General features: G+C 42.1%; 3 protein-coding genes across 7 annotated transcripts; all 3 read right to left on the bottom strand.

Moving 5' to 3' along the window:
* Nucleotides 1-20,878: 20,878 nt before the first annotated feature.
* LOC120044298 (E3 ubiquitin-protein ligase RNF144A-like) lies at nucleotides 20,879-22,390 on the bottom strand. Its single transcript, XM_038988909.1, has 3 exons — nucleotides 22,239-22,390; nucleotides 21,879-21,924; nucleotides 20,879-21,574 (listed from the first exon to the last, which is right to left on the bottom strand). Exons 2-3 carry the CDS (start codon nucleotides 21,903-21,905, stop codon nucleotides 21,071-21,073), a joined length of 531 nt encoding a protein of 176 aa, XP_038844837.1. The 5' UTR covers nucleotides 21,906-21,924; nucleotides 22,239-22,390; the 3' UTR covers nucleotides 20,879-21,070.
* Nucleotides 22,391-33,022: 10,632 nt separating this feature from the next.
* Nucleotides 33,023-54,072, bottom strand: LOC120045151 (solute carrier family 12 member 9-like). 5 transcript variants are annotated; one of them, XM_038990073.1, is made up of 15 exons: nucleotides 54,048-54,072; nucleotides 53,716-53,834; nucleotides 52,944-53,202; nucleotides 52,584-52,718; nucleotides 41,332-41,469; nucleotides 40,842-41,141; nucleotides 40,579-40,686; nucleotides 39,821-39,932; nucleotides 39,527-39,684; nucleotides 39,333-39,415; nucleotides 39,115-39,239; nucleotides 38,715-38,907; nucleotides 38,262-38,436; nucleotides 35,502-35,648; nucleotides 33,023-35,291 (listed from the first exon to the last, which is right to left on the bottom strand). In XM_038990073.1, exons 3-15 carry the CDS (start codon nucleotides 53,143-53,145, stop codon nucleotides 34,435-34,437), a joined length of 2,733 nt encoding a protein of 910 aa, XP_038846001.1. In that variant the 5' UTR covers nucleotides 53,146-53,202; nucleotides 53,716-53,834; nucleotides 54,048-54,072; the 3' UTR covers nucleotides 33,023-34,434. The 5 variants fall into 5 exon arrangements, with proteins under 5 accessions (XP_038846001.1, XP_038846005.1, XP_038846002.1 ...); XM_038990077.1 differs by lacking the exon at nucleotides 54,048-54,072 and having other exon boundaries at nucleotides 40,842-40,920; nucleotides 41,002-41,141; nucleotides 53,716-54,038; XM_038990074.1 differs by lacking the exon at nucleotides 54,048-54,072 and having other exon boundaries at nucleotides 53,770-54,038.
* Nucleotides 54,073-60,257: 6,185 nt separating this feature from the next.
* On the bottom strand, nucleotides 60,258-65,457 carry LOC120045150 (Krueppel-like factor 6). Its single transcript, XM_038990072.1, has 2 exons — nucleotides 64,471-65,457; nucleotides 60,258-62,035 (listed from the first exon to the last, which is right to left on the bottom strand). The coding sequence occupies exons 1-2, from the start codon at nucleotides 65,120-65,122 to the stop codon at nucleotides 61,284-61,286; spliced, it is 1,404 nt and encodes a 467-aa protein (XP_038846000.1). The 5' UTR covers nucleotides 65,123-65,457; the 3' UTR covers nucleotides 60,258-61,283.
* Between the last annotated feature and the right edge of the window lie 6,632 nt (nucleotides 65,458-72,089).

Here is a 72,089-nt window from a genome sequence, read left to right as displayed (position 1 = left end):
TCACTGTATGCAAATTATTTGACAGCTATTCTTTATCAATATTTTTTTAACATTTATTTTAAAACACATATTGATGCCATAATTCAATGGTGCCACTTGTCAATAATTTTAGAAGGCGGGATTATGATGATTTAATTGGTGTCACTGTCCAGATCCATCTAGACTTTTAAGATATCCAGACAGAATGCGTGCCTACCTACAGCACCTCCGGAGGTGGTCAGGTTGATCTGATCACAGTCAGATCACAATAAGTCTTTTAATCGTCTACACCTGTCTGAAAATGTGGGCACAATCAGAATGTGGACAAAAACAATTAAAATGATATATGTTAGAACCAGGTATAAGTGGGGCTTAAAAGTGCTCATTTCAAACTAAACGTTTTCAAATGAAAAGTGCTCATTTCAAACTAAAAGTACTATTTGCTAAAATTGTGTTGTGTATGTAGTATTTGCATATATTAGGGATCACCATTAGCTGCTGCCAATGTCCAAACACATTAAGGCACTTACATCACACATAAAACTAAATATAAAACCGTACATCATATAACATTATTACACCACTACATATCTACAGAACAAAATGTATAATACCACCGTACAACAATATTACAATGTACGTGTGTGTAGAGTGCGTGTGCTAGTGTGTGTATGCATGTGTCTGTACCTGTATATGTCTCTTCACACTCCCCGCTGTTCCATAAGGTGTATTTTGGGGGATTGTGAAGAGACCTCTGGTGGCATTTCTTGTGGGGTATGCATGGGTGTCCAAGCTGTGAGCTAGTAGTTTAAACAGACAGCTCGGTGCATTCAGCTTGTCAACTCGTCTTACAAAAACAAGTAGTGATGAAGTTAATCTCTCCTCCACTTTGAGCCATGAGAGATTGACATGCATATTATTAATGTTAGCTCTCCATGTACATTTAAGGGCCAGCTGTGCTGCCCTGTTGTGAGCCAACTGTAATTTTTCTAACCTTCACAGGATCGGTGGGTCCCCCACGGGAAGGTTGAGCTAATGTAGGCTAATGTGACTAGCATGAGGTTGTAAGTAACAAGAACATTTCCCAGGACATAGACATATCTGATATTGGCAGAAAGCTTAAATTCTTGTTAATCTAACTGCACTGTTCAATTTACAGAAGCTATTACAGTGAAAGAACACCATGCTATTGTTTGAGGAGGGTGCACAGTTATGAACTTGAAAATGTATTAATAAACCAATTAGGCAAATTTGGGCAGTCTTGATACAAATGTTAGCTCTCCATGTACATTTAAGGGCCAGCTGTGCTGCCCTGTTCTGAGCCAACTGTAATTTTCCTAAGTCCCTCTGTGTGGCACCTGACCACACGACTGAACAGTAGTCCAGATGTGACAAAACTAGGGCCTGTAGGACCTGCCTTGTTGATAGTGTTGTTAAGAAGGCAGAGCAGTGCTTTATTATGGACAGACTTCTCCTGGATCTTAGCTACTGTTGTATCAACATGTTTTGACCATGACAGTTTACAGTCCAGGGTTACTGCAGGCAGTTTCGTCACCTCAACTTGCTCAATTTCCACATTATTCATTACAAGATTTAGTTGAGGTTTAGGGATTAGTGAATGATTTCTTCCAAATACAACGCTTGTAGTTTTTGAAATATTTATTTCTTGCCACCTATTCTGAAACTAACTGCAGCTCTTTGTGTTGCAGTCATTTCAGTCACTGTAGTATCTAATGTGTATAGCATTGTATAGTAGGTGGTCAACTGTTTGTTCATCTGCACCAGTCTCCAATTGCTAATAACCCATCTGCAACCACCTGACTATATGTGATAAAGTGAATATCTGAGGCCCGCACCCAACCCTAACCCGCAAACATAGAAAATGTGCTATCGTCTACAGTCGAAGACTGAAGAACACATTTTTTTGTCAGGTTTAGATATGTTTCTGTATATAATTTCTTACATTTTGATAGGCTATTTGTTAGTAAACTTGAATCCACAGGCTTCATGTAATTTAGTCCTAGTAGTTGCTGCCCCTGTTTTGGACAGGGACCTGCCCCAAACTTAGGAGCAAGGAAGTAAGAGGGATGTGAGAAGAAGGGTGAGATTCACCCATTCTGATAACAGATACAGTATATAGACTGATAGTTGGTAAGAGAAAACAGGTGAAGGGTAGGGAAGGGCTGAGCAGGACAGGCAAGCTTTGACTTCTCAACCCGCTTTAGCTTTTAATCCATAATTAACAGTGTGGGAGTGTGAGTGTGCAGTTCAGGCTCATGGGGGAGGGAAATAAATAAGGGATCAGATAGAAGAGAAAGAAGGTGAAAATAGAGGAATGTGTTCTACCCATTCCCAGGATCTATAATTAGATACATGTAGCTTCTCTTTTGCCCTAGCCTAGAAGACTAACTAAACCCTTCCTCAAATAGATCGATAGAACTAATGCTTCAATCTTGTTGACATCTGTAAAGTTTTCTATCACCTTTTGCGGAGCAAACACGATAAGATTTTCTGTGCAAAATGTCCAAATGACATCAGTTTGACCGGTTGTAAGGAAATACAAAGCTGTGAAAACGTCTCAAAGTGTTTCTGATTAGATTTCAGATCACCTTCGATGCATATTTTATGTGGTTGAAATGCTATCAGATTTTATTATGTTTTATGATGAAGACAACACCTCTACAGATTGTATCTAACTGAGCATGGCATTCTCTCAAGATGCAGAAAGAAATAAATCATATTTCTCCACTCCTGTTCCCAAATCCAAATTTTGCCAACATTTGGTCTATAATTTTACTGCAAGTGTTGCTTAATTCTGCAGGAGTTATTATTTAGGCTATAGCCCTATTTTCACGGGACTAGTATTACTATTTATTTTTTATTTTATTGAACCTTTATTTAACCAGTCAAGTCAGTTAAGAACAAATTCTTATTTACAATGACGGCCTACCAAAAGGCAAAAGGCCTCCTGCGGGGACGAGGGCCTGGGATAAAAATAAAAATACAATATAAATATAGGACAAAAGTAGAGAACGTTGGTTATGTATTTATTACGCCAGAATATATGTTATTCTAGAGGACGATTCAGACGGCATGCGTTTTTTTCCAAACTGCCCCCTGTAATTCTTTCTCTCTTTTTTTTGGACCATTGGACAGTTATGACGGAATCCTGAAGGTTTTTTTCTAGGTGTGAATATATTTCAACAAATCCAGGCGATAACAGGCTACACTGATAACTCGAGCTTGGTTCTAAAGTTTCTAAAACATACCAAACCATCATTGGTATAGTGTCGCCATTATATTTGAATTGGGGAAGTGTGATCATAATTAATGGGATATTTTAGCGATCCGCAGAAGACGTCCTAAATGCCCCCAGCCTTCAGATATGAGCTAAACAGCTAACTTGCACTTGATATGCGTTTTTAGGCAATGGATGAGAAAGTGAACTTGTTCCAAACGCTTAGTTGAGTTGTATGCTGCTTTGCGATCTATTAACAGCAAGGGTTGCATTAAATAGGCAAAATATTTTTTTATGATGCATTAGGTGATGTTCAATTAATTTGCACAAAACGTATAAACAAAAGCATTCACTGTGAAAGTTGATATATGTTGGCCCTTCATATATAGGCCATGCGCAGAACTTCGTTCATTTTATCAAACCAGTTATTGTTTTCTTGTTTAAACCACGAGCAGCACCTGTAAAACTCAAAACACAGGGATGTCGATTCATAGGTTATTCTGGTTAGTCAATGTCCAGATTTCAGTTTCCATTTAACCAATCTAAACTGTAGGCTACAGTTTCCTTGACATGCCATAAGGTTATTTGAAGTTCCGTCTTGTGACTGTCGAATATGTATAGCACCTCACAATCATCACACATAACATAACCGGCACTGCTATCATCCTCTTTTACCACTTTTACCGCTATCATCCTCTTTTACCAAATATTTTCCAAACATTACAGTAAGGTGCCTAGACAGCTGCCCTGGGGAACTTTTGATTCTACCTTGATTATGCTGGAGAAGCTTCCATTAGAAAACACCCTCTGTGTTCTGTTAAACAGGTAAATATTTATCCACAATATAGCAGGGGGTATAATGTCATAATACATACGTTTTTCCAGCAGCAGACTATGATCGATAATGTTAAAAGCCGCACTGAAGTCTAACAAAAGAGCTCACACAAACTTTTTATCATAAATTTCTCTCAGCCAATCATCCGTCATTTGTGTAAGTGCTGTGCTTGTTGAATGTCCTTCCCTTTAAGCATACTGAAAGTCTGTTGTCAACTTGTTTATTGTAAAATAGCATTGTATCTGGTCAAATACAATTTTTTCACAAAGTTTACTAAGGGTTAGTAAGAGGCTGATTGGTCAGCTCTTTGAGCTCCCGAGTGGCGCATCTCAGTGCTAGAGGTGTCACTACAGACCCTTGTTCGATCCTGGGTTGTATCACAATCGGCCGTGATTGGGAGTCCCATAGGGTAGCGCACAATTGGCCAAGCGTTGTCCGGGTTAGGGCTTGGTTGGGGTAGGACGTCATTGTAAATAAGAATTTTTTCTTAACTGACTTGCCTAGTTAAATAAAGTTACAATTTCAAAAATGAAAATTCAAAAGGGGTTTTTAATATTCCTGGGTAGCGGAATGACTTTTGCTTCCCTCCAGCCCTGAGGGCACACACTTTCTAGTAGGCTTAGATTGAAGATATGGCAAATAGGAGTGGCAATATCTTCCGCTATTATCCTATTATTGTCATACCCCGGTGGCTTGTCATTGTTGATAGACAACAATCATTTTTGCACCTTTCCACATTCACTTTACGGAATTCAAAATTACAATGCTTGTCTTTCAGAATTTGATCAGTTGTACTTGGATGTGTAGTGTTGGCGTTTGTTGCTGGTATGTCATGCCTAAATTTGCTAATCTTGCCAATGAAAAAATTATTAAAGCAGTTATCAGTGTGTTTGTGATGAATGAGCCGTCTGATTCAATGAATGATGGAGCGGAGTTAGCCTTTTTGCCCAAAATTTCATTTAAGGCTTTCCGAAGCTTTTTACTCTCGTTCACTATCAGTTTTACTTTAATGTAGTGTATTTGTTAAACAGAAAAAGTGAAGGCCTACTGTTCCTCTCTCTTTAAAGGGAAATTCTGCCACTTTTCAAGCTCATATTCCATATTTCCAGCACCAAACCAGTGTACATATGAAAAGTGTGTTTCTATTATCTGTTGTTAAAAAGATAAGAAGACAGGTCCTAAAAAATGCTTCTATGTGGCATCACAGGGTTGGATTACATTATTTATTTTAAATGCAATGAGTTTCTAGCTAATGGTAGGGTACTTTTTTGCTCCCCACATCACCGCATAGTGTTTGAAAATCACTGTTTTTAAAACGTTTTAACTTTTGAAGATGTCATCAGGTAGAATTCTTTTACTTTATATATTTTTTTCTACAAAATGTAGAGATGTGCCATTTTCATATATGTAGACACTGGTGTTGACGGCTATATCAGTCCGCTGATACAGGATTATTAAAGGCCCAGTGCACTACTTTTGTGAAAAACTATTTTTTTTCTATTTTTTTTTATTCTGATTTTTTCACGGAGTGATGCATCACCCTCAGCAACCCTACTTCCCGCAGCTGTGTCCTCAGTGATTTTTTTTTTTTTTACTCTGCCCTGCTGACATGACAAAACATGACCGGTTCTCAGTAAAGTCTGAGCAAGTCTGAGCAGTGTCAAAAAATCTCTAGTCTATTAAAGTCAAAAGTTGCTGAATTGGGTGAGTGTACAACAATAAAGTTATTGTTTATTGTGCGTTGCAGCTAGTACATACAGCTAGCACAGAGTGTACAAGCCATAGCTAAGCTACATGGCTATCATCAAAAGTTAATAATGGCAATGGCTAAGGCCTACAGTAGGCTATCCCCTTGCTCTGATGCGTTACCATAAAATATTGCTGTAGCCCGAGTACAAGTATAAGCCATCTAAACCACTCAACCAATAAATCTCCATTATAAATGTATTTCTTCAGTGTTTGAGTTTGCATATCAACAAAAGTTTCCTTTGTGCCATCTTGACACAGATTTCTGCATTTTCTGTTTCAGTTACCACTTTTGAATCTCCATGACTTTTCCAGGCAGCTTAACATCAGGCATTTTGGTGAGAGTAGCTGTAGTGACATGAGCTGTAAAGTGATGCAGGCCTCATGGTACCATTTACAGTATTGATGTCAGAAACATATCCAATGTTAGTTGTATTTAAATCAAATTATGACTTGACATCCAGTACATTCAAGTGAATGACATTAGCTGTGAAGATTTGAGATACGAAACACATTATAAGAAGGAATACTGGATAAATATAGAATGAAAAATCCAGCACCAAGTCTCTTGGTGATAAAACCTTTACTGATCGTATAACAAAAATGTGATGCTGTGACTCTAGGATTATTGAATCCATCATAAACAAATTCCTCTATGAATCTGAAATTGTAATATAACTGTGTAATCCAGGTATCCTGATATCACTGCAGCTGCAATAGATGAAGTTGATCCATCTCTGTGGAGTGAAAACATTAGCACCTACTGAACACACACCTATGCAGGTGGGCCCAGAATTTCACAAAATTTTACCTGAAAAGCTCAGTCCTTTTTAAGTATTTCAACCAGTGACTGAATAATTAATTTGTATTTATATAACCTTTATTTTATCAGGGAGTCATACTGAGACCATGGTCTCTTTTACAAATGAGCCTTGAAATAAAGAAAAATACATTATAATTGTATATATTCATTTACAATGATATATGTATACATTATAAATTACATTATAAGACAGCACAACAGCATACAAGCTAGGTTAGAATGTATTGAAATAAAAACAGTAAGTACTAAAACATAATAAAACAAAATCATATAGATTGGAAGTGTTGCTGACCTGGAATAGTTTATCTATAACAGTGCCATATCGATGCTCTCGGTCTTCGAATGGCAGGGATCCAGATGACGAGGAGATTGAAATTCAGCAATAGAGCAGGTACAGTATCTTCGCATGAAAATATAAAATAAAAAGTATTCCAAGAAAGGGGATGGGGGAAATCAGAACAGTTTAAAATTGTTCCTCTTGTTTTTAGAATCCTCTTGTAAGAATCTGTTTTGTACAAATCCAAGCAAATTCACAGGCTTCATGTAATTTAGTCCTAGTAGTTGCTGCCCCTGTTTTGGACTGGGACCTGCCCCAAACCTAGGAGCAAGGGACTAAGAGGGATGTAAGAAGAAGGGTGAGATTCACCCATTCTGATAACAGATACAGTATATAGACTGATAGTTGGTAAGAGAAAACAGGTGAAGGGTAGGGAAGGGCTGAGCAGGACAGGCAAGCTTTGACTTCTCAACCCGCTTTAGCTTTTAATCCATAATTAACAGTGTGGGAGTGTGAGTGTGCAGTTCAGGCTCATGGGGGAGGGAAAGAAATAAGGGATCAGATAGAAGAGAAAGAAGGTGAAAATAGAGGAATGTGTTCTACCCACTCCCAGGGTCATACAGTAGTGCAGCAGTTCCCAACCCTTTCCATTCCGGGGACCAGCAAATCACTGTCAAAGGCTCTTGAGGACCACCATCGCAGAGTCGCAGATATGTTTCACATAAAATATCTTGCCGGACAAATTTAGTGTCGATTGTCTCAGTGAATGTAACAGATATGCCAATTATTCTTGTTATTATTATAAACAAATTACATTGTAAATAGTCATGTAAATTGCTTAAAATGTCATTAATACTCCCAACTGTTACTATTTTTGAAAGAAAAATACAAAATCTTTCAAACAATTGCGGACCACCTGCAGTACCACAGTACCACCATGGAGCACAGGTTGAAATCACTGCATTTGAACATGATGCACGAAAAAGCTAATATCGGTGCCATGACCTGAATGGGATTTGTGCCACAAATGCTAAAACGTTAGCATTCGAAAACATTGACAGAGAAATTAAACCAAAGCATGGATTGCTGTCATACCTTGTCCATAGACTGCTTACAGGGTAAAGAAACCAATGTGTCATTTGTAATTTGGGTTAACTATATCTTTAAGATGCACACAATAAATGTTATTTTATTAAAAACTTAAAACTCAAAGGTGATGTGGCTTCCACCAATGCCAGAGTAACAATGGAAGTTTCATTTGAGGAGGCTGTTAATGACTTGCGGGCCAATTCAGACTTAGAAAATTAACGCCTTTCCTACGCTCGCCTTTCTTATGCACTTCTCAGTATTTGGTATCCAGACTTACCTTATTCAGTCCTCTTAAGGATCAGACCGTTTTTTGTTTTTTTTGCCAAATCTAACTGCCTTGTAGCTCAGGACCTGAAGCAAGGATATGCACATTCTTGATACTATTTGAAAGGAAGTTTGTAGAAATGTGAAATTAATGTAGGAGAATATAACACATTAGATCTGGTAAAAGATAATAATAAAAAAAAGGTTTTATTTTATTTTAAATGCAAGAGAAAGGCCATAATGTATTTTTCCAGGCCAGGCACAATTTTTTGCCACTAGTTAGCAGCAGTGTATGTGCAAAGTTTTAGACTGGTCCAATGAACCATTGCATATATGTTCAAAATGTTGTATCAAGACTGCACAATTGGTTTATTAAACCTCTTAAGGATCTGCCCCTTTCTTAAAATGTTCACATAAAATGACATACCCAAATCTAACTTTCTATAGCTCAGGCCCTGAAGCAAGGATATGCATATTCCTGGTACCATTTGCTTAATACATTTTCAAGTTCATAATTGTGCACTCTCCTCAAACAATAGCACAGTAGTCTTTCACTGTAATAGCTACTGTAAATTGGACAGTGCAGTTAGATCAGTGTGCTCCGCAGGTGTGACTACCTTGTGCGCTCGGAATACATTTCATTCAACCGCTGAAAACCCCCCCCACTTGCTGGTCAACAGATTTTCTGTTCAATAGGGTTTTAGTATATTTATCTTAAGCCATCCCTTTAAATACGGTGTACCTTTTATTTAGAATTTTGTCGATATACTCACTAGAATACAGTCTATTCGGAAAATTATTCAGACCCCTACCCCTTTTCCACATTTGGTTGTTACGGCCTTATTCTAAAATTGATTAAATCAAAAATTTTGCTCATGAATTTACACACAATACACCATAATTGCAAAGGGAAACAAGGTTTTTAGACATTTTTGCAAATGTATTAAAAATAAAAACAGAAATACCTTATTTACATAAGTATTCACACCCTTTGCTATGAGAAACGAAATTGAGCTCAGGTGCATCCTGTTTCCATTCATCATGCTTGAGATGTTTCTACAATTTGATTGGAGTCCACCTGTGGTAAATCAAATTGATTTGGAAAGGCACACACCAAACTGAGCAATCGGGGGAGAAGGGCCTTGGTCAGGGAGGTGACCAAGAACTCGATGGTCACTCTGACAGAGCAACATAAATCCTCTGTGGAGATGAGAGAAGTTTCCAGAAGGACAACCATCTCTGCAGCACTCCACCAATCAGGACTTTATGGTAGAGTAGCCAGACAGAAGCACATGACAGCACACTTGGAGTTTTCCAAAAGACACCTAAAAGGACTCTCAGGCCATAAGAAACAAGATTCTCTGGTCTGATGAAACCAATATTGAATTCTTCGGCCTGAATGCCAAGCGTCATGTCTGGAGGAAACCTGGAACCATCCCTATGGTGAAGCATGGTGGTGGCAGCATCATGCTGTGGGGATGTTTTTCAGCGGCAGGGTCTAGGAGACTAGTCAGGATCGAGGCAAAGGTGAACGGAGCAAAGTATAGAGAGATCCTAGATGAAAACCTGCTCCAGAGCGCTCAGGACCTCAGACTGGGGCGAAGGTTCACCTTCCAAAAGGACAACGACCCTAAGAACACAGCCAAGACAACGCAGGAGTGGCTTTGGGACAAGTGTCTGAATGTCCTTGAGTGGCCCAGCCAGAGCCAGAACTTGAACCCGAACGAACATCTCTGGAGAGACCTGAAAATAGCTGTGCTGTTACACTCCCCATCCAACCTGACAGAGCTTGAGAGGATCTGCAGAGAATAATGGGAGAAATTCCCCAAATCAGGTGTGCAAAGCTTGTAGTGTCATACCGAGGAAGACTCGAGGCTGTAACTGCTGCCAAAGGCGCTTCAACAAAGTACTGAGTAAAGGGTCTGAATAGTTACGTAAATGTGACATTTCAGTTTTTATTGTTTTTATTTGCAAACATTTCTAAAAAACAGTTTTTGCTTTGTCATTATGGGTATTGTTTAATACATTTTAGAATAAGGCTGTAACGTAACAAAATGTGAAAAAAGTCAAGGGGTCTGAATATTTTCCGAATGCACTGTATTTCGAGAGAAATGGTTCAGAATATTAGGGATAAATAAAATAAATCCATCTAAATATACTGTACCAGTCAAAAGTTTGGACACACCTACTCATTCAAGGGTTTTTCTTTATTTTTACTACTTTTTACATTGTAAAATAATAGTGAAGACATCAAAACTATGATATAACACATATGGAATGATGTTGTAACTAAAAGAAATTAAATTTAAACAAGGCACACCTGTTAATTGAAATGCATTCCAGGTGACTATCTCATGAAGCTGGTTGAGAGAATGCCAAGAGTGTGCAAAACTGTCATCAAGGCAAACGGTGGCTACTTTGAAGAATCTCAAATATAAAATATATTTTGATTTGTTTAACACTTTTTTGGTTACTACATGATTCCATATGTGTTATTTCACAGTTTTGATGTCTTCACTATTATTCTACAATGTAGAAAATATTTTGAAAAAGAAAAACCCTTGAATGAGTAGGTGTGTCCAAACTTTTGACTGGTACTGTATGCATATTTGTCTCCTTTTCAGCACCAATTAGTACATAAAAAATAGAATTATTAGGTTTAGGAAAGTGTTCATGAATCATTAAAATGGTTAAAAAATGGTTTGTAGAGCCTTTACACATGAAAAAAAGAAAACAGTATTTTGATTCATTCTGAAAATTGCCACATTCAGTTCTTCAACCCATGGTATTGTTGGAAGATTATTGCAAATATACTTATAATAGGGGGAATAGTGTACAATAATAGGCTTTACCCTCATTTATTGCTTGGGAATTGATTATGGGTGGTTATTAGGCCTACAGACTGTCGATACTGATAGTGGCTAATATTTAACATGATAGAAATAGTAAACAGAGAAAGTCTGTGTAGCCTATAATTAAGACATTCAAGAGTGCCCATCCCTGCAAGTTAAAAGGATGTACCATTTATATTCTGCCTAATGGCACAACATTTCATAAACTTTACTGTGGGAAAGTTGATATTTTGATATCCTTCAGTTTGATTTCACATTTGTCTCCAGCTATTATAAGGTAAAATAGATCTAAAACAAGTGTCATTTATATGTACAATTCCCTCATCCAAACAGAGTATTCTGTTACCTTACTCTTATCAATAGCTCTTGTCAAATTGTAAATTACAGTGCATGGAGAATGGTATTTTTTTCTATATGAACAAATGTAGTAAATGGTTTTCCCACTTGGAACCAGTAGGTTCGTTTGACCTTATTCATGGTTTCCTCGCGCATAAAGGTGCTGGAATTATTAGGGAATTAAGTAAAGGTCAGAAAACTGCATATCTATAGACAGACTTCCACCACACCTTCATTTATTGGATCTCCACCCCAAACAAATAGTGGTTGAATAGCACCCCAAACTCATGCTTAAATTCAAGGTCAGAATACGCATGTAGAGAAAATTGCCCAAAAAAGGAATTACGTTCCATATACTGTACATGTGCTTGACTGGGGGCGGAATTCCCCCATTGATTAGCAGTGTCAAACCGCAAAAAAAGAATAACTAAGAAATTTGGCAGAAAAAAAATATGGTAGAGGCCATTTTCGTCTTCTACAAAGTGCTAGTTCTGGCAGGAACCATGTAAAATTGCATGCTTACATGTGTTTGGATTATGCTATGTGCACCAACATTGCAGACTGCTGCCATAACTCAACCTGAACCTGGAAATCCCCATTAGTGGTTACACTGATCAGGTGGTGAGATTGGAGTCATGGACTACAGTTAGTGTGACACTGACATTGCATGCCAATGCTGCGTTCCTAACTGAGTGGGAAGTGGGAATTTAACACATACGACTGGGAAATCCACTTGAACGGCCCTCCAACTGGGGAAACTCATCTATCATCCTGAGCTCCCACTTATCCACATGCTGACCTCTGACGTCACCTACTAAGGAAATGACCTTGATAACAGCATTTTTGGCAGTTAAATGCAACAACAAAACATTATTTATAAAAAGCAAACTATTACTTACTCATTTGTTTACAAGCATGATAGCGGTACTTTGAGTTTATGGTTTACACAGTTTGTTGGCTATCAGCAATCAGTGTTTCTTTACGAGTTCAAAGCATGTGAATGCAACTGGTATTTACGACTTCACAACTGGTAAATTCTCACCTTCCACTTGGTTACGAAAGTAGCATGAAACAAATCTAATGGGCTTTGATTGGTTTAGATGTCCCTCCTTGTTCCCTCCCCTGTTCTTCAGCTAGGTCCGATTGCCTAACAACGGTTCCATTGGATTGGCATTGTACCGGCTGTGTGACATGGCGAAGGGGATTCCACTTCCTGGAATGGATAAGTCTAGCTTCCTTTGCCATTACACCAAACCAATTACTTTGAGATCTTGATTGCATGCTACCATGAGTTCATTCTCACAATTTCACACAGGCCACTGAGTCCGCCATTTGTTTCATTCATTGTTTATTTACTCTATTGTTCATATGATGTCTGAGTGCTATCTACAGGTGGTTACAGGTGCTCCTTACATAATGGCAGAGGATGAAAAGGGGGGCTTAAGGAAAGAGAGCAGCTTGTATTTAAAGTGGACAAAGAGTGTCCTGGCTATGTACAGGTATGGGCTTTAGTGTTGTTTAAGTGGTATTTAGTATGAGAGGATGTTTTGTGAGAACATTCTCACCTTCAATTTACAGACATCAATGGTGGTCTGAAATGGTGAATCTTAGAGAGCTGAAAATGTTTCATCTGAGAACAGATGATTGACAACTTTTAAAGATATGAAAATAACTGAACTATTTTTTCCTTGGACAGTTCACAATGCGTGGACAATGCTTAGCATAATGTCATTACCTACTGTGGCACACCACAACGAGAGAACAACACTCTTTGTGCATCTAACCACCAGCTAACCAGAGAAAGGCAAATCTAACCACACCGATGACTTTACTCAGGACCATAAGATGCCATTATATTTAGAGGACAAAGTGCAAAGTGGTGACAGTGATAAAGATACCACGGCTGAAAATATCTTGGGGTGAGTTACACGTCTGTCTTTGGCCTTTTGACCCAAGCCAGCCCATAGATTCAGATGCAGCAATGTGCATGGTAGGTATATGGATGCCTGGAAATGGCCTGCTATACAGATAGAGGGGGGAATGGCACAGTTTATTGGGCTGTGACTGGCTGCTTCTTAGGAGAAATCTCTCACACATGCAAACACACGCACACATACACTCACATATTGGGAGAATGCTGTCACACAAGTATGTTCTTCTATGTCGCGACTAATAGAGTCCAGTTAAAGTAATCAGATTAGTCAGATGGGGTCCTGCTAAACTGAGCCGCTACCTGCAAGCCTCTTAGCAGCATGTGGGACAGGCTGACTGCACTGACACTGCAAGGTCACACTTAGGGATAAAGCCTCAAAAAGCTAGCAAAGCCCTTTAACTGTAGCAACCACAGAGAGCACCCAGGAGGTGCAACGAGACAACATGCTCTTTTGACCCGTGGTCAAACTGTAATTTGGTCTTAATACAGCCCAGTAATAGCGCTGTAAAGTCAGATCATCTAGGGCAAACACACATCCATCCACATCACATGTAAAAAAGTACAATTGTAACAAATATTGCAAAGTGACGTTGAAACATCTACCTGCCAAAGAGAGGGCCCTTGGAATATATCACATATAACAATGCCTTTTGATTTATTGTCATGGACAGTTGTTTGAGGTATGTAATTCCATTGTTTCAATGTCTCACATTGTTACAATAGAAACACTTAAATATTCAATTCTGGAGGCAACTCTCTAAAATCAGAATAGAGTAGAAGGCTGATGACTGGTAGTAAGTAGTACACAATCCTTGAAAGGCGCACTATACTATTGGAGCATCTGTCTTGGACTGAATTCTCTCTTCTTCTTTCCTTCTCCCTAAGCTTTAAGTCAAAGTGGCCACCGGCAGACCTGTAGGAGGAGGGAACATGGAAGCAGCTTAGGTACACAGCAGACAGCCCCCCCCCCCCTCCTATTGATTGGGTGACTACATCAAAGATCTTAGTGAAGTAAAAGGAGCTATTCTGGCTCCAGCATTAATCTGTAGGCTATATGGAGTTACTCGACTATGAATAAGCAGGCTAAAAATAGATGTGCGTGTGTGAATGATATACTGACATGCAATGTTGGAGTAGAACTACAGGGCAAATATTTAACTGTTAAAGGGTCACTATGAGGGTCTGAGGACCTACATTTATGTATAAGGCATCATTGTGACACATTTGGCATCTAAAGACGCAGGTAGCTTAGCGGTTAAGAGCGTTGGGTCAGTAACTGAAAGGTTACTGGTTTCGAATTCCCAATCTGACTAGGTGAAAGATCTGTTGATGTGCCCTTGAGCAAGGCACTTAACCCTAATTGCTCCTGTAAATTGCTCTGGATAAGAGTGTCTGCTAAATGACTACAATGTTTAAGAGTAGGCTGCTGAAACCAAGTGGGGCAGCCAGCTATCTCTGGTCTCGCTCCATAAATAAAGGCCTTATGAAACAAACTTAGATCTCATTGGAAAACGCCTGATTATTAATCTCAGTGACCTCTTTACACCTGCAGATTACCTCCTGCTGCCAGACACACTACTGTGAACACACAGACACCTAACCCCTTCATACACACTATTATCATACCTTGCCATTGGGAATATCTCTCTCACGCACACAAGAACAAAGACTTCTAGTAGTGTACTTACTGAAATAACAAGTGATGGGGTAAGTAGCATACTAAAGCAATAAGGGGGTGTGGTATATGGCCAATATACCATGGCTACGGGCTGTTATGCACAACACAACGTGGAGTATATGGCCATATATCACGAACCCCTGAGGTGCCTTATTGCTATTATAAACTTGTTACCAATGTAATTAGAGGAGTAAAAATAACTGTTTTGTCATACCCGTGGTTACCCGTGGTATACGTTCTGATATGCCACGGCTGTCACCCAATCAGCATTCAGGGCTCGAACCACCCAGTTTATAAAGTGGTTTGAACACCTTTCAGAAAAATCTGCATGGAAATATATGAAATCCAAAAGCATTATCCAGTTATCTAGTACTGCATATAGTAAAACATTATTTTTTTTTCACCCTAAAAAGTAGGCCTACTAATATTTTCCAGCAATAGTAACCCTGCTCTGTGTTCTATAAAGCCTTGAATTTACTCCAGATTAAATGTAGATGGCTTTAAGTCCCTAAACAGCAAATAATCCTGTGCTAAAAATAGTGGTGAAGTCCCTATAGTTCAGACATATAGGCTATTTAAAGTGCCACTGCCAGGTGCCAGTTATGTATGATTATGTTATAACATGACAGTATATAGTGTCAGAGGCCAAAATAATTATTGTTAGAACACTAGTCTGGAATGGAAGTTCCACCATCTGTGGATGCGAGAAATGGCCACCTGATTATAAACTGTCTGTGACATGATATGATTGCTGAACCCATTTGTCACATGCAGAGGTTGCTCTCTATTTTTAGCACATAATCAAGATGGCATCGACAGAGATGGTCGCCTCGCTTCGAGTCCTTAGAAAACTATGCAGTATTTAGTTTGTTTTATGTATTATTTCTTACATTGTTACCCGAGGAAATATTAAGTCTTATTACATACAGCCGCGAAGAACTATTCGATATAAGAGCGACGTCAACTTACCAACATTACGACCAGGAATACGACTTTCCCGAAGCAGATCCTCTGTCTGGACCACCACCACCCAGGACAATGGATCTAATTCCAGAAGCCGACCCAAAACAACGACGCCGCAGAAGGGGCCTCCTGGTCAGGCTCCGTAGACGTGCACATCGCCCACCGCTCCCAAATACAAATATACTACTCGCCAATGTCCAGTCTCTTGACAACAAGGTAGATGAAATTCGAGCAAGGGTTGCCTTCCAAAGAGACATCAGAAATTGTAACATTCTCTGTTTCACGGAAACATGGCTCTCTCGGGATATGTTGTCGGAATCGGTTTAGCCACCGGGCTTCTTCATGCATCGCGCCGACAGAGATAAACACCTCTCTGGGAAGAGGAAGGGCGAGGGTGTATGCTTCATGATTAACGACTCATGGTGTAATCATAACAACATACATGAACTCAAGTCCTTCTGCTCACCTGACCTATAATTCCTTACAATCAAATGCCGGCCATATTACCTGGTCATATTATTCTCGTCAGTTATCGTCACAGCTGTGTACATTACCCCTCAAGCAGACACCAAGACGGCCCTCAAGGAACTTCACCTTACTCTATATAAACTGGAAACCATATATCCTGAGGCTGCATTTATTATAGCTGGGGATTTTCACAAAGCAAATTTGAGAACAAGGCTATCTAAATTCTATCAGCATATTGATTACATTATGCGCAGGGGTAATACACTCAATCACTGCTACTCTAACTTCCGTGATGCATACAAAGTCCCCCCCCCCCTCCTTTCGGCAAATCCGACCACGACAGGTGCATCAAAGCTGGAACGGAGAGACTGAAAAACAGCTTCAATCTCAAGGCCATCAGACTGCTAAACAGCCATCACTAACTCAGACAGGCTGCTGCCTACATTGACACCCAATCACTGGCCACTTAATAAATGGATCACTATTCACTTTAAACAATGCCACTTTAAATAATGGCACTTTAATAATGTTTACATAGCTTACATTACTCATATCATATGTATATACTGTACTTTACCATCTATTACACCTTGCCTATGCCAAAAAGATCATCTTTCTCCTACTGTCTTATAGGCAGAAACTCAAACAGGATGTACCAGTGACTAGAACCTTTCAACGCTGGTCTGACCAATCGGAATCCACGCTTCAAGATTGTTTTGATCACGCGAACTGGGATATGTTCCGGTCAGCCTCAGACACAAAATGTATGTGGAAGGGTCTACAGGAAATCACGGACAACAAAAAGAAAACCAGCCACGTCACGGACACCAACGTCACGCTTCCAGACAAATTAAACACCTTCTTTCCCTGCTTTGAGGATAATACAGTGCCACAGTCTCGGCCCGCTAACAAGGACTGCCCCCCCCCCCCCCCCCCCCGCCTTTCCTTCTCCATGGCTGACGTGAGTAAATCATTTAAACGTGTTAACCCTCACAGGGCTGCATGTGCAGACCAGCCGTCTGGTGTGTTTACGAACATATTCAATCACTCCCTATCCCAGTCTGCTATCCCCACATGCTTCAAGAAAGCCACCATTGGTCCTGTACCCAAGGCAGCAAAGATAACTGAACAAAATTACTACCGCCCCATAGCACTCACTTCTGTCATCTTGAAGTGCTTTGAGAGACTAGTCAAGGATCATATCACCTCCACCTTACCGGCCACCCTAGACCCACTTCAGTTTGCATACCGCCCCAACAGCTCCACAGACGATGCAATCGCCATCACACTGCACACTGCCCTATCCCATCTGGACAAAAAGAATACCTATGTAAGAATGCTGTTCATTGACTACAGCTCAGCATTCAACACCATAGTACCCTCCAAGCTCATCATCAAGCTGGAGGCCCTGGGTCTCAACCCCGCCCTGTGCAATTGGGTCCTGGACTTTCTGACGGGTCACCCCCAGGTGGTGAAGGTAGGAAACAACATCTCCATTTTGCTGACCCTCAACACTGGGGCCCTACAAGGGTGCGTGCTCAGCCCCCTCCTGTACTCCCTGTTCACCCACGACCGCGTGGCCATGCACACCTCCAACTCAAATCATCAAATTTGCAGACGACACAACAGTAGTGGGCTTGAATGCCAACAACGACGAGACAGCCTACAGGGAGGAGGTGAGGGCACTCGGAGTGTGGTGTCAGGAAAACAACCTCTCACTCAACGTCTACAAAACAAAGGAAATGATCGTGGACTCCAGGAAACAGCAGGGGGAGCACCCACCCTATCCACATTGAAGGGACAGCAATGGAGAAGGCAACTGCACAGCCCTTAACCGCAAGGCTCTCCAGAGGGTGGTGCTGTCTGCACAACGCATCACCTGGGGCAAACTACCTGCCCTCCATGACACCTACAGCATCTGATGTCACAGGAAGGCCAAAAAGATCATCAAGGACAACAACCACCCGAGCCACTGCCTGTTCAGACCGCTACCATCCAGTATAAGGGCACAAGGCGAGACCCAAATGCAGACACAGGAGGCAGCTGGTTGAGCTCCGATATTTATTATGACAAAAGGGTTAGGCAAAAGGCAGGTCGGGTACAGGCGAAACCAGGTAACCATAAACCAGGTCAGAGTCCAAACGGTACAAGATGATAGGCAGGCTCGAGGTCAGGCAGAGTGGTCAGGCAGGCGGGCTCAGAGTCAGGACAGGCAAGGTTCAAAACCAGGAGGGCGAGAAAAGAGAGACTGGGAAAGCAGGAGCTGAGAAACAAAAACGCTGGTTGACTTGACAAACAAGACAAACTGGCAAAGAGAGACAGGAAACACAAGGATAAATACACAGGGGGAAAATAAGCGACACCTGGAGGGGGTGGAGACAAGCACAAGGACAGGTGAAACAGATCAGGGCGTGACATCCAGAAGGCGAGGTCAGTACAGGTGCATCAAAGCTGGAACGGAGAGACTGAAAAACAGCTTCAATCTCAAGGCCATCAGACTGCTAAACAGCCATCACTAACTCAGACAGGCTGCTGCCTACATTGACACCCAATCACTGGCCACTTAATAAATGGATCACTATTCACTTTAAACAATGCCACTTTAAATAATGGCACTTTAATAATGTTTACATAGCTTACATTACTCATATCATATGTATATACTGTACTTTACCATCTATTACACCTTGCCTATGCCGCTCGGCCACCGCTCAACCATATATTTATATGTACATATATTTAGATTTGTGTGTATTAGGTAGTTGTTGGGAAACTGTTAGTGCAGTAATATCTAACAAGTAATCTATTGGAACTAGAAGCACAAAAGCATTTCGCTACACTCGCATTAACATCTGCTAACCATGTGTATGTGACCAATAAAATTTGATTTGATTTGATTTTGATTTGATGTGCCGAATACAACAGGTGTAGACCTGACCGTGAAATGCTTACTTACAAGCCCTTAACCGACAATGCAGTTCAAGAAATATAGTTAATAAAATATTTACTAAATAAACAAAAGTACAAAAATTATATCAAAAAGTAATAATGCAATAATGAGGCTATATACAGGGGGTACCGGTACCGAGTCGATGAGTGGGGGTACATGTTAGTCTAGGTAAATTGTACATGTAGGTAGGGGTAAAGTGACTATGCATAGATAATAAACAGTGAGTAGCAGCAGTGTAAAAACAAAAGGGGGGCTGGGGATTGGGGGGGCAATGTAAATAGTCCAGGTGGCTATTTGATTAATTGTTCAGCAGTATTATGGCTTGGAGGTAGAAGCTGTTAAGGAGCCTTTTGGACCTAGACTTGGCGCTTTGGTACCGCTTGCCGTGCAGTAGCAGAGAGAACAGTCTATGACTTGGGTGACTGGAGTCTTGACCATTTATTGGACCTTCCTCTGACACCATCTAGAATATACACTACTGTTCAAAAGTTTGGGGTGACTTAGAAATGTCCTTGTTTTTTAAATAAAATCAATTTTTTTGTCCGTTAAAATAACATAAAATTGATCAGAAATACAGTGCAGACATTGTTAATGTTGTTGAACGCTGAGCTGTGGTCAATGAACAGCATTCTCACATAGGTGTTCCTTTTGTCCAGGTGGGAAAGGGCAGTGTGGAGTGCGATTGAGATTGCGTCATCTGTGGATCTGTTGGGGCGGTATGCTAATTGGAGTGGGTCTAGGGTTTCCGGCATGATGATGTTAATGTGAGCCATGATCACTGGCCAGTACGGAGAAATAAGTAAAACCACAAGTCCAAATCCCTATCTTCATCCATGGCTAATTTAGGAAAGGGACGATTTTAGCTAGCTAACAACACAACATTTTAGCTAGGACAACAACACAATAAGATGCAACAATTCAAATTGTTTCTGTCAATGACATATTTCTCTTCATGCGATGTGATAGGAGTAAAGTCAAATCTAAACTGGCTTCCCTTGAGACTTTTTTTGGTGTGCAAGGACCATTCACAGCTGAGCTCACTCAGTTTAGCTTAACGCTGATTGGCTATTCTTTCCCTTGCATTCAATGTTTTGGGCGGCAACAATGTCATACTCTTTATGACCAGACAGAATCAGATAGATGATTGTACCCTGATGAAGACAGCTTGCCTGTCGAAACGTTGGTAATTAAATATTTTTGCATCTGAGCTCCTAGAGTGTGCGGCTCTCCTTTATTTTCTAGTTTTCTACTCCGCTAGCCAGCACCTCGCCTACATAGGTGTGCGTTTCTTTTTTCTTCTAGAATCAGATAGATGACCATCACGGGGCGCTGTTTTTCTCACTCTGATGCTTTCTCAGGTGAGATACTGTGCATTCAGCCTTTGCGAATTGAAAAAAAATTATGAAAACACAGAGAAACTATATATAAATGATTTTTTATGTTTATTTCTTTAAATTTTTTGGGGAGAAGTCTGGCTTCCCTTGGCATCCATAGAAGCAATGCAGCATAGCAATATGATGTCTTTGTACCATAGAACTAATATAATAATTCCAATAGTAATTACAATCAAGATGATTTCCTTTTGCAAGTGGTAATGAATGAGGCCGTAAATTATGTTCTACAGACCGTTGCATAGCCCCTACAGTTCCAACTCTCTGAGAGACTGACTGTTATCCACCACAGTGCATGGTAAAGGATACTCAAAATCATCATCATCATCATCATCATCTTCCTCTTCATAATAATAGCACTCCTTCTTCAAGCAGCGGAAGCAGAACTCCTTTTGGCAGTGTGGACAGATGATATTGGAGCATCCCTCTCCAGTGTGAGTGAGGATGGCCTTACAGTGAGGACAGGCCCTAAAGAAGGGGCATCCCTGGGCTGAACTGCTTGGATCAACTATGACCTCTGGGGAGAGGAGGGCAGCCCTGAGGGCACAGCCTGGCAGAGGGCAGGAGAAATGGACCCCTTGACCCTCCAGGGTTCCTCCTGACTGGTGCCACTCTCTCCCACAGGCCCAGCAGAACTGGTAGACACGGCGCAGGGCCTCGGAGCAGCGCTGACACACAGCACACTGACCTTTGACCTTTCTGGCCCCAGCCTGGTGGCACCTGGGGCACTTCAGTGGGGTTGGCGGAAAGGACTGGTGAGGCGGGGAAAGAGAGAGACATATGTCATAAACCATTAGTTGTGAGATAAAGATGAACAACCTATTGATTAAATTGTCTGTAAATAGTGTGGGTCAATAAACATATCACATTTTGACGTGTGCACATAACACATAGCCATTGAAATGCTCAACCTTACACTGTGGACAAGAATACATCTTAATAACTTAATGCTGTCCTATAGTGGCTCTGGACAGCCCGACTTGATTGGCACCAAAAATAGTGAGTACAAGGCGCTGAAGCCGTACTTTGTCTCTGTGGAAGTGTTACACAGCTTACCTGTGCGAGCAGGAGTGAGCCACTCATTATCAACTGTCCTCAGAGGCTAGGGAAATAGAACATTACAGTAAAGAGGGTCAAGTGAAATTAGGTAGATGTATTCTAAGTAAAGGGCTCTTCTATTCTATGAAACTTCCAGGAACATGCCTTTTTATTGATTGCTATATTAACCACATTTAAAGAGATTCCTTGTGAAGATGCAGTACATACTGTCATTTCAAAACACATATCTCATGAATCAAAGAACACAGTTCAAAGATTGATTATGAACTACTTGATTTACTTGGACGTACACTCCTTATTAGACATCGATCTATCAATCTGCAAACATACCAATGACATACAATCATTTTGTATTACCTTTTAATCATAAGTCAGTCCCAACAGAAAAAACGTCAACTCGTCTTCCTTTCTCTTCACGAATCCACTGTGAGAGGACGATATGTGCTTTTGCATTTCATTTCACAGAGCGGGGGTAATTCCAGGACTTGAACTGAAAGTTACTTGACATGGCCATTACATTTTCACTTTCACTTTGAACAAACTGGGTCTAACGCAGAGTGATCTTGCATTTTTGTTCACTACTACACCACCATACTTTCTGAACCCTGTAATACATACATGACACCCTGCACATTTATAAACTCTGGTAATTACAGTACATACAGTATACATTTATTTCCTGTTGCTGTGAACATGAATTGTTAAAGTGCCATTGGCTCTTTCCATTAACTTTTAAAAGTGTAGTTGAACACGAGAGAGAAAGAACTGCGGGTTTTCAGTGAATTTATGTAAATCATATGGTTTATTTTAATTTCCTGAGGTGCAGGAACACTCTCAGTGACAACAGAGTGATCAAATTAAGATATGACACCTGTAAAACTTTTGAGGTGCCAGTAGCCTTCCTATCAGTCTCTCTGTTGGCTGCTTCTAGGCTGAGGTGCCAGTAAAAGCAATGCTGCTGGCTCCCTCTAGTGTTGTGTAGCATCTACAGCCGGACTTTTATCAAATCAAATTTTATTTGTCACATGCGTCGAATTCAACTGGTGTAGATTTTACTGTGAAATGCTTGCTTACGAGCCCTTGCCAATGATGCAGAATTAAAAAATAATAACACAAAATAGTAACAAAAGAGAAATAATATTAAATACACAAGAATGATGCTTTATACAGGGAGTACCAGTACCAGATCAATATGCAGAGGTACAAGGTATTTGTGGTAGAGACAGTGAGCTCCAAAAGTATTGCGACAGTGAAAATGTTTTAGTTGTTCTGGCTCTGTACTCCAGCACTTTGGTTTTTTAAATGATACAATTTCATTTGAGGATATTTTCATCTATATCGGGTGAACCGCTTAGAAATTACAGCACTTTTTGTACATAGTCCCCCCATTTTAGAGGACCAAAAGTATTGAGACAAATTAATTTGTAGTGTATTAAAGTAGTCAAAAGTTGAGTATTTGGTCCCATATTCCTAGTACGAAATGACATCTTGTGACTCTACAGACTTGTTGGATGCATTTGCTGTTTGTTTTGAATGAATGAATCGTGAATAACGATGAGTGGCATAAATGTCATACCCCCCAAAAAATGCTAACCTCCCCTGTTGTTGTAATGGTGAGAGGTTAGCATATCTTGGGGGTATGATATTTATATGTCTAACATTCTCACTCATCATTATTCACAATTCATTACGGATTATCCCTAATCACGATAGCATCCACATTAATGTAAAAATGTTAGAAACATATTCTATTCTTATTTACACTAAAACTGAATCCAAAATGAACAAAACATTATTTAACATTTCTATTAGGCACAAAATAATCTGAAACACAACCTAAAACAAACAGCAAATGCTGACTGCATTTGCTGTTTGTTTTAGGTTGTGTTTCAGATTATTTTGTACAAGCTTGATATAATCATTGCGTGCTAGGAATATGGGACCTACTAAACTTTTGACAACTTTAATACACATCAGTCAAGTTGTCAAATCAAATCGTATTGGTCACATACACATATTTAGCAGATGTTATTGCAGGTGTTGTAACGGCAGTCTACGTCATCCTCCTCCTCAGACGAGGAGAGGCGAGAAGGATCAGAGGACCAATGTGCAGCGTGGTAATTAGACATAATGAATTTAATCAAACAAAACACTATACAAAATGACAAAACACACTAACCGTCACAGTCCCGTGTAGCACCAACACTGACACAGGAACAATCACCCACAAACAAACAGTGAGAACAGCCTACCTTAATATGGTTCTCAATCAGAGGAAACGTCAAACACCTGCCTCTAATTGAGAACCATATCAGGCAACACATTTAACCCAACATAGAAACAGACAAACTAGACACACAACATAGAATTCCCACCCAGCTCACGTCCTGACCAACACTAAACAAGCAAAACACATACGAACTCTGGTCAGGACATTACAGGTGTAGCGAAATGCTTGTGTTCCTAGCTCCAATAGTGCAGTAGTATCTAAAACAATTCATAACAATACACACAAATCTAAAAGTAAAGAATATTAGATCGAGCAATGTCGGAGTGGCATTGACAAAAAATCTGTAGAATATAATACAGTATATATATATATGAGATGTGTAAAGCAGTATGTAAACATTATTAAAGTGACTAGTGTTCCATTATTAAAGTGGTCAGTGATTCCAAGTCTATGTACATAGGGCAGCAGCCTGGAAGGTGCAGGGTTGCATAACCGGGTGGCAGCCGGCTAGTTATGACTATTTAACAGTCTGATGGCCTTGAGATAGAAGCTGTTTTTCAGTCTCTCGGTCCCAGTACTTTTGGTCCCCTAAAATGAGGGGACTATATATAAAAAGTGCTGTAATTTCTAAACGGTTCAGCCGATATGGACGAAAATACCCTCAATCGTGATCACTTGATTTTTGTAAAGTTCATGCAGTCGACATGTATGTGCAAGTCGGTAAATTCTGATCCCCATAGTGCAACACATTTTGAAAGACGGTGACCAACAATGTTCACTGATTTGACAAAAGTGATCTGCTCGAACACGCCCATTATGTACAAATTAATATGATGTTTAAGTCTCTCTCCCCAATTTATTGTACACACATATTTTCAGTTTGTGAGTGTGTGAAATGGGGGTTGGAGACATCTTTATTTTTTCCCCAAGATGGCGTAGCAGTCGGACGTCTGTTTATCTTATCCTGTGTCTTATCCTGTGTAAATAGCCGTTTTTTCGTATATATTTTAATCTCACTTTCTATCTACGAACTAAATATACTTTCCTGCAACCCGCCTCACCCAATGTGGTACGGATCTGCTATTTTTATTCCTTATAACTGGAACCTCCATCAGGAGCTAGCCAGCTAACTAGCTACTAGTCTTTGTTAGCCACGGCTAGCGGTCTTCACCTTTAGCTCTGACAACAGCCAGCTTTAGCTCGGACAATACCTGCCAGTCTGCACAGCGCGCTATCAACCCAGAGCATTTCGGACTGCTTCTCTCTACCACATCACCGGATTCCTGCTGCTCTGGATCATTACACCGGACCATCGCAGCTAGCTAGCTGCAACCGAGTGGCTAGTGTTAGCTAACGCCTCTGTCCTGAAGCAAGCACCAGTTAGCCTTGAGCTAGCCTCGAGCTAGGCCCATATACCAGCTAATTCTTGGGCTACAATACCTCTTTGGCCAATTGGCCTGGACCCTTTATTGTCGACACAGAGCCCCGCCAATCCATTTTGCCTTGTCTGCCGACGTAATCGTCCGATGTGGTTTCAACAGGCTTTTCCGTTGCGATGTCGCCGAAGACCCATCTGCTAGCCCCGGACCGCTAGCTTTCTGAACGCCGTGTCTCCCACTCGCCTAGCGTAGTAGTGACTACCAAACGTCTCCCTGACTTACCTATTGCTGCTCATTGGACCCTATGATCCCTCGGCTACACAGCTGATGCCCCCTGGACTGTTTCAATAACACGGTACCTCATTTTGCTTATCTGTCGGCCCCAGCCTCAAACTCAGGTCCTGTATGTACCTAACTGACCCGCTCTGCCCATTCATCGCCATTTACCCGTTGTTGTCTTAGCTCTCCCGATCAACACCTGTGATTGCTTTATGCTTCTCTCTAATGTCAATATGCCTTGTCTACTGCTGTCTTGGCTAATTCTTATTGTTTTATTTTACTGTAGAGCCCTCAGTCCCGCTCAACATGCCTTAGATAGCACTTTTGTCCCACCCCCCACACATGCGGAGACCTCACCTGGCTTAACTGGTGCCTCCAAAGACGAAACCTCTCATCGTCACTCAACGCCTAGGTTTACCTCCACTGTACTCACATCCTACCATACCCTTGTCTGTACATTATGCCTTGAATCTATTCTTCCACGCCCAGAAATCTGCTCCTTTTACTCTCTGTTCCGAACGCACTAGGCGACCAGTTCTTATAGCCCTTAGCCGTACCCTTATCCTACTCCTCTGTTCCTCTGGTGATGTAGAGGTTAACCCAGGCCCTGTAGCCCCCAGTACCACACCTATTCCCCAGGCGCTCTCATTTGTTGACTTTTGTAACCGTAAAAGCCTTGGTTTCATGCATGTTAACATTAGAAGCCTCCTCCCGAAGTTTGTTTTATTCACTGCTTTAGCAACACTCCGCCAACCCTGATGTCCTAGCCGTGTCTGAATCCTGGCTTAGGAAGGCCACCAAAAATTCCCGAAATTTCCATCCCCAACTACAACATTTTCCGTCAAGATAGAACTGCCAAAGGGGGAGGAGTTGCAATCTACTGCAGATAGTCTGCAGAGATGTGTCATGCTATCCAGGTCTGTGCCCAAACAACTCGAGCTTCTACTTTTAAAAATCCACCTTTCCAGAAATAAGTCTCTCACTGTTGCCACTTGTTATAGACCCCAATCAGCCCACAGCTGTGCCCTGGACACCATATGTGAATTGATTGCCCCCCATTTATCTTCAGAGTACGTACTGTTAGATGACCTAAACTGGGATATGCTTAACACCCCGGCCGTCCTACAATCTAAGCTAGATGCTCTCAATCTCACACAAGTTATCAAGGAACCTACCAGGTACAACCCTAAATCCGTAAACACGGGCACCCTCAGATATCATCCTGACCAACTTGCCCTCTAAATACAACTCTGTTGTCTTCAACCAGGATCTCAGCAATCACTGCCTCATTGCCTGCGTCCGTAATGGGTCCGCGGTCAAACAACCACCCCTCATCACTGTCAAACGCTCCCAAAAACACTTCAGCAAGCAGGCCTTTCTAATCGACCTGGCCCGGGTATCCTGGAAGGATATTGACATCATCCCGTCAGTAGAGGATACCTGGTTATTCTTTAAAAGGGCTTTCCTCACCATCTTAAATCAGCATGCCCCATTAAAAAAATGGAGAACTAAGAACAGATATAGCCCTTGGTTCACCTCAGACTTGACTGCCCTTGACCAGCACAAAAACATCCTGTGGTGTACTGCATCAGCATCGAATAGCCCCCGCAATATGCAACTTTTCAGGGAAGTTAGGAACCAATATACACAGTCAGTTAGGAAAGCAAAGGCTAGCTTTTTCAGAACATAAATTTACTTCCTGTAGCACAAATTCCCCCAAAATTTGGGACAATGTAAAGTCCATGGAGAACAAGAGCACCTCCTCCCAGCTGCCCACTGCACTGAGGCTAGGAAACACTGTCACCACCGACAAATCTACGATAATCGAGAATATCAAAAAGCATTTTTCTATGGCTGGCCATGCTTTCCACCTGGCTACAACTACCCCGGCCAACAGCTCTGCACCCCCCGCAGCAACTTGCCCAATCCCCCCCCACCCGCTTCTCCTTCACCCAAATCCAGATAGCTGATGTTCTGAAAGAGCTGCAAAATCTGGACCCCTACAAATCAGCCGGGCTAGACAATCTGCCACAATTGTTGCAACCCCTATTACTAGCCTGTTCAACCTCTCTTTCGTATCGTCTGAGATCCGTAAAGATTGGAAAGCTGCCACGGTCATCCCCCTCTTCAAAGGATGAGACACTCTAGACCCAAACTGTTACAGACCTATATCTATCCTGCCCTGCCATTCTAAGGTCTTTGAAAGTCAAGTCAACAAACAGATACCCGACCATTTCGAATCGCACCGTACCTTCTCCGCTATGCAATCTGGTGTCCGAGCTGGTCACAGGTGCACCTCAGCCACGCTCAAGGTCCTAAACAATATCATAACCGCCATTGATAAAAGACAATACTGTGCAGCTGTCTTCATCGACCTGGCCAAGGCTTTCGACTCTGTCAATCACCACATTCTTATCAGCAGACTCAATAGCCTTGGTTTCTCAAATGACTGCCTCGCCTGGTTCACCAACTACTTCTCAGATAGAGTTCAGTGTGTCAAATCGGAGGGCCTGTCTTCCGGACCTCTGGCAGTCTCTATGGGGGTGCAACAGGGTTCAATTCTCGGGCCGACTCTTTTCTCTGTATATATCAATGATGTCGCTCTTTCTGCTGGTTATTCTCTGATCCACCTCTACGCAGACAACACCATTCTGTATATTTCTGGCCCTTCTTTGGACACCGTGTTAGCAAACCTCCAGACGAGCTTCAATGCCATACAACACTCCCTCCGTGGCCTCCAACTGCTCTTAAATGCTAATAAAACTAAATGCATGCTCTTCAACCAATCGCTGCCCGCACTCGTCCGCCCGACTAGCCTCACTACTCTGGACGGTTCTGACTTAGGATATGTGGACAACTACAAATACCTAGGTGTCTGGTTAGACTGTAAACTCTCCTTCTAGACTCACATTAAGCATCTCCAATCCAAATCCAATCCAATTAAATCTAGAATTGGCTTCCTATTTCGCAACAAAGCCTCCTTCACTCATGCTGCTAAACATACCCTCGTAAATCTGACTATCCTACAGATCCTTGACTTCGGCGATGTCATTTACAAAATAGCCTTCAACACTCTACTCAGCAAATTGGATGTAGTATATCACAGTGCCATCCGTTTTTTCACCAAAGCCCCATATACTACCCACCATTGCGACCTGTATGCTCTCGTTGGCTGGCCCTCGCTTCATACTCGTCGCCAAACCCACTGGCTCCAGGTCATCTATAAGTCTTTGCTAGGTAAAGCCCCACCTTATCTCAGCTCACAATAGCAACACCCACCCGTAGCACGCGCTCCAGCAGGTATATTTCACTGGTCATCCCCAAAGCCAACTCCTCCTTTGGCCGCCTTTCCTTCCAGTTCTCTGCTGCCAATGACTGGAACGAATTGCAAAAATCACCGAAGCTGGAGACATATCTCCCCACTAACTTTAAGCATCAGCTGTCAGAGCAGCTTACCGATCAATGCACCTGTACACAGCCCATCTGTAAATAGCCCACCAAACTTCCTCATCCCCATATTGTTATTTATTTTTGCACCCCAGTATCTCTACTTGCACATCATCATCTGCACATCTATCACGCCAGTGTTAATGCAACATTTTTATTATTTTGCCACTATGGCCTATTTATTGCCTTACCTCCCTAATCTTACTACATTTGCACACTGTATATAGATTTTTCTATTGTGTTATTGACTCTACGTTTGTTTATCCCATGTGTAACTCTGTTGTTTTTGTCGCACTGCTTTGCTTTATCTTGGCCAGGTCGCAGTTGTAAATGAGAACTTGTTCTCAACTGGCCTACCTGGTTAAATAAAGGTGAAATAAAAAATATATATAATGAACAACTGTTAAAAACAATGGCAACACTGCCATGTTGCACTAAGCCTTGCTGCTCCCATTAACATCGACGGGGCTGTAGTGGAGCGGGTCGAGAGTTTCAAGTTCCTTGGTATCCACATCACCAACAAACTATCATGGTCCAAACACACAAAGACAATTTTGAAGAGGTATCGACCGGTTGCATCACCGCCTGGTATGGCAACTGCTCGGCATCCGACCGTAAGGCACTACAGAGGGTAGTGCGTACGGCCCAGTACATCACTGGGGCCAAGCTTCCTGCCATCCAGGACCTATATAATATGCGGTGTCAGAGGAAAGCCCATAAAATTGTCAGAGACTCCAGTCACCCAAGTCATAGACTTTTCTCTGCTACTGCACGGCAAGCGGTACCGGAGCACCAAGTCTAGGAACAATTAATAAAATGTCCACCGGACTATTTACATTGACACCCCCCCTCCATTTGTTTTGTACACTGCTGCTACTGCTGTTTAATATCTATGCATAGTCACTTCAGCCCTACCTACATGTACAAATTACCTCAACTAACCTGTACCCCTGCACACTGACTCGGTACCGGTATAGCCTCGTTATTGTTATTTTGTGTTACTTTTTATAATTTTTTACTTTACTTTATTTGGTAAATATTGTCTTAACTCTTCTTGAACTGCACTGTTGGTTAAGGGCATGTAAGTAAGCATTTCACGGTAAGGCCTACACTTGTATGTGACAAATAAAGTTTGATTTGATTTTGATTTGTTGGCTCCGCCATTCCCTGGTTGCTAAAATTCTAATAGTGGCCTAATTTCAATTCATGTGACAAAACAATCAATGTATAGACAATCATTGTAAGGGAAAGGGAGATACCTAGTCAGTTGTACAACTGAATGCCTTCAACTGAAATGTGTCTTCCGCATTTAACCCAACCCCTTTGAATCAGAGAGCTGCCTTAATCGACATCCACGTTTTCAGTGCACGGGGAAAAGTGGGTTAACTGCCTTGCTCAGGGGAATAATTACAGCTTTTTACTTTGTCAGCTCGGGGATTCGATCCAGCAACCTTTCGGGTACTGGCCCAACACTCTAACCACTAGGCTACCTGCCGCACCTTGTACCATCTAAACCGCTGTGAAATATATTTTCCATAACCAAAAAGATTGTATTTTCAGCTGTTTAAAGCTGGTGTTCAAAACCGAAAGCAAAAGACGCAAAAAAAGAAAATTAGGAACGAGATGCATAGAAATAGCATACATAGAACAGATCTACCACTTCTTAGACTTGCTTTCAATGAGAATGACATTGCTATAACACACATTTCTATGTGAATTTGGTCTTGTCGCCCAAAAAGTTACATATTGCAGCTTTAAGCGAGTATGTGAGGCACAGAAGTTGGCCATTTGAAAGCATCACAACCATGATGTATGATGGGAGAATTGTGACTGACTGATTGCCAAATAATAATAATTATTTATGATGCAAGGTGATTTGTAGATCTTTCAGTCGGCAGTCATCTGCAGTGTCGAACAAGACCGTTCGCCTCGCCGAGTTCTGCTAGGACCAAACCAAACGTAGTATGCAGACGCCTTAACCCCTACACTTACCCTACCCTTAACTAACTCTAACCCTCACCTTAACCACTTTAAATGAAAACTTCAACGACGTGATGTCAGAGTTGGACGTTCCAAGGACCCCGGATAGCAGGGCCCGATAGCAGGGCCTTTCAGATTTATATTGAAGAAGCAGTTTCTACATATACAGCGCATTTGGAAAATATTCAGACCCCCTCCCTTTTTCCACAATGTGTTACGTTACAGCCTCAATCCAAAATGGATTAAATAAATAAAAATCCTACTTAATCTACATACAATAGCCCATAATGAAAAAGTGGAAACAGGTTTTTTGATTTAAAAAAAAATGTATTAAAAATAAAAAACATGAATACCTTATTTACATAAGTATTCACACCCTTTGCTATGAGACACGAAATTGAGCTCAGGTGTATCCTGTTGCCATTGATCATCCTTGAGATGTTTCTACAACTTGATTGGAGTCCACCTGTGGTAAATGCAATTGATTGGACATGATTTGGAAAGGCACACACCTGTCTATATAAGCTCCCACAGTTGACAGTACATGTCAGAGCAAAAACCAAGCCATGAGGTCAAAGGTATTGTCCATAGAGCTCCAAGACAGGATTGTGTTGAGGCATAGATCTGGGGAAGGGTACCAAACATTTCTGTAGCATTCAAGGTTCCCAAGAACACAGTGGCCTCCATCATTCTTAAATGGAAAAAGTTTGGAACCACCAAGACTCTTCCTAGAGCTGGCCGCCCGGCAAAACTGAGCAATCGGGGGAGAAGGGGCTTGGTCAGGGAGGTGACCAAGAACTCGATGGTCACTCTGACAAAGCTCCAGAGTTCCTCTGTGGCGATGGGAGAACCATCCAGAAGGACAACCATCTCTGCAGCACTCCACCAATCAGGCCTTTATGGTAATGGTCAAACGGAAGCCACTCCTCAGTAAAAGGCACATGACAGCCTGCTTGGAGTTTACCATAAGGCACCTGAAGGACTCTCAGACCATGAGAAACAAGATTCTCTGGTCTGATGAAACCAAGATTGAACTCTGTGCCTGAATGCCAAGCATCACGTCTGGAAGAAACCTGACACCGTCCCTATGGTGAAGCATGGTGGTGGCAGCATCATACTGTGGGGATGGTTTTCAGCGGCAGGGACTGGGAGACTAGTCAGGATCGAGGGAAAGATGAACGGAGCAAAAATAACTGTGCAGCGACGCTCCCCATACAACTTGACAGAGCTTGAGAGGATCTGCAGAGAAGAATAGTAGAAACTCCCCAAATACAGGTGTGCCAAGCTTGTAGCATTATTCCCAAGAAGACTTGAGGCTGAAATTGCTGCCGATGGTGTTTCAACAAAGTACTGAGTAAAGGGTCTGAATACTTATGTAAATTCAATTTTCTTTAAAATAACAAATTGTGCAAAAAGGGGTTTAACTACTCTCCGAATGCACTGTATGTGGTGCTATAGGTCACATTGGAAATTGAGATGAGATGTTTTACTTCATGTTCTGTATTTGCATTGACTGCCATTGAAATATATTGGTAATAGGAAGACTGTAAAGTTGATGATATTGTGATGTAGCCTAAACAAGCTGACCCCAAATCTATCATGTCTTGTCCTGACCTATATAGTCTGATTCTGCCTGGATACAGATGCAACTCTCAAACAGCTCAAATAAACTTCTATACTACATATTCTAGCTATATACTGGAGTAATATACCGATAGGGATATAGACTACAACATAACTGGACTGTTGAAAATGTGCGTGTTCTGTGGTTGATTTGGTCTTTTAATATAGTACCACTTCTGATATCAACCATCACAAGTCATTTTTGTGATCTTTAATTTTTTAAATAAAAAATACAAATTACTATTGTTTATTTTATTGCATATTACAAACCCATTCACAAATTACTGTCATATTTGTTACTGTTTCCTCTACACATATGTTACTCAGTATGCTATACGTTGTCTATTCTTATTCTTGAATAAAGTATGTTCTGCAAAACTAGCTTGTGACCTATCTGGCACTCAATAAGAAATCCACAGACGCTGGAGAACAGTCTGTCACACAACGAGAGAACAGTACATGGATTCTGAGCAGTCAGAAACATATAGTAACTTCAGTTCTCTTTATAGTCCTATTTCTGCTTAAAGCACAAAAGTCCCACAAGTCTTGTTAAATGTAGAAGCTTTCACATAGCGCCTAATACATGCTTCAATTAGTATTTAAAAATAGCTTGCATGAATACAAAACTCCTTGCAGTAACTCCGTAACATTGTTTCCTACGTCTGTACATAAGAAAAGCACAGCAGAAGAATTCAAATACTTTCCCCAAGTAATAAATTAATGGAATGCGCCGTAGCATTTGGCATAAAGTTGATACATAAAACATTTGACAAAATAAATTAGCAATTGATATTTAATCTGCCTGTTAGTGCCTTTGTGATTGTGTAACATTACATAATATTGTCAAGCATTAGGGACTCATCTAGTTAAGAGCGGGGTCAGGAACTTTGAATTCATGTTCCATCATGGACCAGATAATAGTCTGGAAAAGCAGCATTTCAACATGCCCAATTGGTGAATGACCTAAAATCCTAAGAGATCATGTGGTCCAGACAGTCGTGAGCTCTCCCAAACTGGGTCACAATCTGAAGAGGAATATGCTGGGAAAAGGGGTCAATGGAAAGAGAATGTGTTCAACATCAAATAAAAGAACACAAAATTCTAGTTTCCATAGCTAGTAAACATATGTAACCTTTTCTCCATTTCAGAATCCAGAGTTGGAACTCATCTCTTCTTCTACTCCATTAAATTATAGTATGAACAAATAAATATACACAGTGTGCAAACCATGACAGACTGACCAGGTGAATCCAGGTAAAAGCTATGATCCCTTATTGAGGTCACTTGTTAAATCCATTTAATCAGTGTAGATGAAAGGGAGGAGACAGCTTAAAGAAGGATGCTTTTACTGCGACTGACTAGGTGCCAAATATGTTCATTTCTGAAATTAGTAGATGTGTAAATGAGTTACATTACAAGATGTGAAACTATGTGCCTACAGAACAGAGCTATACCAATAGGTCCTGTTGTGTAGCGTGCCTGTGTGTTTATTGTCTAACTAACACATACATCATGTACCTCATATGTTAAGCAATCAACAGACTGCCCTTTCTATTATGTTCAGGATTAAGTCAGCTACATGACATATTGATCCCATAAACACACAGTGACACACTCAAAGCTCAGTGCACGTGACTGGGGTGAGACCATGAATCAAGAGGGTTGGGCCTAAACCGTGAGTCACAGCTTCCAACTGACTAAGGTATTGTTGTGATTGGCTAGAGTGAGTAGGGGGGCGTGGTAAATACAGGAAGCGGACAGCAGCCTGAGCACTGTGCTCCATCAGCAGGCAGTTGACTGCAGACAAGAAGTCCTCTGAGAGGGCTGGGGCCGGCCTCGTCAGGCCCAGCTCCCCCAGCCCTGCGTCCTGTGTCTGTTTCTGTCCGTACAGCTGCACCACAGAGTCCCAAGGCACTATCTTGATGGAGGCCCTGATCCTCAGCTTCCTCAACAGCTCCCGGAAGGTCTCCTCTTTAACCACCCAGCCCTGGTCGCTTGACTCTGCCTCCACACACAGAAATATTCTCATTCTGGCATGGCGCCATCTGCTGGCCATGTTGAGGACACACGCCATCTGCAGCAGGAAAAGGCTGCACACGTCAACAGAGGCTGCTGAGGTGCTGCCCGGACGCAGCAGGTTGAGGGGCCACACGTCGATGATCCTCCCAGCCCCGTCCATCTTGGTCCCCATGCTCTCCCCCTGCAGCTGGAAGAAGTAGCGGCCCAGACACACGTTCTTACTCATCTTGATGGCATCCGAGATGATTCCCACATACTCCTCTGGCGTGAGCCAGCGTGGACTCTCCACATGGCGGACTGGAGGGAAGTGGGCTTGCAGAGAGGGTAGATCTACCCCAAAATCATCCCCTCCGGCCTCTTCTGACTCATAGAAGGCAGGGTCTTGGAGGAAGTAGTCCTCAGGGGTGCAACTGTCGTAGAACCCCAAGACCAGAGTGTTGGGCTTCATGCCGCCTTGAAGAGATAAAGAGTGAAGGAGGATAATCAAATGGATTAAAGAGTACATTGCTTGACGGGTTAAACTGTTTTATATTCCATTTTCCAAAGTAGTAATATTATTATTAATACAGTATGTCAATGCTCTTTACGACACAGTTGTGTGTGAAGAGGAGGAAAACAACAAACAATGATCCAGAATGGTAAATAGGAGGTTGTGTGACTCACCCAGGCCAGTGATGCGCAGCAGATGCTGTGTGCCCTGCCTCACAGAGGGGGACAGAGTCAGATCCACAAAGGCCTTCACTCCCAGCTTATCCACCAGACTCAGCCAGAAGTTATACTGCTGCTGGACAGGGTCTGAGGGCAGGGTGTCTGAAACAGAAGAGAGGCTGGATTGCCTGGATTCCCAAACAAGAGCAGAGCCAAACTAGTTTCCCTTACATTTTCTATGGGGTCTGAAATGACTTGATAAAGATGAGCAAAAATGACTGAATAAAACAAATAATTCATATTCCTACACTGAGTATACAAAACATTAAGAACACCTCTTTCCCTGACATAGACTGACCAGGTAAATCCAGGTGAAAACTATGATCCCTTATTGATGTCACTATTGGAGACAGATTTTAAGATATTACAAGGGTCTTTTATACAGCTGAAACTTGTTTTAAATGCAAACAAAACACATTTTATGATTTTTAATAGGTTAAAAAAGTTGGTTGAAAATACACTTGCACTTACGAGCTTAGATGGTTTTCGAATTAATCAGGTCTCTGCATATAAATACTTAGGGATATGGTTGGATGATAAACTGTCTTTTAAAATGCATGTTGACGAACTGTAAACGGCTAAAAATCAAGCTAGGCTTCCTCTATAGAAACAGGACATGTTTGTCCTCTATAAATAGAAGACAAATTGTGCAAGCTACTTTTATGTCTGTTATAGATTATCGGGATATTATCTACATGCATGCTACGGCATGAACACTTAAATCGCTGGATGCTATTTATCATTGCGCACTTAGGTTTATTACGGGTGCTAGCTACAGTACTCACCACTGTGTTCTATATAAAAGTGTGGGTTGGACTTCGCTGTCCATGAGACGAGAACAACATACTCTCGTGTTTGTCTATAAAGCACTTCTGAATAAACTACCTTATTTATCATCACTCATCAATATTAGAATTATAATTCCTAAAACCAGGTCTCAAGCATGGATTACACTTGAGGCCCGTGCGATTTCCACAGAGTTGGGTATGGCTGCCTTTTCCTGTTACGCTCCTTGCCTATGGAATAGCCTGCAGACTAAACTTAAACTTGAGACTCTTGTCCCCCTTGCCCATTTTAGATATTTATTGGAGGATTCTTATTTTTGTATTGCTTGTAACTGTTTCGGGTAATACAAGTTCTTGTGCTGTTAGGGGAATAACCTATGTGTAAATGTAATAATCTGTTTGTCTTGTTTAGTTTCTTAATCATTGTACCTAAACTGTATGTGTAAACATGTATACACAGGGCCCAGCTGTAAAAGAGACCTTGGTCTCAGTCTGTGTTCCTTGTTAAAATAAAGGTATAATAACTTGTTAAATCCCCTTCAAATCATTGTAGATGAAGGGGAGATAGGTTAAATAAGGATTTTTAAACCTCAAGACAATTGAGACACTGATTGTGTATGTGCGCCATACAGGGTGAATGTGCACGATAAAAGATTTAAGTGCCTTTGAACAGGGTATGATAGTAGGTGCCAAGCGCACCGGTTTGTGTCAAGGACTGAAATGCTGCTGTGTTTTTCACGCTCAACAGTTTCCTGTGTGTATGAAGAATGGTCCACCACCCAAAAGACATCCAGCCAATTTGACACAACTGTGGGAAGCATTGGAATCAACATGGGGCAGCATCCCTGTGGAACGCTTTCAACACCTTGTAGAGTCCATGCCCTAACGAATTGAGGCTGTTCTGAGGACAAAAGGAGTTCCTAATATTTGGTATACTCAATTGACATTTTATGCCCCCCCCCCCCCAAAAATCGGTATATTATATTATTTTAAACTGATGCAATTGCTCAGATGGTAGGGGTCAATATGATTGACACCACTTTTTTCAATGCCTGACCTTGCGAGGATAACAGCACTGAGCCTTTTCTCAAAATGTTTTATGAGCTGGAGAACACTTTGGAAGGGATTTTAGACCATTCCTCCATATAGAATCCTTCCGGATCGTTGTTATCCTTCGTCTGCGCTTATGGACTCCCCTCTTCAATTCAAACCGCAGGTTTCCAATGGGTTTCAAGTCTGGCGACTGAAAAGGCCATGGCAAAATGTTGATTTTGTGGTCAATTAACAATTTCTTTGTAGGTACTGATGTGTGCTCTGGGTTATTGTCGTGCTGGAAGATCCGCAAGTGGTCAAGGTTCAGCCTCTGTCCTGGTACTGGGTAAAGTTTATGATGCCATTGACCTTACCAAGGGCCCCAGGACCAGAGAAAGCAAAATAGCCCCACAACATCAAAGAATCACAACCACATTTTAAAGTAGATATGGGGTTCTTTTCTGCTTATGCATTCTTATTATGAAGCCAAACCCACCACTAGTGTGCATGGCCTAAAAGCTCAATTTTTATGTCATCTGACTGTTTCCAATCCAAGTGCCAATGTCATTTAGCAAACTCCAGGTGTTTACATTTGTTGGATAACATAAAAATAGAGCAGCTCTTAGCATTAGTATAAAATAATTTCCCAATTTTTGGAGCATACAATATAGCTCAGTATTTTAACTATATATTTTATACCGTATGTTTTGCACATCTTTTAGCAAGGGTGTCAATCATTTTGGACCCCAGAAATATCACACTCAGATTACTCCTTTTGTAATCAAATAGTGGAAGCTTTAGGTTTCATGCAGTCATAAAAATTACAAGCATTTATTGTAAGAGTCATAATTATATGATACCACTGGCACCAGAACCCCAGTCACCGTCCCTATGTTACCCAGATCTCCCAGCTTCACGTGTCCCAGCACAAACAGGCCGCCCTTCTTCAGCTGATTGACAAAGTTGATGAGCTGGCAGGAGGAGCGAGGGTTGGCCACCATCAACAACACCTGGGGCCTCCAGAACTTCACATGGTCCTTCCTCACGTCCAGCATCAGCAGATACTTACGCACCTACAGGAGAGGGGGAATGGGGGAAAGTAGATTCAAAGCACCAAGAATGACAGCGGTGACACCCCAGGGTCCTGTTTAGTGGGGAACACTGTAGCGAAATATTTTGCATCAGAAAACCTAAATCTGTTTTCTAAACTGAACACCTTCAGATAGTTCTTCACCGTTTCAAAATGATTCCTCCCTGCTGAACATGGGTGGAACTGGCCCATGAGCACATGTTTGCTTTGGTACAAGTATATGCGTGTGGTGTGTGTGCGCGTGTCTCCATGTGTGGGTACCTGATGGAAGATAAGAGCCTGGCTGATGTATCCCCAGCTGCTGGTGGGTGATCTGTAGTGCAGGAAGAGCAATAGCAGCAAGAGGAGGATGATGCTGGCTGAAGAGTAGACAGGATTAATGACAAACATCATCACCAGACAGCTCAGAATGCCCAGCAGACATGTGTGCCAGGAGAACACCTGGAAGGTGGGCCTGGGGAGATAGAATGGCAAGGGAAACCGGGGAAAGGTGAAAGACAGGTAAAAACTAGACTGGACAATGATGGTCAAAAGTATTCCAGATAAACGCTACTTCACTAAGGACAACGACATCAAAACACAAAAAGAGGAGCATCAGCGCAAGGTCATTGTCTTCTTTTTTAAAATCAGATTGTACAACATGATACTAGGATCTGATTACCTGAAGTTGGGGGCCGATGCCCATTCCAGAGCCAGACAGGCCAAGTCGACAGCAGCATAGGCCAGCAGGTAGAACACTGTCACAAGGCCAGCTATGGCATTAAGTTGGCCTGCAAACACCACACACTGCAACACAGTCACACCAAAGACACTGTCTCAGAGCCTGTTTAAAATTCCAAAATAAACTGTCAATACAATACACCCATGTGCTCTCATCACCTGTGCCAACCCCCAGGTGTACAGCACTGCCACCCATGGGTTACCAGAGCTGGAAGTGATAGCAGCAGGAGCCAATGGAAAACCTATGGGTAACATCAACATTACATCAACATTATGCTCCTTATTCTGTGTCAGCCCAAAACATGTCCTTTGCTCTGTTACTCTTTGCGAAACGTGTTCAACAACATCCTTACCAAACAGCTGGTCCAGTGCAAGGGCATGGAGGATCCGGGACGCCCCAATCAGAGAGCACATGGCTGCTGATAGGGCGGAACAGTAGATCCCAATGGTTACAAATGGCGGCCAAATGTTTATACGCTGGAAGAACCCGTAATCCTGAACCAACAGGGTCCTACACAAAATACATTAATTAGTTGACTATTTAAAGTATATAGTAGCTACAGTATGATGAATATTCGGGCAGTCAATTATGAGCAAATTAGATAGATGACAGAGTTCCCACCACTCCCAGCCTCATCCATTCAGACCTTTCACATGTGGAGCTGGCCAGGATGAAGAGCAGGACATAGACTATGCAGGTGTAGAGGACTGCAATAATGGTGCCTTTGGGAATGGCAGCACTGGGGTTCTTCAGCTCTCCTACAGACAACAGATTAAGGTAAAGATAGTTGAACATGTCAAGTTTGAGTCTGTATGTGAAGCTTAATAAGATGTTAACTAACGGAAGTAAAAGATTCCATTACCTTTAGTCAGAATGCATATGGCACAGGTAAAGTAACAGCTACACTGAGTATACAAAACTTTAACAACTGCTCTTTCCATGACAGACTGACCAGGTGAATCCAGGTGAAAGCTATGCTCCATTATTGAGGTCACTTGTTAAATCCACTTAAATCAGTGTAGATGAGGGGAAGGGGACAGCTTAAAGATTGACTTTCAAGGTTGTGTATGTGTGCCATTCAGAGGGTGAATGGGAAAGACAAAAGATTTAAGTGCCTTTGAACAGGGTATGGTAGTAGGTGCCAAGCGCACCGGTTTGTGTCAAGAACTGCAACACTGCTGGGTTTCACCCTCAACAGTTTCCCGTCTGTATCAAGAATGGTCCACCACCCAAAGGACATTAGCCAACTTGACACAACTGTGGGAAGCATTGGAGTCAACATAGGCCAGCATCCCTGTGGAACGCTTTCAACACCTTGTAGAGTCTATGCCCTGACGAATTGAGGCTGTTCTGAGGGCAAAAGGGGGGGGGGGGTATACTCAGTATGATGCGTGTGGAGAGTACCTGACATGTTGGCTCCGGCCATGATTCCGGTACAGCTGGTGAACATGACAGCGAACACGGAGGCGAATGACATTACTTTACCGGTGCTATAGTCCACAGTGTAGCTCGCTGAAGAGGAAAAAGAGGAAGAACACCGTTGCTATTACAGCTCTTTTTCAAACCATAAAACTAACAACTCTATACATGTACAGTTTCACCTCCCCATCAAGGCTTACTACTCCTATAATGCATCTGAAATATGACCCCAGCCAGACAGTACTCACAGCCCAGGTTGTCCCTCAGTGTTGTGCCGTTGAAGCCTGTGTAGCTGGCGTTGTAGGTGAGGGTCTGGTTGCCAGGGCCCTGGTGGGAGATGAGGAAGTTTAGGGGCGTGGTCAGCGCCAGGGGGCTGATGTAGATGGACAGCAAGGAGATGGTCACCACCAGAAGGATGAGAAAGGAGGTGCGGGCGAAGATGTGGGCGCCCACTAGGCACACCAACAGAACCAGCAGGAGAACTATGGAAGAATACAGCACTGTGTACCAGTAGCCCTGGGGAAGCACCCGCAATGCAGAGGACGACGCTAGAGTGGGAGGTGGACAAAGAGGACAAGATAAAACACTGGGTGGAATGACTCATTTGAATGCATGTGGCACCAACATTCTAAGAAATATTATATAGAATTTGTTTTCAGCAGAAGTACAAAATCTTGGCATGCTTGGAATTTTAAGTATTAGGCCTTAAACTAGTAATTATAGAATGTCAAGACTAACCTGGATCCTGACCAAATATGTCAAGTATGGCCTCTACCAGACCAAGCACATACACTCCACACGCGCACACCTTAGCAAGGAAGAACATGAGGCCAATGCTTCCTCCAAACTCTGGGCCCAACGATCGACTGATCATGACTGGCAGACATTAGGTCAAGGGTTTAAATATTACTGATCTGGTGTGCTTCATTAATAAAGGTTAGCAAAGTCACTCTGCTCAGCTGGTTAAATCACAAAGTCACTCTGCTCAGCTGGTTAAATCACATGATGCACACCAGATGTTGTCATCAGTGTATTCAGATGATGTAATCCAAAACACTTATCTTCTATCTTTTTGACTACAAAACATAAACACCCGCTGGCACTATGATGATGTTAGGGTGGTTCTGGACATGATGAATATGAGGTTGAAAATTGATGAAATTTCCCGTTAGAGATATAAGGGCTAGAATTGTCTATAAAATAATGTGGCATCAAGTTTGACTAGTAAGAACTTTTAAACTGCACTCCTACTTCAGACCAATACACATTTGCAAAATACAATACCTTCAGAAAGTATTCACACCCCTTGACTTTTTCGACATTGTTGTGTTACAACCTGAATTTAAAATGGATTAAATTGAGATTTTTTTGTCACTGGCTACACACAATACCCCATAATGTCAAAGTGAAATTATGTTTTTAGAAATGTTTACAAATTAATCAAATCTGAAAAGCTGAAATGTCTTGAGTCAATAAGTATTCAACCCCTTTGTTATAGCAGTTCAGGAGTAAAACTTAGCTTAACAAAATAAGTTGCATGGACTGTGTGCAATAAGTGTTTAACATCATTTTTTAATGACTGCCTCATCTCTGTACCCCACACATACAGATAATTGTAAGGTCCCTCAGTCGAGTAGTGAATATCAAACACAGATTCAAACACAAAGACCAGGGAGGCTTTACAAGGCCTCGCAAAGGGCACCTATTGGTAGATGTTTTTTTTCTTTCAGAAAGCAGACATTGAATATCCCTTTGAGAATGGTGAAGTTATTACACTTTGGATGGTAAATCAATACACCTAGTTACTACATAGATAAGGTCTCTACAAAGGTACACAAATTGCGCCGACAGAGAGGGCTGCCGTGCTTCTAGCGCATTATAAAAAAACTAAATACTGCAAAGTTTTCTGTTTTATTTCTTACATTATTAGCCCGGAAATGTTTGTGTTATTGCATACAGCCGGGAAGAACTATTGGATATCAGAGCGGCGGTAACTCACCAGCACTACCAGAATTACGACCAGGAATACGACATTCCCGAATCGGATACTCTGTTCGTAGCCCCCAGGGCAATTGAACTGATTCCAGAGGCCATTCCAAAACACCGGCGGAGGAGGATAGGTACTCGGAGTGGTCTTCTAGTCCGACTTAGGAGGCGCGCACACCACCCACCGCTTCCAAGTATATTACTCGCTAATGTTTAGTCTCTGGATAATAAAGTTTACGAGCTCAGGGAATGGATTTCCTTCCCGAGAGACATAAGGGATTGCAACATACTCTTTTTCACGAAAACATGACTCTCTCGGGATATACTGTCTGAGTCCGTTCAGCCAGTTGGGTTCTCAGTTTATCGCGCAGAAAGGAATAAATATCTCTCCAGGAAGAAGAATTGCGGGGTTATGTGTCAAGATGAACTACTCATAGTGTGATTGTGATAACATACAGAAACTCAAGTCCTTTTGTTAACCCGACCTAGAATACTTCACAATCAAATGCCGACAGTATTATCGCCCAAGAGAATTCTCTTCAGTTATAGTCACAGCCGTGTATAACCCCCTCAAGCCGATACCACAAAGGCCCTCAAAGAACTGCACTGTACTTTATGTAAACTGGAAACCATATCCTGAGCCCGCGTTTATTGTAGCTGGGGATTTTAACAAAGCAAATTTGAGAAAAAGCCTGCCGAAGTTCTATCAACACATTGACTGTAGTACTCGCACTGCTCAAACACTCGACCACTGCTACTCCAACTTCCGGGATGCCTACAAGGCCCTCCTTTCCGCAAATCTGATCACGACTCCATTTTGCTCCTCACTTACTATAGGCAGAAACTCAAAACAGGAATTACCCATGCTAAGGACTATTCAACGGTGGTCTGACAAATCGGAATCCACGCTTCAAGATTATTTGGATCACGCGGACTGGGATATGTTCCAGGTAGTCTCCGAGAACAATATTGACGAATACACTGACGGTAACTGAGTTTATTAGGAAGAGTATAGGAGATGTTGTACCCACTGTGACTAATAAAACTTACCCCAACCAGAAGCCGTGGAGAGTTTGCAGCATTCACGCAAAACTGAAAGCGCGAACCATCATATTTAACCATGGCAAGGTGACTGGGAATATGGCCGAATACAAACAGTGTAGTTATTCCCTCTGTAAGGCAATCCAACAGGCAAAACGTCAGTATAGAGACAAAGTGGAGTCGCAATTCAATGGCTCAAACCTGAAACGTATGTGGCAGGGTCTACAGAAAATCACGGACTACAAAGGGACACCGAAGTCTTGCTTCCGGACAAGTTAACAACGTCGCCCGCTTTAAGGATAACAGTGCCACCGACGAGGCCCGCTAACAAGGACTGAGGGCTCTCCTTCTCCGTGGCCGACGTGAGTAAGACATTTAAGCGTGTTAACCCTCGCAAGGCTGCCGGCCCAGATGGCATCCCTAGCCGCGTCCTCAGTGCATGCGCAGACCAACTGGCTGGAGTGTTTACAAACATATTCAATCTCTCCCTTTCCCAGTCTACTGTCCTCACATGCTTCAAGATGTCCACCATTGTTCCTGTACCCAAGAAAGCAAAGGTAACTGAACTAAATGACTATCGCCCCATAGCACTCACTTCTGCCATCATGAAGTGATTTGAGAGACTAGTCAAGGATCATATCACCTTACCTGCTACCCTAGACCCACTTCAATTTGCTTACCGCCCCAATAGATCCACAGACGATGCAATCGACATCACACTGCCCTGTCCCATCTGGACAAGAGGAATACCTATGTAAGAATGCAGTTCATTGACTATAGCTCAGCATTCAACACCATAGTACGCTCCAAGCTCATCATTAAGCTTGAGGCCATGAGTCTGAACCCCGCCTGTGCAACTGGGTCCTGGACTTCCTGACAGGCCGCCCCCAGGTGGTGAAGGTAGGAAAAAACAAGGATGCGTGCTTAGCCCCCTCCTGTACTCTCTGTTCACCCATGACTGTGTGGCCACGCACGCCTCCAACTCAATCAAGTTTGCAGACGACAACAGTAGGCTTGATTACCAACAATGACGAGACAGCCTACAGGGAGGAGGTGAGGGCCCTGGAAGTGTGGTGCCAGGAAAATAACCTATCACCCAACGTCTACAAAACAAATGATAGGTTATTTTAGACTTCAGGAAACAGCAGAGGGAGCACCCCCACTATCCACATTGACGGGACAGCAGTGGAGAAGGTGGAAAGATTCCTTGGCGTACACATCACTGACAAACTGAAATGGTCCACCCACACAGACAGTGTGGTGAAAAAGGCGCAACAGCTTGGAACCTAAAACCCTCACAAACTTTTACAGATGCACAATTGAGAGCATCCTGTCGTGCTGTATCACCGCCTGCTATGGCAACTGCACCGCCCGCAACTGCAGGGCTCTCCAGAGGGTGGTGCTGTCTGCCCAATACATCACCGGGAGCAAACTACCTGCCCTCCAGGACACCTACAGCACCCAAAATCACAGGAAGGTCAAAAAGATCATCATGGACAACAACCACCCGAGCCACTGCCTGTTCACCCCAATTTAATCCAGAAGGAAAGGTCAGTACAGGTGCATCAAAGCTGGGACCGAGAGACTGAAAAACAGCTTCTAGCTCAAGGCCATCAGACTGTTTAATAGTTTTAAATACCCGTCACTAGCACATTAGAGGCTGCTGCCCTATATACATAGACTTGGAATCACTGGCCACTTTAATAATGGAACACTAGTCACTTTAATAACGTTTACATATTTTGCATTACCCATCTCCAGTGGCGATTTTAGCATGTAAATCTTGGTGGTGCAAGACAAACATTTTGTGGGATGCATGCCAACAAAGCCACTACACAACAACATGAAACAATACATGAATTGCACTATACCACTGCTACCGCCCCAATAGGTCCACAGACAATGCATTCACCATCACACTGCCCTATCCCATCTGGACAAGAGGAATACCTATGTAAGAATGCTGTTCATTGACTATAGCTCAGCATTTAACACCATAGTACCCTCCAAACTCATCATTAAGCTTGAGACCCTGGGTCTCGACCCCACCCTGTGCAACTGGGTCCTGGACTTCCTGCCGGGCCGCCCCAGGTGGTAAAAGTAGGAAACAACATCTCCACTCCGCTGACCCTCAACACTGGGACCCCACAAGGGTGCGTTCTCAGCCCTCCTGTACTTCCTGTTCATCTACGACTGCGTGGCCATGCACGCCTCCAACTCAATCATCAAGTTTGCAGACGATACAACATTGGTAGGCTTGATTACCAACAACGACGAGACAGCCTACAGGGAGGAGGTGAGGGCCCTCGGAGTGTGGTGTCAGGAAAATAACCTCTTACTCAATGTCAGCAAAACAAAAGAGATGATCGTGGACTTCAGGAAACAGCCAAGGGAACACCCCTCTATCCACAATGACAGGACAGCAGTGACAAAGGTGGACATTTAAGTTCCTCTGTGTTCATATCACAGACAAACTGAAATGGTCCACACAGACAGTGTGGTGAAGAAGGCGCAACAGCGCCTCTTCAACCTCAGGAGGCTGAAAAAAATGTGGCTTGTCACCAAAAACCCTCACTAACTTTTACAGGTGCACAATTGAGAGCATCCTGTCGGGCTGTATCATCGCCTGGAATGGCAACTGCACCGCCCACAACCTCAAGGCTCTCCAGAGGGTTGTGCGGTCCGCACAACGCATCACCGGGGGCAAACTACCCACCCTCCTGGACACCTACAACACCCGATGTCACAGGAAGGCAAAAAGATCATCAAGGACATTAACCACCCGAGCTACTGCCTGTTCACCCCGCTTCCATCCAGAAGGCAAGGTCAGTACAGGTGCATCAAAGCTGAAAAACAGCTTCTATCGCAAGGCCATCAGATTGTTAAACAGCCATCACTAGCACAGAGAGGCGGCTGCCTACCTACAGACTTGATATCATTGGCCACTTTAATAAATGGAATACTAGTCCCTTTAATAATTCCACGTTAAGAATGTTTACATATCTAACATTACTCATCTCATATGTATATATAATGTACTGTATTCTTCACTATCCATTCTTTACTATCTATTGCATCTTAGCCGCTCTGTCACTGCTCATCCATATATTTTATACTTATATATTCTTATCCCATTCCTTTACTAGATTGTGTGTATTAGGTTTTGTTGTGGAATTGTTAGATATTACCTGTTAGATACTGCTGCATTGTCGGATCTAGAAGCATAAGCATTTTTCTACACTCGCAATAACATCTGCTAACCATGTGCATGTGACCAATAACATTTGATTTGATACACCTGGCTATGAGCCGAGCCTGGCAGCGAAACAGTTCATTCAGCCTCATTTACTGCCTTTAAAAAAAAACATAGCTAATATAGCTGACTTGCTTAATAAACAAATGTGGTTTCTACTGACAATTGAGATGTACAAACTATGTCAGAAGGGGACGACAAGCGGATAAATGGCAATCCTTAATTTCGATTAAGACAATGAGCGAGCTAGGACGGACGTAGTCAATATAACTATTTGTTCAGCACTTTTGAAATCTACAGCGACAGAATTCAGAACATGGGCCGTTCTTACAGTGTTCTCCCTGTACACCAAGTCAGAACCGTAGGATAAATAAAGGGGGGATATAAGCAGACAATGAAAGCTCTTACAATATCCGATGATGACATTTCTCACAAACAGGTTATAGGCTACACATACACCACCAAGTCAGAACAGTAGGTGAAATTAAGAGGTGAAAATAGACCAAATTATTAGGGTGAGGCACATGGGCTACGAACAGTTTACTACACAACATACACTTAGTATTACTTTCTTAACTACAGTATACATATCTCCCTGACATAATACATCATTTATGTAGCAGCATACAAGACATTTTTGGACTCACCTTGTTGTGCTGTGCTCACTTGAACAGAAAGGTGGTGCGGCGGTCCTTCGTGGGCAAATTTTGTCATCAAAGTCTGGCATTCTCTGGATTTATGGTGCTTTCAAGACAACTTGGGACTCTGAGAAAAAAAGTTGAACCATGATGACGTCAGTGATCTTCAGGTCGTAGCTCTAGAAAGGCCCGAGTTCCGATTTACAATTCCGAGTTGGATGAAAAATCAAAACATATTTTCCCAGTTGTAGCTCGTTTTTCCCCCGAGTTCCCAGTTGTCTTGAACTCACTAAAGTCAAACTTTGCAATTCCGGGTTAACAGTTGTTTTGAGCGCAGCACAAATAACGCTTCATTGACAGCATGGCCAATGTTGAATGTTTATAATAGGAAAATATACCCTTAATCTTAGATTTGGGACCACACAGCCACTCCACTGTGAAAAGCAGGCTAATGATTGCGGCTCAACACTCCGTATTTTCTGCTGGCTTGCCCCACCACCACAGAAAGCACTGAGCTAGGCTGAAACACCTGCATGTTGGAGCTGCCTTACTCAGAAATAAAAAAAGAGACCATGTTTGTATGCAGGTTTATTAACTCAATTATATATTTGTATTTTTTTTTACATTGTTGGCAAACTGATGTGTGACACATATTAATGCCAAAAGAACATGCAAAACAGGCAAGACCCCAAACATTATTTTTTTTGCTAAAAATGTGGGCCTCAAAACAGAGCCCCACCTGCCCTGAATGACGGGTCGCCACTGCTCATCTCATATGTATATACTGTATTCTATCCAACTGTATCTTAGTCTATGCCGCTCTGACATTGCTCGCCCAAATATTTATATATTCTTAATTCCATTCCTTTACTTTAGATGTGTGTATTGTGAAATTGTTAGATATTGCGGTAGCTATTACTGCACTGTTAGAGCTAGAAACCCAAGCATTTCGCTACATCCGCAATAACATCTGCTAAACACATGTACGTGATAAATAGAATTTGATTTTAATTTGATTTACAGGCATCCTTCCTAACTCAGTTGCCAGAAAGGAAGGAAACCGCTCACGGATTTCACCATAAGTCCAATGGTGACTAAAAAAGTTAGAGTTGAATGGCAGGAGAAATGACAGGAGAAAACTGAGGATGGATCAACAACATTGTCGTTACGCAACAATACTAACCTACTTGACAAAGTGAAAAGAAGGAAGCCTGTACACAAAAATATTTAAAAAACATACATCCTGTTTGCAACAAGGCACTAAAGTAATACTGCAAAAAAAATGTGGCAAAGAAATTACGTTTTTGCACTGAATACAAAGTGTTATGGTTGGGCCAAATCCATACACTCTCCATATTTTCAAGTATAGTGGTGGCTGCATCATGTTTTGGGTATGCTTGTGTCATGACGTTGGCCTGGGGGTAGGTTTATGACAGTCATAAATACCTCTTTCCCCCTTTTTCCCTCTCCCTACTATACTGATGTGACATAAGAAAACCCCTTGGTTAACATAGAGATTCTGGGAACATCAGAAGTTGGGGGGAAATGAACTATATTCTGGTAATCCGACCAACTGAACATATGCGGTGGTACTTAAGGTATATTATGTCAGTTCGGTTGCCCTCTGACACATTCTCATCAATGATAGAATGACATAAACTCTACTGTGGAAAGTCTAAACATCAGAGGTATCAGATTCACATTGAATTGTTATTTAATTCAAATGTTTGAATATTAAATTATTTGTGAAGAGATTAAATGTAATTTTAGCTTCCAAATGAGAGATTTGGGTTTTCATAAGTTTGGGCCTCTGCTCAACCAGTGGCCCGCCCCTGTGAAGAGACATGGGTAATAAACTTTTCAGACACAACCCTCTCCCTCCACTATATAAAGCCATTGACAAAAATATAACTTTCCGTTCCGAGGATATGAGGGTGACGATCCCATGTCAAAATGGTTCAGATAATAACTACAGAACTAAGCCACCATCTGCATGAACTTTGGTTGTGAATGGTATGAACTTTGAACTCGTATTCACTACAGAAGTGATACCTCCTAGCCGTTGAGTTAGCAACAGCTGCTACAAACGCAGGTTAGGAAGGACAGTCAGAGTATCCCGTCTACTACACAACGACGTTACTACAACGTATCCAGTGACCACCAGAGACATTCTTCAAAGGACAGAGGACTCGTTTTGGCAACACGGTCTTCCATCTACCACCAACCTACTGAAGCGCAGCTCAGAGTAAATATTTATTGCATTTTCCTTTTCCAAATGGGCGGTAATTTAGAATGCATAAGATACTGTATTTACGATAGCACAGCTTCGCCTCTGTTCCAGTCTCCCGCTCTTTCACTAAAACCCAGCCCCCTTTCCTTTGTGTAACAAGCTGTCATATCTGTTCCGCCCGCTAGGAACGTTTTCCTTTATGACGGCAATTTGTAATCAAGTTATGATTTAATTGTGTATGTGTGATTCTGTGTGATTAGTTAGGTATTTAGTAAATAAATTATTAAACCCAATTTTGTATTGCTGATTCAACTTGTTAGCCAGGATTCTTGCAGATAACCAAGAATTTACAACTTTCAGAATATGAGACTGAAGAAAGATGACGATTGATGTTGACTGCTATTGATGTAAAATATTGCTAAATCTTTAAGAGTTTATTCGGAAGATTACGGCTCTATAAATATTCTTTCGTGGTGCCCGACTCTCTAGTTAATTACATGTACCTGATTAGCTCAATCAGGTGATATTAATTACGGAGAAAGTATTTTATAGAATAGCATGTCATAGCAATTAATCCGGCATAGCCAAAGACACGACACTTGTAATTGTTAAGGACTGGGGAGATTTCAGGATAAAAAATGAACAGAATGGAGCTAAGCACATGTAAAATCCTAGCGGAACACCTGATTGAGTCTGCTTTCCATCAGACACTGGGAGATGAATTCACCTTTCAGCAGGACAATAACCTAAAACACAAGGCCAAAATCTACATGGGAGTTGCTTACGAAGAAGACAGTGAATGTTCCTGAGTGACCAAGTTACAGTTTTGACTTAAATCTGCTTGAAAGTCTATGGCAAGCCCTGAAAATGGTTGTTTAGCAATGATGGACAATGAATTTGACAGAGCTTAAAGAATTTTGACAAGAATAAATGGGAAAATGTTGCACAATCCAGGTGTATAAAGCTCTTAGAGACGTACCCAGAAAGACTCACAGCTGAAATCGCTGCCAAAGGTGCTTCTACAAAGTATTAACTCAGGGGTGTGAATACTTACAGTACCAGTCAAAAGTTTGGACACACCTACTCATTCAAGGGTTTTTCTTTATTTTTTACTATTTTCTACATTGTAGAATAAAAGTGAAGACATCAAAACTATGAAATAACACATATGGAATCATGTAGTAACCAAAAAGTGTTCAACAATATTTTAGATTCTTCAAAGTATCCACCCTTTGCCTTGATGACAGCTTTGCACACTCTTGGAATTCTCTCAACCAGGTTCACCTGGAATGCTTTTCCAACAGTCTTGAAGGAGTTCCCACATATGCTGAGCACTTGTTGGCTGCTTTTCGTTCACTCTGCGGGCCTACTCATCCTAAACCACCTCAATTGGGTTGAGGTCAGGTGATTGTGGAGGCCAGGTCATCAGATGCAGCACTACATCTCTCTCCTTCTTGGTCAAATAGCCCTTACACAGCCTGGAAGTGTGTTAGGTCATTGTCCTGTTGAAAAACAAATGATAGTCCCAATAAGACCAAACCAGATGGGATGGCGTATCGCTGCAGAATGCTGTTGTAGCCATGCTGGTTAAGTGTGCCTTGAATTGTAAATAAATCATAGACAGTGTCACCAGCAAAGCACCCCCACACCATCACACCTCCTCCTCCATGCTTCACAGTGGGAACCACACATGTGGAGATCATCCGTTCACCTACTTCGCGTCTCACAAAGACACGGCGGTTGGAACCAAAAATCTCAAATTTGGACTCATCAGAACAAAGGACAGATTTCCACCGGTCTAATGTCCTTTGGTCGTGTTTCTTGGCCCAAGCAAGTCTCTTCTTTCTTAATGGTGTCCTTTAGTAGTGGTTTCTTTGCAGCAATTCGACCATGAAGGCCTGATTCACGGAGTCTCCTCTGAACAGTTGATGTTGAGATGTGTCTGTTACTAGAACTCTGAAGAATTTATTTGGCCTGCAATTTCTAAGGCTGGTAACTCAAATGAACTTATCCTCTGCAGCAGAGGTAACTCTGGGTCTTCCTTTCCTGTGGCAGTCCTCATGAGAGCCAGTTTCATCATAGCACTTGATGTTTTTTTGCGACTGCACTTGAAGAAACTTTCAAAGTTCTTGAAATTTTCCAGATTAACTGAACTCCGTCTTAAAGTAATGATGGACTATCGTTTCTCTTTGCTTATTTGAGCTGTTCTTACCATAATATGGACTTGTTCTTTTACCAAATAGGGCTATCTTCTGTATACCACCCCTACCTTGTCAGAACACAATTGATTGGCTCAAACGCATTAAGATGGAAAGAAATTCCACAAATTAACAAGGACTACATGTTAATTGAAACGCATTCCAGGTGACTGACTACCTCATGAAAATGTTTGAGAATGCCAAGAGTGTGCAAAGCTGTCATCAATGAAGAATCTCAAATATATTTGATTTGCTTAACACTTTTTTGGTAACTACATGATTCCATGTGTTATTTCATAGTTTTGATGTCTTTACTATTATTCTACAATGTAGAAAGTAGTAAAAATAAAGAAAAACCCTGGAATGAGTCAGTGTGTCCAAACTTTTGACTTGTACTGTATGTAAATTACATATTTCTGTAATTCATTTTTTATAAATTTGCTAACATTTATAAAAACATGTTTTCACTTTGTCATTGCGGGATATTATGTGTTGATGGGTGAGAGAAAAAAAATCAATTGAACCTATTTTGAATTCAGGCTGTAACACAACAAAATGTGGAATAAGTCAAGGGGTATGAATACCTTCTGAGGGCACTGTATAGGTTTTTTTGTGGTGTGAGAAAGAACCAGAGTTAAGGATACAATAGGCCCCGCCTCCCTGCACAGCACCATTGGTGGAAATAGCACAGATGGACAAGATGGTGAGGGAGATAATGGTGTAGGCTACAAGCAGCATCACAAGACCCTGCAAGAGCCCCGCATGACCAACCACAAACCCTATGGGTAAACATCATTATACAGTATTAGTATTGTTACAGGAACACAATACAGTAGACTAATGCATTCACACAGTTACACACATACACCTTCTTAAAAATATCTAGCATAGCTTGGAGCCAACAGCAGCTTGACTATCAACAAACATCACTGTATGTTGCATGGTGAATAATTCCACATTCACAGTCTATATTTGTATATGTCTGACATCGATGCTGCACTCACCAGTTCTGAGGAAGAGGACAATGCTGAACATGGAGAGGACGGTGGGCACTATCACCCCGAAGAATGTGTTGAGTTTTCGGGGTACAGCATTAGGAGTGCTGGCCTCCCCAGTGCCCTCGGACCCCTCCATGCCACATACTGCTGTGTCTACAGACAGACCACACACCCCATGGGCGAGGAGGGGTGCGTGTTCATTAGACATGGCCTTCGGGAGAAGCCTATTGTATATTTAGATGGTCTAGACGTCCTTTTTGTAACCCTGTTAAAATGTTGACATTCTTTGTATAAATTAGATTATAAAAATAAGTTGGTAACAAAACTGACAATTTGACAGATTACTGAAAACATAATTACGAAAAATAGTAGGTTCTACAAACAAAAAAATAACGGGAGAGGGGAGGGTTTTACATTGGAAAAACAACATCTTCAGGCTACGATCCACCAGAAAAAGTCAGGCATTCAAAATAAATAGCATACTTCAAAGACGCGCGAGTTAAAACACTTGACTACACAACACATCATGCAACATCAACATACACCATATTGTATTTGTTACAAATTAACAAGAGTTGCGCGATAGTATCGAGTTGACGTTTCTTTCATGTATCCAAAAAGGGGAAGTGGAGCTGTGACACAGAACGGTTCTTGGTGAGGTCATGCAACAATTCAAGCTCGCAATTCCGTACACTTGGTGTTTGACTAATGATAACATTTTTGTTTACTTTGCAATCATGGCTATTGTAGCTATAGCCAGATGAAATCAGCCACTCACCTATTCTCCGTCAGTGGGAATAAGCGCGCGCACTTCCGGTTGTTAAACACTCACCGTCTGCATCTGGCTGCCTACTGTAGCCCACTGCTCCGTTATTTCAGTTTACAGCTGAATGATCTCTGCAAGTTATCACAAAGTAATATAAAAGCATACACAACTGTGCTTTGTTAGTTGATCTAACTAGATTAGAAAACTACTGGCTATAGTTAGCATAGGCTACAGATACATTCTCCAATAGCTCATAAAAGGTAGAAATTATAATGCCGCAATCTGACCAGTTTTCATTCAAATCTACATGCGTATTCTCCCTATTACAATGAACATTGACCTACTTGCACACTCATCTAGTTACTTGCTATTTGTTATGTGCTGGTCACGGGACAGTAAAAACTGTTCATGTGACTGCCAAAAAGGGGAGGGTGAAAATCTGTCTATAGCTAGGTTTCCATCCAATTGGCGACAGATTTTCATGCGAATATTCTAAACTGCGCATAAAAACAATATGCGCATTTTCCCACCAGAGATGTATTTCTATCAAATTGATAGAACATGTGCGTGATGACGTTGTGCACATACAAATACCGTTTGCGATTAAATTCCCATGTACCGAATAAAAAATACAAGTTAAATGGGTTTCCAACTCTACTGATGGTTTTCTCACAAACGTGCGCTCTAGCTAACAATTGCTGCTAACAAATAGCTAATCTGCACACTTGTGGCTAGAGCGCATGTGTAACCTACATGAGATTATTATGGCCAAAAGAGCGAGATTTTTTATTTTTCTTAAACGGCAGCAAAACATCGATTATTATGTCACCAGAATAAAATCATCACTTTCACCACCCTGTGAATGTCATCATCATTTATTTAATCTGTAGTGGTGGAAAAAGTATCCAATCTTCATACTTGATTAAAAGTTAAAAAAATGCCTGAAGAAAAAGTCACCCAATAAAATACTACTTCAGTAAAAGTCTAAAAGTATTACATTTTGAACATACTTAAGTATAAAAGTAAAAGTATAAATAATTTCAAATTCATTATATTAAGCTAAACAGACAGCAACATGTTTTTTTTATATTTACGGATACTCGGGGGCACCCTCCAAAATTCAGACATCATTTACAAACGAAGCATGTGTGTTTAGTGAGACCACCAGATCAATGGCAGTAGTGATGACCATGGCTGTTCTATTGGTAAGTGCGTGAATTGGACCATTTTCCTGTCCCGCTAAGCATTCAAAATGTAACGAGTAGGCCTACTTTTGTGTGTTAGGGAAAATGTATGGAGTAAAAAGTACATTATTTTCTTTAGGAATGTAGTGAAGTAAAAGTTGTCAAAAACATAAATAGTAAAGTACTGATACCCCCAAAAATTACTTTAGTACTTTAAATTATTGTTACATACACTAAATATACAACATTATGTGGAGGAATAAGCAGCCTGTAAGGTGCGCCTGGTTTACCTATCAAATTCTAGATTTACAATTACTTTATTTCCCCAAATGGTTTGTAACGTGAGTGATGTCAATTCAGGTACATACAAATCCATTGTGCTGATTTTACAATATCCTTTTAAGTGATAATACAGTAAATGAGATTTTTTTCCACAGATGTGTGGTGTTGCCCAGTCCTCCACCTACCTGTTGGAGTGAAAGACCAGAGAGGTGAAAAGAGCAGGTTGGTAGAGAGGAGAGGATGGGTTAGGGGTGCGTTTGACAGAGAGTCTGTCGCATCCCCCCCATATGTCCTGTCAAGAGTGCTGATCCACATTGCACAAATAAACGTCAGAGAAATAAAAGTCGGAGAAACACTGTCTGTCTTCAACACATTGCATTTGTTGCACAGAGCAAAGATACAGTGCCTTGCAAAAGTATTCATCCCACTTGGCGTTTTTCCTATTTTGTTGCATTACAACCTGTAATTTAAATGGATTTTTATTTGGATTTCATGTAATGGACATACACAAAATAGTCCAAATTGGTGAAGTGAAATGAAGAAAATAACTTCTTTAAAAATAAAAAATAAACGGGAGAGTGGTGCGTGCATATGTATTCACCCCCTTTGCTATGAAGCCCCTAAATAAGATCTGGTGCAACCAATTACCTTCAGAAGTCACATCATTTGTTAAATTAAGTCCACCTATGTGCAATCTAAGTGTTACATGACCTGTCACATGATCTCAGTATTTATACACCGGTTCTGAAAGGCCCCAGAGTCTGCAACACCACTAAGCAAGGGGCACCACCAAGCATGCCGGCACCATGAAGACCAAGGAGCTCTCCAAACAGGTCAGGGACAAAGTTGTGGAGAAGTACAGATCAGGGTTGGGTTATAAAAAAATATCAGAAACTTGAAACATCCCACAGAGCACCATTAAATCCATTATAAAAAATTGAAAGAATATGGCACCACAACAAACCTGCCAAGAGAGGGCTGCCCACCAAAACTCACGGACCAGGCAAGGAGAGCATTAACCAGAGAGGCAACAAAGAGACCAAAGATAACCCTGAATGAGCTGCAAAGCTCCACAGCGGAGATTGGAGTATCTGTCCATAGGACCACTTTAATCCATACACTCCACAGAGCTAGGCTTTATGGAAGAGTGGCCAGAAAAATGCCATTGCTTAAAGAAAAAAATAAGCAAACATGTTTGGTGTTCGCCAAAAGGCATGTGGGAGACTCCCCAAACATATGGAAGAAGGTACTCTGGTCAGATGAGACTAAAATTGAGCTTTTTGGCCATCAAGGAAAACGTTATGTCTGGCGCAAACCCAACACCTCTCATCACCCCGAGAACACAATTTCCAGAGTGAAGCATGGTGGTGGCAGCATCATGCTGTGGGGATGTGTCTCCTCGGTAGGGCCTGGGAAACTGGTCAGAATTGAAGGAATGATGGATGGTGCTAAATACAGGGAAATTCTTGAGGGAAACCTGTTTCAGTCTTCCAGAGATTTGAGACTGGGATGGAGGTTCACCTTCCAGCAGGACAATGACCATAAGCATACTGCTAAAGCAACACTCGACTGGTTTAAGGGTAAACATTTAAATGTCTTGGAATGGCCTAGTCAAAGCCCAGAACTCAATCCAATTGAGAATCTGTGGTATGACTTAAGATTGCTGTACACCAGCGGAACCCATCCAACTTGAAGGAGCTGGAGCAGTTTTGCCTTAAAAAACAGGCAAAAATCCCAGTGTTTAGATGTGTCAAGCCTTTGAGACATACCCCAAGAGACTTGCAGCTGTAATTTCTGCAAAAGTTGGCTCTACAAAGTATTGACTTTTGGGGGGTGAATAGTTATGCACGCTCATGTTTTTTTGTTTGTCTTATTCCTTGTTTGTTTCACAAGAAAAAATATTTTTCATCTTCAAAGTGGTAGACATGTTGTGTACATCAAATGATACAAACCCCCCCAAAAATAAATTTGAATTCAAGGTTGTAAGGCAACAAAATAGGAAAAATGCCAAGGGGGGTGAATACTTTCGCAAGCCACTGTACATTTAAATAAGAGTTTATTAAATGTACTGTAGAGCATATGTGGGAAACAGTATGGATAAATAAAGGGGTATTACAATCATATACCAAAATATCAAATACACTTCAAATTAGTGGATTTTGCTATTTCAGCCACATGACAGGTGTATAAAATCGAGCACATAGCAATGCAATCTCCAAAGACAAACAGTAGAATGGCCTTACTGAGGAGCTCAGTGACTTTCAACATGGCACCATCATATGATGCCACCTTCCCAAAAGTCATTTCGTAAAATGTCTGCCCTGCAAGAGCTGTCCCGGTCAATGGCAAGTGCTGTTATTGTGAAGTGGAAACGTCTAGGAGCAACAACGGCTCAGCCGCAAAGTGGCAGGCCACGCAAGCTCACAGAACGGGACCGCCAAATGCTGAAACGCGTAAAAAATATTCTGTTCTCAGTAGCAACAATCACTACAGAGTTACAAACTGCCTCTGGAAGCAACGTGAGCACAATAACTGTTAATTGGGAGCTTAATGAAATGGGTTTACATGGCCGAGCAGCCGCACATAAGCCTAAGGTCAACATGCGCAATGCCAAGCGTCGGCTGCAGTGGTGTAAAGCTCACCGCCATTGGGAAAGGGGGATACCTAGTCAGTTGTACAATTGAATGCCTTCAACTGAAATGTGTCTTCCGCATTTAACCCAACCCTTCTGAAACAGAGAGGTGCGGAGGGCTACCTTAATCGACATCCACGTCTTTGGCGCCCGGGGAACAGTGAGTTAACTGTCTTGCTCAGGGGCGGAACAACATATTTTTACCTTGTCAGCTCAGGGATTCGATCCAGCAACCTTTCGGTTACTTGACCAATGCTCTAACCACTAGGCTCATTATACTCTGGAGCAGTGGAAACGCGTTCTTGGGAGTGATGAATCACGCTTCACCATATGGCAGTCCGACGGACAAATCTGGGTTTGGCGGATGCCAGGAGAACGCTACCTGCCCGAATGCATAGTGCCAACTGTAAAGTTTGGTGAAGGAGGAATAATGGTCTGGGGTTGTTTTTTCATGGTTCAGTCTAGGCCCCTTAGTTCCAGTGAAAGGAAATCTTAATGCTACAGCATACAATGACATTCTAAATGATTCTGAGCTTCCAACTTTGTGGCAGAGTTTGGGGAAGGCCCTTTCCTGTTTCAGCATGACAATGCCCCCGTGCACAAAGCGAGGTCCATACAGAAATGGTTTGTCGAGATCGGTGTGGAAGAACTTGACTGGCCTCCACAGAGCCCTGACCTCAACCCCATCGAACACCTTTAGGATGAATTGGAACGCCGACTGCGAGCCAGACCTAATCACCCAACATCAGTGCCTGACCTCACTAATGTTCTTGTGGCTGAATGAAAGCGAGTACCCGCAGCAATGTTCCAAAATCTAGTGGAAAGCCTTCCCAGAAGAGTGGAGGGTGTTAAAGCAGCAAAGGGGGGACCAACTCCATATTAATGCCCATGATTTTGGAATGAGATGTTCGATGAGCAGGTGTCCACATACTTTTGGTCATGTAGCATACTTTATGCCACTGTTCATCTGTAGTCTAATAAGCTGCACGCTTTCCAGACGAGTCGTAGTGGGAGGACCACACACCATATCAAGTTTACTTTGATATGATGGTTATTATATCAATATATGCGCATAAAGGCGTTTCCACCGCCATAATTCGCATAATTAATTTTACCGACACAAAAAGATCCTACAATGTTGAACAAACAAATGATCTGTCAGCATTTATAAAATTGTACCAAAACGTCCTGTTTCCATCACAGCTGTCGTTATTATTTTTTATATGGTATGACTTTACCTGCATAAAAACTGTGGATGGAAATGTGGTTTATGATGAAAACACAACAAATACAGTACCAGTCAAAAGTTTTTCTTTATTTTTTACAATTTTCTACTTTGTAGAATGATAGTGAAGACATCAACACTATTAAATAACACATATGGAATCATGTGGTAACCAATTAAGTGTTAAACAAATCAAAATATATTTTAGGCCTGATTCAGTCTCCTCTGAACAGTTGATGTTGAGATGTGTCTGTTACTTGAACTCTGTGAAGCATTTATTTGGGCTGCAATCTGAGGTGCAGTTATCTCTAATAAACATATCCTCTGCAGCTGAGGTAACTCTGGGTCTTCCTTTCCTGTGGCAGTCCTCATGGAGAGCTAGTTTCATCATAGTACTTGGTTTTTACAACTGCACTTGAAGAAACTTTCAAAGTTTCAGGATGGACTTTTATTTTTTGTATTTAACTAGGCAAGTCAGTTAAGAACAAATTCTTATTTACAATGATGGCCTAGGAACAGTGGGTTAAGTACCTTGTTCAGGGGCAGAACAACAGATTTTTACCTTGTCAGCTCAGGGATTCGATCCAACCTTTCGGTTACTGGCCCAACGCTCTAACCACTAGGCTATCTGACTGACCTTTGTCTTAAAGTAATTATGGACTGTCATTTCTCTTTGCTTATTTGAGCAGTTCTTGCCATGATACGGACTTGGTCTGTTACCAAATAGGGCTATCTTCTGTATACCAACCCTACCTTGTCACAACACAACTGATTGGCTCAAATGCATTAGGGAAATAAATTCCACAAATTAACTTAAGCCACACCTGTTAATTGAAATGCATTCCAGGTGACTACCTCATGAAGCTGGTTGAGAGAATGCCAAGCATGTGCAAAGCTGTCATCAAAGCAAAGGGTGGCTACTTTGAAGAATCTTTCATCTAAAATATATTTAGATTTTTTTCACACTTTTTTGGTTACTACCTGATTCCATGTGTTCACTATTATTCTACAATGTAGAACAATCTTGCTGTTACATGATTGTACAAAACACAGGGCCCTAGATGAGCAATGCCAGACAGCAAGGGCAGGGTAGTATAGTTATCTGCGTTTTATGATGTGTAGAACATATTGTAATAACCATATTTTATAATTAATAAACTTGGTGTCTAGTGTACTGTTTATGAAGTCATATTTTAATGTAACAATATTAAACAAAATAATCCAATAACACTCTGAAAATGTGACTTTTTATTGGTAAATCAAAAATGTACAAAATAAATTCATTCCTGTTCAAAATGAACAGGCTAATGAAAACAATATACAACAGAAGCATCACTTTAAATACATATTTTCCCTTCAGTTTTGGCTTTATAATTATAGTGTTAAACTGTTGATAAAGATCTGCATTTAATACCAACAAAAACACTATTAATTTCTGTATTGTGCTATCCACTCAGCCAAAGTGTTCTCTATTTCCATTTTACCAGGTGTGTGTAGTTAACGAAAATCAACCCTTGATGCCAAACTGTTGTATAAACCTTTCCAGGCGGAATCTGCAGACCTGCTCCTATCTGTGACTGCATAATGAACACCCTTTTATGCCAATTAAGAACATTGTGAACAAGCAGTAATAGAAATAGATTATTCTTTACTTGTTTTTTGTATTTTACCCTCCTTTCTCCCCAAATTTCGATCTTGTCGCGTCGCTGCAACTCCCCAACGGGCTCAGGAGAGGCGAAGGTGGAGTCATGCGTCCTCCGAAACATGACCTGCCTAATCGCGTTCCTTAACACCCGCCAAATTAAGCCGGAAGCCAGCTGCACCAATGTGTTGGGGGAAAAACGGTTCAACTGGCAACCGGGGTCAGTCCGCAGGCACACGGCCCGCCACTAGGAACCGCTAGAGTGCGATGAGCACTAACCTGGACGACGCTGGGCCAATTGTGCGCCATCCTATGGGACTCCCGGCCACAGCCGGTTGTGGCACCGCCCGGGAATGAACCCGGATCTGTAGTAACACCTCTAGCACCGCAATGCAGTGCCTTAGACTGCTGCGCCACTCGAGAGGCCCAGAAAAGGAAAGGGTAACTAACCACTAGCCTACCTGAAATAGATGATTCTTACATGATCAGCTTATGTACATTGTCAATTAAATAATATTAACTTTGATTAGGGTGAACTTAACACACAAAATTAGTACCATCATATCATGTTTACAAAATATGTTTGTATGAATGTGTGTACCAAATCCATCCTGATTAGGAATCCAGGGACTGTGAGTGGAGGTGTGGCCATGTATAGGAGGGCCCTGCTTGGAGTAGAGACAGTGCCACTGCCGGGTGGGTTGTGGTGGGAGCAGGTGAGTGGGTCAGCCTGTGCTTCTTGAGCTGGCCTAGCTCCCTGAAACAGCAGCCACACTGGGCACAGCGGTAGGGCCTCTCCCCAGTGTGGATGCGCTGGTGCTTATGCAAACTGTCCAGGTGTCGGAAACGCTTCTCGCAATACCTGCAGGGATATGGCCGCTCACCCGTGTGAATGCGCTGGTGTGTCTTCAGGCAGTAGAAGCGGCGGAATCCCCGGCCACACACGTTGCAACGATGCACCTTATCCGAGCTCTCCCTTCGGACTTCAAAAGCCCCTAGAAGACCAGCGTCCCCTGCAGAGGGTGGGACAAACCCCATGAAGTGACCATCATTGTCACCATCATTATCAATGTGAGCTGGCGTCTGTGGCAGTTGTTGTGATGACTCAGGGAGGTGGGACTCCAGCATACTTGGGACCTCAGGGTCGTTTTCAATTTTAACTGTTCTTTTGACTTCATCCACCTCATCGAGCACCTGGATCAGGCCTAGGTCATTCACATTGCCTGCTGGGTGACTCTGGCCCATCTCCAACTCAAAGTTGGTAATATCAGAAGTTCTGTGAAGGTCCTCTGCTGCCACTGTTCCTCCCTCCTGCTCCTGTTGAATTATTCCAGAGTCCTCTCCTCCACTTGCACGGACTTTGTACTCTGAAAGAGATAAATGATATCATCATGATCAGTGAGCAGGAGACTTTTCATTTGTTGAGTACATGCAAATAGGGCGATTCCATGCCAGCATAGCCTGAATATATTTGGTATCTCAGATTGTTCTGGTAGTTATCACATAGAAACTTCATTGGGAAGATGGATGTTTGATATGTTTTTTACATTTGTAAGCATGATAAAAATTTAAAATACATTTAAGTGGCAATTTTGGCACTTTTTAGACCTATACATGGACCCAATGATCCATGAACCAACCGTACATGATACAGACAACAGCTTAATGTCGTTATACTCATAATAGAGTGCTCTAAAATATGGAGAATCGCTATATTATAAAATACAAATCGCACACATGCATTTATTCAACATTAAAACTAATATTAATATTTCAAAAGTACCCTTTTTGATTTGGTAAATTGTTAGACATTGTTTTAAACAATATACAAGTACGTCACATTTCCTGATTAGGGACTGTTACTTTTAAAGTTCTGATTAATTTTATGACCAACACAGTGAATGCAAAAATGGATTCAAGGGGAACTCAGTGGTCCTCTGTACCTCAGTTGGTAGAGCATGGTGCTTGTAATGTCAGGATAGTGGGTTAGATTCCCGGGACCACCCACGTGTAAAATGTATGCACGCATGACTGCAAGGTGCATTGGATAAAAGCATCTGCTAAATGGCATATACAGTGGGGCAAAAAAGTATTTAGTCAGCCACCAATTGTGCAAGTTCTCCCACTTAAAAAGATGAGAGGCCTGTACTTTTCATCATAGGTACATTTCAACTATGACAGACAAAATGAGAAAAAAAAATCCAGAAAATCACATTGTAGGATTTTTCATGAATTTATTTGTAAATTATGGTGGAAAATAAGTATTTGGTCACCTACAAACAAGCAAGATTTCTGGCTCTCACAGACCTGTAACTTCTTCTTTAAGAGGCTCCTCTGTCCTCCACTCGTTACCTGTATTAATGGCACCTGTTTGAACTTGTTATCAGTATAAAAGACACCTGTCCACAACCTCAAACAGTCACACTCCAAACTCCACTATGGCCAAGACCAAAGAGCTGTCAAAGGACACCAGAAACAAAATTGTAGACCTGCACCAGGCTGGGAAGACTGAATCTGCAATAGGTAAGCAGCTTGGTTTGAAGAAATCAACTGTGGGAGCAATTATTAGGAAATGGAAGACATACAAGACCACTGATAATCTCCCTCGATCTGGGGCTCCACGCAAGATCTCACCCCGTGGGGTCAAAATGATCACAAGAACGGTGAGCAAAAATCCCAGAACCACACGGGGGGACCTAGTGAATGACCTGCAGAGAGCTGGGACCAAAGTAACAAAGCCTACCATCAGCAAGGGCATTGAAGATGAAACGTGGCTGGGTCTTTCAGCATGACAATGATCCCAAACACACCGCCCGGGCAACGAAGGAGTGGCTTCGTAAGAAGCATTTCAAGGTCCTGGAGTGGCCTAGTCAGTCTCCAGATCTCAACCCCATAGAAAATCTTTGGAGGGAGTTGAAAGTCCGTGTTGCCCAGCAACAGCCCCAAAACATCACTGCTCTAGAGGAGATCTGCATGGAGGAATGGGCCAAAATACCAGCAACAGTGTGTGAAAACCTTGTGAAGACTTACAGAAAACGTTTGACCTCTGTCATTGCCAACAAAGGGTATATAACAAAGTATTGAGATAAACTTTTGTTATTGACCAAATACTTATTTTCCACCATAATTTGCAAATAAATTCATTAAAAATCCTACAATGTGATTTTCTGGATTTTTTTTTCTCATTTTGTCTGTCATAGTTGAAGTGTACCTATGATGAAAATTACAGGCCTCTCATCTTTTTAAGTAGGAGAACTTGCACAATTGGTGGCTGACTAAATACTTTTTTGCCCCACTGTATTATAACTCCCTCTGATGGTGATTTGCTGAATCCTACAGGAGGGCAGTGGTTGGTTAATGAACTATAATGTCAATTTCTATGTATAAAAATGATAATTTCTTCAAAAGTGGCAGAGCCCACTCTGGAAATGTGATGTGTTTGATGAGTATATTGTTGCAAACAATGTCTAAAGAATAAGCTAAATCAAAAAGGGCATTTTATGTTGAATACATTTGTTTTTTTCTTCTTAAGAATATAGCCACACTCCATATTTTAGAGCACACTATTAGGAGTATAATGACACCAACATGTCTGAATCGTGTACAGTTCACAGATCATAGTCTTTCAGGAACCATGTGTCATATTTTCTCAAATTGTTTGTGAAAAGGGTAAAATGCATGTTAAACATCCTTTCTCCCAATGAAGTTGTGAGAATTGACTATAAAATCTGATACCCAAAATATTTTTGGGCTGAGCTGGAATCGCCCAGTATAAATGTATATGTGTAGGATGTAAGCCTACCTTTCTCTGCAACGCCATCGTCTGTAATGTAGAATTGACCCTCTGTATCCTCCTCAGTGTGATGAGATGAGTTTCCAACCTCTAATTGTGGCACTTTGGATGTTCGTGAGGGATTGGTAGAAGAGACAGTGGAGGAGGATGTCCGTATTCTTCTCAAGTTTTCGCTGCTCCTGGGCCATTCATGCTGCACTGTTGGTAAGCAAAGACCGACACTGGGGAGTGACTTAGAAAACTGTGATCGTGTGGATGAGGCTCGAAACGACTTGGGGCCACGGGTCGTGAGCATATTGGAAGGACTCCCCGAAGCAGTGGGGGGAAAGAGAAAAGGAGACTCTTCGGAACCAGGTCCTAAAGCACCTGATCTAGGCTGATTGTGATTAAGAAGTAAACACTGTTTGATGTTCTTCTCGGCTGCTGTCATGTAGTACCGTGTTGCTTTGAGTTCACCCTCAGATACGTCAAGTCTCTCTCTCAAACTTTGGTTCTCACGATGAGACTCAGCAGCAGCAGTCCGAGCAGCGGCCAGTTTGATACCGACTACTCTAGCAGTTTCCTTCAAAACGGCTTCTACTGCACACCTCACTGCCTGTTCGATGGTCGATGCAAGTTCATATTTGAGGAAAGAGACACTGGTCTCCATCGTCAAACTCATGGTAGTGATTAGCTCGATGTTATGTTTCCAACAGTTCGAAAAAGTTACAAATGCAAAATAACAGAAGCCTCGGGATTCAGTCCTTGTTGTTTGGTAAGCAAGGTAGCTAACGTTAACTGGCCACCGTGTTAGCTAGCTAACGTTGGTTCGATAGCAAGCCGTCTAGTTAGCCTCTGGCCAGACAACATACTGACTGTTTGCAATTCTTAAGAAACTAGCTTTTAAATCAAACAAATGAACAGCTAAATGAGTCAACTTGTTTCTCAAACAATCTCACTCAAAATCGTTTTGTTTTTTTCTTTCGCCAAGTCACCTCCCCACGTATCAGCTTTTGAGTGTCGCACAGTTATGACGTCAACGGTGTATTCTTCTTCTTTATCAGCGGTTGGCATCCAATGTTAAGGTGCATTACCGCCACCTACTGTACTGGAGTGTGGGCCAGAGACAGGGAGAAACGAAATCCTATCTGCCAGCCCCGTTGCTCTTAAAAAAAGATAACAAAATATTTGAGACTATATCTAATGACGTTCTACTCAATATACTTTTTAAACTAATTTCCTGTATCCCCTTCTCCCTCATACTAGATCTCAGCCTCTCTTTCCCTCTGATAGCAATACATGCTCCACGGTCTGTGTTTCCTGGCAATAACCACACTTTCCTGTTGGATGCTTCCTATCACATTTAAGGTCTTATTCAACCGGCTGTGTCCCACCCTTAATCTTGTAAAAAATAGCCTCCTCTCTTCTGTCCCTTCCTGCCGTCCTCCCCTCCCCGACTTTCCTCTGTACTTGAAATAAATGCCTGCCCTTAGTATCTCTATTCCACTGCTCCTGCCATCTCTGCAGCATCACTGTCCATATCAGGCTTTTTTCCTCTGCCTTGCTCTTTGAAACTACTTTACTTTACTGACTTTATTGTCCCCATGGGGAAATTTTGTTGCAGTGTCATGTACATGTTTAAAGTGGTGTTTAACAACATCAACATCCCCACTATTAAGTGCTTGTGCCCAAGAACACTAAGGTAACCTGCCTAAATGACTACCGACCCGGAGCACTCATGTCTGTAGCCATGAAGTGCTTTGAAAGGCTGGTCATGGCTCACATCAACCCATAAACCCTAGACCCACTCCATTTTGCATACCGCACCAACAGCTCCACAGATCTGGGGTGACAGGTAGCCTAGTGGTTAGAGCGTTGGGCTAGTAACCGAAAGGTTGCAAGTTCAAATCCCCGAGCTGACAAGATACAAATCTGTTGTTCTGCTCCTGAACAAGGCAGTTAACCCACTGTTCCTAGGCTGTCATTGAAAATAAGAATTTGTTCTTAACTGACTTGCCTAGTTAAATAAAAAAAGATGATGCACTCCACACTGCCCTTTCCCACCTGGACAAAAGGGTGCGTGCTCAGTCCCCTCCTCTACTCCCTGTTCGCTCATGACTGCACGGCCAGGCATGACTCCAACACCATCATTAAGTTTGCTGATGACAACGATGAGACAGCCTATAGGAAGGAGGTCAGAGACCTGACCTTGTGGTGCAAGGACAACAACCTCTCCCTCAAGGTGATCAAGACAAAGATGATTGTGGACTACATGAAAAGGAGGATGAGCACACCCCCGTTCTCATTGACAGGGCTGCAGTGGAGCAGGTTGAGAGTTTCAAGTTCCTTGGTGTCCACATCACCAACAAACTAAGCACACCAAGACAGTTGTGAAGAGGGCACGACAAACCCATTCCCCCTCAGGAGACTGAAACGTTTTGGCATGCGTCCTCAGATCCTCAAAAGGTTTTATAGCTGCACCATTGAGAGCTTCCTGATGGGTTGCATCACTGCCTGGTATGGCAACTGCTCGGCCTCCGACCGCAAGGAGGGTAGTGCGTACGGCCCAGTACATCACCAGGGCCAAGCTTCCTGCCATCCAGGACCTCCATACCAGGCAGTGTCAGAGGAAGAAAAAATTGTCAAAGACTCCAGCCACCCTAGCCATAGACTGTTCTCTCTGCTCCCGCACGGCAAGCGGTACCGGAGCGCCAAGTCTAGGTCCAAGAGGCTTCTAAGCAACTTCTACCCCCAAGCCATAACACTCCTGAACAGCTAATCAAATGGCTACCCAGACTATTTGCATTGCCCCCCCCCCCCCCCCCCCCCCCCCCTACGCTGCTGTTACTCTGTTTTTATCTATGCATAGCCACTATAATAACTCTACCTACATGTACATAATTACCTCAATTACATCGACACCGGTTGAGGTGCACATTGACACATTGACTCTGTACCGGTACCCCCTGCCGCTATTGTTATTTACTGCTGCTCTTTTATTATTTGTTATTCTTATCTCTTACTTTTTTAGGGATTTTCTTGAAACTGCATTTTTGGTTAAGGGCTTGTAAGTAAGAATTTCACTGTAAGGTCTACACCTGTTGTATTCAGCACATGTGACAAATTAAATGTTATTTTATTTGTTTAGCCAGTACATCAACTGCCTCGTTCCCCTCCACCCCCACATGGGCTGGGTTTGTTGCACCTCATAAAGCAGGTCTTGTCTGCTACGTGAGCTAAAGGACTGGAGACTCAGCAACACTGCACATGAATCAGAGAAAATAACTACTCTGTCTGGCTTGACTTCCTCCATCCACTGCAAGGCCTCACTCCTCCCTATCTGAGATACCTACTGCAGCCCTCATCCTCCACATACAACACTCGTTCTGCTAGTCACATTCTGTCAAAGGTCCCCAAAGCACACACATCCCTGGGTCGCTTCTCTTTTAAGTTCGCTACAGCTAGCGACTGGAACGAGCTGCAATAAACACTCAAACTGGACCGTTGTCTCTCCATCTCTTCATTCAAAGACTTAAACATGGACACTTACTGAAAACGGTGGCTGCTTCATGTGATGTATTGTATTGTATTGTCTCTACCTTCTTACGCTTTGTGCTGTTGTCTGTGCCCAATAATGTTTGTACCATGTTTTGTGCTGCTTCCATGTTGTGCTGCTGCCATGTTGTGTTTCTACCATGTTGTTGTCATGTTGTGTTGCTACCATGCTGTGTTTTCATGTGTTGCTGCCATGGTATGTTGTTGTCTTAGGTTTCTATTTATGTAGTGTTGTGGTGTCTCTCTTGTCGTGATGTGTGTTTTGTCCTAAATTTTATATTTTATTTTTTATCCCAGCCCCCGTCCCCGCAGGAGGTCTTTTGCCTTTTGGTAGGCCGTCATTGTAAATAATAATTTGTTCTTAACTGACTTGCCTAGATAAATAAAGGTGAAATAAAATAAAATAAAAGGCCAACAGTATGGCCATCAGCTCCGCCGTATATACAGCCAGATGATCTGTAATACGTTTCCTGACTACCACCCCACATGCCTGCACTACAAATGCTGACCCAGTACATCCTGTCCTTGGATCTTTTGAACCATTTGTATAAATGGCCACTTAATCCTGATACACAGTATCCAGACGTCTCTTAAACAAATCAGATGGATCAACACCCTCCCTATCTTTCTGTAGTCTCTCCAACACTTCTAGATCAAATACTAGCCATGTTGAATTTACAGGAATAGCTCCCGTTGGACTAAACTCCCTTCCATACAGTCCCATCTCCTTCGCTTAGGCATTACCCACCCACCCAAAACCTATGTTCTGTCTTCGCTTATGTACCCAGCATGCCTCTAAAATCCCTTTCGCAGGATGAGACACCCCATGTCCCTGTAGGTTGACCCAATAATTAATTGCCAGCTGCTGTCTTCTAATCTGCAATGGCATATCCCCCATCTCCACCTGTAGTGTGTCTCATCACTAAGATGGGCCAACATAACATAGTACACCTCATCTTTCCCAGGTGAAGTTAACCCTGCCTTACCTATTGCCCTTTTCACCTCTGTCATGGTAAATGGTGCATTCAAGGCCTCATTTACATTCTCCTTCCTATCCAGCACTCCAGGATTCTAATCTCTCGTTCTCTCTCTCCCCCTCTGCCACAGAGCTATTCACTTGGACAAACGCTTAGGCCATCATCTCTGCCTTCTCCTCATCTGTTACTGCCACATCCTTCCCACTCATCAACAGTGGATAATCCCACTCTCTTCTGACCCCACTCATCCTTTTAATCATCCCCCACACTTCTCCCACAGGTGTCGTCCTTCCAATGGCGTCACAGGACCGACGCCAACATGACCTCTTTCCTTGACGGATAGTTCTCCTCACCAGAGCTTGCTTATATTGAATCAGATGTTGGAAGTTATGTGTCCTTTTCAGTACTCTAAATGCCCTGTTCCTACTCCTCACAATATCCCCACACTCCTCCGTCTACCATGGGACTCTTTTCCTCCTCCTCCTCCTCCTCCCTGAACTCTTAGGTACAGCCTCAGTAGCTGCCTCCATTAACACAGTTCTCACCCAGTTATTCATACTATCCACATCCCCTCTCATATCCACCCGAGCCATCACCTGCTCACTCAGCTCCTGAAACGAATCCCACTGCCTACTCCATCCACTGGCACCTCCTCCTCCCTCCGGCCTACTGTGCATACTATGGGGTAATGATCACTCCCTACTGTCGAGGTTCAAGGCAGACTTCACCCCCCCTCTCTAAAGCGTGTTGTATGCATTAAAATCCCCACACCACATTACCTTAATTCTATCCTGGCCCTCCACCCTCTCCAGCACCTCCAGGTTCAATATCTGACATTATAGTAGTTCATTACCACTAGCACCCCTCCTCTCAACCACACCTCCACCATCACATATTCCTGTTCAATAGCATTTGGCAAACAACTTTAAGGTGCCTTACCGCCATCAACTGGACTGGAGAGTGGACCAGAGACAGTGAAGGTCTAAATCCTACCCAAAATTCTCATCTCCAAAGGGAAACAAAATACATAAGTAAATACCACATCCCCTGAAGATTTACCCAACAGTTCACTTAATCCTGACTCTTCAACCGCATTACTCCTCAAATATAATAACAATCGCTCACTTTCCTCGCATATTTATGGCACTGAACTAGAACAGGTTCCACTGTCTCCATCTTCTCCTCCCAGTCGGATGTTTTCCGACCAATTTCAATGTACTATTGAGCCTTGTGTGTCCCAGTCTTAGCCTTGTGATTACACTTTCCTCCCTTCTCTCTTGGCCTGAGGACATCCTGCCCCCACCTCTTCCTGGATCTTATACAGGTGTCTTCCCTTTCTCTCCCTGTGCCAAAACTCTTGCCATTTGGTTTTAAACACTGTTCTAATTAACCCCTAATCTCTGCAGCACTCTACCAATCAGACCTTTATGGTAGAGTGGCTAGACGGAAGCCACTCCTCAGTAAAAGGCACATGACAACCCGCTGGGAGTTTGCCAAAAGGCACCTGAAGGACTCTTAGATTATGAGAAACAAGATTCTCTGGTCTGATGAAACCAAGATTGAACTCTTTGGCCTGAATGCCAATCGTCAAGTCTGGAGGAAACCTGGCAGGCACCATCAATACGGTGAAGCATGGTGGTGGCAGCATCATGCTGTGAGGATATTTTTCAGTGGCAGGAACTGGGAGACTAGTCAGGATTGAAGGAAAGATGAACAGAGCAAAGTACAGAGAGATCCTTGATGAAAACCTGCTCCAGAGCTCTCAGGACCTCAGACGAAGGTCCACCTTCCAACAGGACAATTACCGTAAGCACACAGTCAAGACATTGCAGGAGCGGCTTCGGGACAAGTCTCTGAATATCCTTGAGTGGCCCAGCCAGAGCCTGTACTTGAACCCGATCAAACATCTCTGGAGAGACCTGGATATAGCTCTGCAGCAACACTCCCAATTCAACCTGACAGAGCTTGAGAGGATCTGCAGAGATGAATGGGAGAAACTCTCCAAATACAGGTATGCCAAGCTTGTGGAGTCACAACCAAGAAGGATCGAGTCTGTAATCATTGCCAAAGGTGCTTCAACAAAGTACTCAGTAAAGGGTCTGAATATTTATGTAAATGTGATATTTTAAATTATTTATTTTTTATAAATAACACTGTTCACTTAACCTGGAAGCCAGCCGCACCAACGTGTCGGAGGAAGCATCATACGACTGGCGACCGTGTCATTGTGCATGCGCCCAGCCCGCCACAGGAGTCACTAGGGCGCAATGGGACAAGGTAATCCCGGGCCTACCAAACTGCGATGCAGTGCTTGAAAATTAACCCAATAAAATAAAAATAACGAGGCTATATAAAGGGGGTACCAGTACCGAGTCAATGTGCGGGGGTACTGGTTAGTCGAGGTAATTTGTACATGTAGGTAGGGGTAAAGTGACTATGCATAGATAATAAACAGTGAGTAGCAGCAGTGTAAAAACAAACAAATAGTCTGGGTGGCTATATGATTAACTGGCTTGGGAGTAGAAGCCGTTAAAACCTCTTAGGGCTAGGGAGCAGTGTTCGGAAGTTCGGCTGAATGACTTGCCCAAAGTTAACTGCCTGTTACTCAGGCCCAGAAGCTAGGATATGCATATAGTTGGCAACATTGGATAAAAAACACTCTGAAGTTTCTAGAATTGTTACAATAATGTCTGTGAGTATAACAGAACTGATATCGCAGGCGAAAACCCAAGGAAAATCCATCCGGAAAATGATTTTTTGAGGTCACAGTCCATTTCAATGCTTGTCTATGGGATATACAAATAAATAGCTCCCAGATTGCAGTTCCTATGGCTTCCACTAGATATCAACAGTCTTAAGAAAGGGTTTCAGGCTTGTTTTTTGAAAAATTATTAAGTAGTTGTAGTTTTTCCAAGGTGTCTCTCATTAGAAATGTAGTCTTATTGCGCGTGAATGAGGTGGGCGCTCTTCGTTATTTATCTTCCCTATTGAAAATACTATTGTTCGTCTAAAATTTTATTGTTTATTTAGATATTAGAGTACCTGAGGATTAATTAGAAACATCGTTTGACTTGTTTGGACGAACTTTACTGGTAACTTTTTGGATTTGTTTGTATG

The sequence above is a fragment of the Salvelinus namaycush genome, chromosome 3, assembly GCF_016432855.1.
Source record: "Salvelinus namaycush isolate Seneca chromosome 3, SaNama_1.0, whole genome shotgun sequence".
NCBI lineage: Eukaryota > Metazoa > Chordata > Actinopteri > Salmoniformes > Salmonidae > Salvelinus > Salvelinus namaycush.
Note: the sequence above shows the minus strand (reverse complement) of the source record. Positions and strands in the feature narration are given on the sequence as shown.

Coding starts and splice junctions, on each gene's coding strand:
- LOC120045151 (XM_038990073.1), bottom strand. CDS start 53,145: ATGTCTAATGAACACGCACCCCTCCTCGCCCATGGGGTGTGTGGTCTG. Junction 41,470..52,583: donor GCAGGGAGGCGGGGCCTATT/GTATCCTTAACT, acceptor AATGTCTGCCAG/TCATGATCAGTCGATCGTTG. Junction 35,649..38,261: donor CGTGAAGCTGGGAGATCTGG/GTAACATAGGGA, acceptor CTTCTGTTTCAG/ACACCCTGCCCTCAGACCCT.
- LOC120045150 (XM_038990072.1), bottom strand. CDS start 65,122: ATGAGTTTGACGATGGAGACCAGTGTCTCTTTCCTCAAATATGAACTT. Junction 62,036..64,470: donor CGATGGCGTTGCAGAGAAAG/GTAGGCTTACAT, acceptor TATCTCTTTCAG/AGTACAAAGTCCGTGCAAGT.
- LOC120044298 (XM_038988909.1), bottom strand. CDS start 21,905: ATGAGTGGCTCACTCCTGCTCGCACAG. Junction 21,575..21,878: donor GCTCACTCCTGCTCGCACAG/GTAAGCTGTGTA, acceptor CCGCCTCACCAG/TCCTTTCCGCCAACCCCACT.